We start from the raw sequence: 70,626 nt of genomic DNA on the forward strand, positions 1-70,626 counted from the left end.
CCCAACAACATAACGTCATTATTTTCTTGTTCATAAAAGGGAAAATTATGCATTGTAAAGCACAGTTGAAGAGTGTATTATATATAGATAAGACCGATATGAAAGCACATAGGGCTAGGGATATATAACAGCAAATTACAGTTAAAAGTGGTAAAAGTGGAGCAATCATCAAGGGGACACCTTACATCAACCCCCCCTTACATCAATGACCCCCCCCCCTCTCAGACTGGCCTGGCAGCGCTGTCACTGACCACCTCTCAGGTGCACTGTGCAGGGATCAGTCAGTCGGCTCCAGCTTGGTGGCTCTGGTTTTCCTATTGTCTCCTCTCCACAGTCCACACACGTCTGACTTCTCCCGTGACCCCAACCGTTGACTCCTCTCCAGACTGCAGACATGATATAAAACAAGAGATGGTCAGAGGTTGCAGACATGATACAGGAGATGTCAGAGGCTGTGGGCATGGTACAGGAGATGTCAGAGTCTGTGGGCATGGTACAGGAGATGTCAGAGGCTGTGTGCATGGTACAGGAGATGTCAGAGGCTGTGTGCATGGTACAGAAGATGTCAGAGGCTGTGGGCATGGTACAGAAGATGTCAGAGGCTGTGGGCATGGTACAGGAGATGTCAGAGGCTGTGGGCATGGTGCAGGAGATGTCAAGATGGCAGAGGCTGTGGGCATGGTGCAGGAGATGTCAGAGGCTATGGGCATGGTACAGAAGATGTCAAGATGGCAGAGGCTGTGGGCATGATACAGGAGATGTCAGAGGCTGTGGGCATGGTACAGGAGATGTCAGAGGCTGTGGGTATAGTACAGAAGATGTCAGAGGCTTTGGGCATGGTACAGAAGATGTCAGAGGCTTTGGGCATGCTACAGAAAATGTCAGAGGCTTTGGGCATGGTACACAAAATGTCAAGATGGCAGAGGCTGTGGGCATGGTACAGGAGATGTCAGAGGCTATGGGCATGGTACAGAAGATGTCAAGATGGCAGAGGCTGTGGGCATGGTAGAGGAGATGTCAGGGGCTGCAGGCATGGTACAGGAGATTTCAGGAGCTGTGGGCATGGTACAAGAGACCAATGCAGCCAACAGTGCCCATCAAATGCAGCCTCACTGTACCCATCATTGCAGCCTGACTGTGCCCATCATTGCAGCCTGACCGTGCCCATCATTGCAGCCTGACCGTGCCCATCATTGCAGCCTGACCGTGCCCATCATTGCAGCCTGACCGTGCCCATCATTGCAGTGTCACCCTGCCCATAATGCAGTCTCACTGCAGTCAGTGTCTGTGCCCAGAGGCGTAACTAGAACCTTCAGGGCCCACAAGAAACCATGAAGGGCCCCTGGTGTCCTTTTCTCCCATCACGGGGCCCTTGATTTTGGTCCTGCAGAAGGACCCCTTTTACACAATTGAACTGATTGGACTACCCATTGTTTTGTATGGGGAGGTGGATGTAAACAGACGTGTCCATTTACACCTGCCTGCATCCGCTCCAATGAAAAAAGATTGATGGAGATTCCCCATCCGTCTTGCAGATTGGATGACAGTCCGACCGGTCCATAGAGAACAGCAGTCTGTGACTGTGTCCACTCTGCACAAGTGAAGCAGACATGGACCTGTCATCTGCCTGCTCAGCAGGGATCAGTGGAGAGTTCCCCCACTGAGCAGGTGGATTTGCTTGGCAGAGTCTGCCCATGTGAAAGGGCTCCAAGGGAGAGCTCTGTGGACGGTAATGTAAAGGGAAACCGATGTAAGGGCCAGTTCACACCAGACGCAGTTCCATACAGTTTTGTGCGCATTTTTACTGCGCTAAAAATGCATGCACAGTGTTTTCCATGTATTCCAATGGATCTTGATGGCTCTAGTTCACACCATGCAGTCAGTTTCTGGTGCAGAAACTGACCGAAAACTGACTGCATGGTGTGAACTAGAGCCATCAAGAGCCATTGGAATACATGGAAAACACTGTGCATGCATTTTGTGCAGAAAAAAAGCACATGGAACTGTGTCTGGAGTGAACTGGCCCAAAGAGGTACTCTTGGAATCCTGATGTAAGGGGGTATCTGATCACCAAAGCCCCCCCGTACATCAGAGTCCCCCTTTACATCACAGTCCACAGAGCTCTCCCTTACATAAGTGTGCTCAGAGGTTGGCGAGATGGGGGGGGGGATATTTCCCTTATCATAGATGAAGGCTTGGGCCCTGGATTGGTCAGCAAACAAGGACTACTAGCCTGTGCTATACATAGGCTGGCAGAGCATGCTGGGGCTTGTAGTGCACCACACTAGGGAAACCCTAGTGGGCTGCTGTGTTGGTTGAGGGACTCTGGAGGTGACACACTCTGTTCAGCCCCATCAATGACTGACCCACCTGTGTGCTGCTTTCTTTTCACTCACTGGAAAGTTTAATTAGGAAGCAAGGATTTTAGCTGACCTGGAGCTGTGGATCCTCTGTGGAGGGCTGCAGGCAGCATCCATAATACAAGCTGTCCTTCATCTCCCTGCAGGCTGCTAGTTTCTCTTTGGGAAGCATGGAGGAGCTGCCGAGGATTGGAATGTGGGCGGGGCCACGAGGACACACACGAGGGGGGGTGAGAGAAGATCCTGCTCTCTGTATTTTCTTTTCTCTCCTGTCCAATGTGCGAGGAGGGGGGGAGGATGGGCTGTCAGCGCGGGGTCCGAGCAGAGTGACAGAGAATAGACACTCTGCTCATAACTGATTGAAGCCACATTACACTAGCTTTTGCCCCCCCCCCCCCTGCAGACACAAGGTGGTCTAGGAGGAGGAGGGGGGACTTTTAAATCAGCAGCGTGGCTAAAGTTTTCACACTCACAGCTTGCAGGCACACAGAGGGAGATACCCGCTGACTGTGAGTGTGATGTGCACAGTGTAGTGGAGGAGGACGAGGGAGCAGAGCGCTGCAGCCACAGCTTCGCCCAAAGCAGCCTCAGGGCAGGTCAGGATTTCATAAAAATCTATTTATTTACCTTGTGCTCCAAGGGTGGTCGGCGCCATTAACTTCTTCTCCTTTGCCCCCTCTGCCACGTGACCCTGCAGGAGAAATAGTGGGCGGTGCTGGCGCCGCACGGGAAGATGGAACTGATCTGACGTTCAGTTCTCCTGCTCGGCTCCTCCCCTCCCTCAGTCACATGATCGCTCCAGTCCAGTGAGTGAGTCCAGTCACACAGCGGGTTAGATGCTGGGAAGGAAAGTGCGGCGGCGAGCATGGCGGCCGCAACTCATCGGCGGCCGGCCCGCCGCTGCTTCACTGACATAATGTGACATGCATGACACTGGAGTGACTGCAGCTAGGCATAGGGCAGCCATCCAGCCCTGCACAATTGCAAAGTGCGGCCGCAATGGCGGCCGCCGCCGTAGCCCACACAGCTGATAAATTTGACTGACAGCAGGCGGCCTACCGGGAATTTTCCCGGTATCCCGGTAGGCCAGTCCGGCCCTGCCTATGTTGAGTTAATGTCTCGATTTTTGAAGCCAGATGTAAAAAATACTTACTGGGGCAAACAACAGGCTCCAAAGTATCATCTTCTTTGCCAATTACACCATTTTCATTTTTCGTTTTCTTGTCTGTAATATTTTGCTTTCAGGTCCATCACCTTTTTCAGGTGATTTGTTCACGTGCGTTCCAGCATTTATGCAGGAATTGCAGGTGTGTTCAGGTCACTGGTATCATGGGGGTAGTCAGCCAGTTGTCACATGTCAGGATCTGTCATGTCTACAGATCCATACGGGGCGAGCTTTCATTTGTAAGTGTAAATACAATATTCTCGGCCGTATATCATTTTAGAGTGGCCTTTTATTGTGGCCAGCCTAAAGGCCCATACACACAATCGGACTTTTTGACAACAACGGTCCGACGGACGTGTTTTATCGGACAATTCCAACCGCATGTATGCTCCATCAGACAATTGTTTTCGGTTTTTCAACAGACAAATGTTTTCTGTGAATGCTCTCAAACTTTCCAACAACAAATGTCGGATCATCCGATCGTGTGTACACAAGTCCACTGGACTAAAATCCAAAGTTCAAACGAGCATGCTCAGACCCAATGCTAAACATCAGACAACACAGCAGAAGTTGCCCAGAGGGTGGCGGAAAGAGCTAAAAAAAACATGTGGTTTGGTAAATGTTGGCTAAAAAGTTCTGCCGTGTATATGCATACCAAGTACACGCCCCCCCCCCCCTTCGGACAAAAATCCACGAAAAAGTCAGATGGAATTCCGATCGTGTGTATGAGGCTTAAAGAGGAAGTAAACCCTCTTAAAAAATCCCCGAAAAAAAACCCCTGCAAGGCAAAGGCATAATAAGCTAGTATGACTAGCATACTAGCTCATTATGAATTACTTACATTAGATTGAAGTCCCCAAAGCCATCCTCGTCTCTCCCGGAGGCTACTTCCAGGTATAGCGGCTCTGTAATTGGCCAGCCTTGCGCACGGTAACGGCACACGCTAGGGAAGAAACAGCACGTGTTTTATTTCTTCCTAGCGCATGCGCCGTTTGTTTTACCGGCGGACTACAAGTGAAATATCTCCTAAATGGTGCACGTTTAGGAGATATTTCCACTACCTATAAGTAAGCCTAAGGCTGGGTTCACACTACTACACTACTTTCATCCTACTTTGCTCTGCTACATCGGTCCTACATTTATCCTACATTGGTCCTACATCCATCCTACTTTCATGAACAGGATACTACTTTGGTCCGACTTCAATGATATTCAATTGGCCTGAAGTAGGATCAATGTAGGACCAAAAGTAGTACAGGGAGCATTTTCAAAGTCGGACCGACTTGTGTAGGACGCTACAAGACGCTCTCATAGGGAAACATTGAACACAGAGCAAAGTAGAATGAAAGTAGTGTAGTAGTGTGAACCCAGCCTGATTCTAGGCTGGGTCACAGTCGACTGTCGTTTTAAGTCAATGATCTGGTAAGCTGCTCATGACTCTGGCAGTTGAGTTGCATATATATTAAGTGTGGACCATCAGGGTGGAATTCATCATTCCGTACATTAGGATCGTGGAACCCCTGGAGAATTTTATTGACTTTCTTCTTTTTAAACCCTGAGGTTTACTTTATCCAATTGACTTTATAACACACGAAGTCTGGGTGCCATGGCGCAGTTCTAACCCCCCTTTTTCCTGATTCTAGGCTTACCTATAGGTAGAAGTCAAAAAAGAGGGTTTACAACCACTTTAAGGCACACCTGTGCAGTAATCATGCTGTCTAACAGCATCTTGATATGCCACACCTGTGAGGTGGATGCATTATCTTGACAAAGAAGAAGTGCTCACTAACATTGATTTAGCCAGATTTGTGAACAATATTAGAAAGAAATAGGCCTTTTGTGTACATAGAAAAAGTCGTAGATCTTTGCGTTCAGCTCACGATAAATAGGGGCGAACACAAAACAAAAGTGTTGCGTTTGTAATTTTGCTCAGTGTGTATGTATATGTATGTGTATATATATAATATATATATAGAGAGAGAGAGCGTGCGCTCTTAGTGGAAACAGGTCTGTGGTTAATATTGCTGCTGTTAAAACAGCGATGCAGTCGTTTTTGTAGTCATTAGCCAATTCCACTTTTTCATGTATTTACTTGAAAAGCAACAGTACTACTGTCCACTTACTAGTTAAAGGTTACACAAAGTCAAAGTTCAACATGTTTGCCTGCAGTGTAGATTTTCTTTTATAGGTGAAATTCACATTTTCCTGGAGATCGTACTATGTCGTTTACTGAATTCATTGCTGGGTGGATTTCAGGTAAATCATATATTGCTCAATTGTTCATGTCACTGTGTATATATGTTTTTATGGCAGAAGTACAAAAGCAAAGGTCTTTGTATTTGTTAGTAGAATGCCTTTGTATTCTTTGGAAACATTGCTCTGCACTACGGAAATTATTGCAGTGCTGTGAAACATTGTACATGTAGGAAGGCTTTAGGCAGTACTCCCTGAAAAGTGTGTGCAAATGTCTCTTATCAAACCAAGAAGGGGCATCTGGTTACATTCCATTTTACATACACATGTCCAGGGAGCATTGCCTAAAATATCCTTACCTGTTAAATGTACACCACTTCTGTGACACTTTTTTTAGGTTGGCAAGAACCAATAACCAATGAAACTCATTGGTTCAAATAGTGTTCGGGTGTTTTAGTTCCGCAGAAGCTGTGTTTTTTTTTTTAATGGAGCTGACGTGTAAACATAATATGTTCCCATAAGTCCTCTCACCTTTTTAAAATAATTATTTGAATATGACAGTGACCATTCTGATAGATGCTGCTGGTATACTTTTGGACTCTATTGACAAAGGGCTAGATTCAGGTAGCCGGGCGCATTGTTACGGCGGCGTATCTTATTTACGCTACGCCGCCGTAAATCAGAGAGGCAAGTGCTGTATTCACAAAGCACTTGCCTCCTAAGTTGCGGCGGCGTAGCGTAAATGGGGCCGGCATAAGCGCGCCTAATTCAAATGAGTATGAGGGGGGCGTGTTTTATGTAAATGTGTGGTGACCCGACGTGATTGACGTTTTTTACGAACGGCGCATGCGCCGTCCGTGTACATATGCCAGTGTGCATTGCTCCAAAGTATGCCGCAAGGACGTATTGGTTTCTACGTGAACGTAAATTACGTCCAGCCCTATTCGCGAACGACTTACGCAAACGACGTAAAAAATTCAAAATTCGACGCGGGAACGACGTCCATACTTAACATTGCGTACGCCTCATAGAAGCAGGAGCAACGTTACGCCGGAAAAGCCTTACGCAAACAAATTCCGCCGGGCGCACGTACGTTTGCAAATCGGCGTATCTAGGTCATTTGCATATTCTACGCCGAAAACGACGGAAGTGCCAACGACGGTGTAAGAGACTTACGCCAGTCGGATCTTAGGCTAATTTCGGCGTATCTTGCTTTCTGAATACAGAAAGAAGATAAGCTGGCGCAGCTTTGAATTTACGCGGCGTATCTATAGATACGCAGGCGTAAATCAATGCTGAATCTAGCCCAAAGTGTTTATTTGGTGGAAAATATCAGGGGCATAGATATTTTTTCTTCCTGGGAGTTCAGACTTGGGCATCTAGAGTAAAATAATCATTCTGCATGTGCAGTGCGCTGTGGCAGTATTTGGTTGTGGCAAAATTGGGAGAGACTTAAAATGTGAGCCTACACACTGTGTACATGGCAAGTTGGCAACATATGACACAGTTTTTGTATCCACAAATAGTCTGTAATTACTGTGCCACAAGCAGGAGTCTAACTGAGACCAGGAGTGCAGAACAGAGCGCAGGGGTCAGGAATGCAAATGCACAGAATGCAGGGGTCAGGCAGTGGGTAATGCACAGGCCAGTAGACAGAGTACAACAAAAAATCTTTCTCCCCAAGCCCAAATCCCCCCTGGCATTAATCCCCCCCCCCCCCCACTAGTAAAGATCTCCAGCTCCAGTATAGATTCACCCCTCCAGTACAGATGTACTGATTTCCCTCCATAGTACAGCCCCCTCCCCTTCCTTCTCCTAGTGTAGCTTTTCCCAGAAAGTACAGCTTTCCCCAAGTGAAGCTTTCCTCTCTCCATGAAATCGACTTGCCAGACCAGGCGTAGTGAGCTCAATCAGAGGAAGTCCTCCCTTAACTGCTTTAGGGGACTAGAGCCACGGAGGACCTAAAGAGAGCCTTCCTCTCTCTGAACTGCCACTGCCTGTCTTGGAGTTTTGACAGATGACAGGAATGGTGTCTGCAGCTGTGGGTGCTCTGAGGGGGAATGTGAACCCCCCATTCTCTCCCTCCTTATCTACACCCCTTGATAACATTCAGAATGTTGGACCTCTTACCAATGCACCCCGCCACAAATACTACTTTTACCTGAAGAGAGTGGGTCTCTCAAAAGCTGGTCCAGAGAAAAGTTCTTGCTAACAAATGAAGTCATTAAAGTGGTTGTAGATCTTTAACAACCACTTTTACCTACAGGGAAGCCTAGATTAACCACTTAAGGACCGCCGCACGACAATATACGTCGGCAGAATGGCGCGGCTGGGCACATGGGAGTATACATACGTCCCCTTTAAGAGCCCAGCCGTGGGTCGCGAGCGCGCCCCCCCCCCCCAGGCGGTGCGTTTGCGACCCGGTCCAAAGCTCCGTGACCTCGCCCGCGGACCCGGTTGGCGTGTGTGTCCCACGATCGGGTCACCAGAGCTGAAGAACAGGGAGAGGTGAGTAGGGTTGCCACCTCATCCCTTTAAAAAGGAACACATCTGAATTACACAGGTTCTGAGGCTAATTTAATGCAGATAAGGCACCAAGTGAGTTTAATTACCACCTTAATCAGCCACAGAACCTGTGTAATTCAGATGTGTTCCTTTTTAAAGGGATGAGGTGGCAACCCTAGAGGTGAGTGTAAACAAACCTTCCCCGTTCTTCTCTGTGGCAATGTCAGTGATTGTCTGTTCCCTGATATAGGGAACGACGATCACTGATGTCACACATCCAGCCCCGCCCCCCTACAGTTAGAAACACACATGAGGTCACACTTAACCCCTACAGCGCCCCCCAGTGGTTAACCCCTTCACAACCATTGTCATTTTCACAGTAATCGGTGCATTTTTTTAGCACTTTTCGCTGTGTGAAGTGACAATGGTCCCAAAAATGTGTCCGATGTGTCCGCCATAATGTCGCAGTCAGGAAAAAAATTGCTGATCGCCACATTTGGAAGTAAAAAAAAAATATTAATAAAAATGCCGTAAAACTATCCCCTATTTTGTAAACGCTCTAAATTTTGCGCAAACCAATCGATAAACGCTTATTGCAATTTTTTTTTACCAAAAATAGGTAGAAGAATACGTATCGCCTAAACTGAGGAAAAAAAAAGGATTTTTTATATCCTTTTTTTTGTGGATATTTATTATAGCAAAAAGTAAAAAATATTGATTTTTTTTTCAAAATTTTCGCTCTATTTTTGATTATAGCGCAAAAAATAGAAACAGCAGAGGTGATCAAATACCACCAAAAGAAAGCTCTATTTGTGAGAAAAAAAGGACGCCAATTTTGTTTGGGAGCCACGTCGCACAACTGCGCAATTGTCAGTTAAAGCGACGCAGTGCCGAATCGCAAAAAGGGGCAAGGTCCTTAACCTGCATATTGGTCCGGGTCTTAAAGCGGTGGTTCCCCCTTAAAAACAACTTTTTTTTATTCCACTGCCCCCCCACATTCCATCACAATTAAGGCACATATTTTTTGACGGTTGGCGAAAGGAGCCGAACGGCGAGTCGGCGCTATACTGCGCATCGCCGTTCAGCTCCTTTCGCCAATCGTGACGCGGCTTACGCGACGGGGGGAGAGCTCGTTTTTGGGCAAAACGTCAATCAACAGCATGTGAGGAACGCCCACTCCCGCGGGACTCGCAACCCGGATGCACGGGTGAATATGCTGTAGTAAGGTATGTACAGCAGGAAAAAAAAAATATGTGCCTTAATCGTGATGGAATGTGGGGGGGCAGTGGAATAAAAAAAAGTTGTTTTTAAGGGGGAACCACCGCTTTAAGTTGTTAAGGCTTACCTGTAGGTGCACGAAATATCTCCTAAACCTCCACGGTCTAGGAGATATATACAGAAATGGCAGGCGCCATAGACAACGGCGCAGGCACACTTTAGCAACAGCGATTGTGCCGTTCCTAAAGGAGCCTGTGCCGTGACTGGCGGCTCCCGCGCGGAGTGACATCATTGCAGCTCTAACCAATCACAGCACCGGAGCAGCGATACCAGGAAGTAACCCCTGGAAAAGATGTCGGCCATCCGAGCAGTGTACGAGAACGGCTGCGGGGGCTTCAATCGGAGGTAAGTATTATATAATGAGCTAGTATTCTATGCATACTAGCTCATTATGTCTTTGTCTTGCAGGGTTTTTTTTAGGCTTTACTTCCTCTTTAACAAAAGGCAACATGGGTACTAAGGCATAGGAATCTTCCAGAATCCCTCACCCCAGTAACCATAATGAATTATCAGAGTCCTTCCATTTTTGGATGTAAGACTCTATTGGAGATCTCCCATCTTTACCAGTAGATATGGATTTTCTGTAAAGAGAAGGGCCACTGTTGTGAAAAAAAAATCCCTTATGGATTATTGTCATGTGTTTAATGAAGCAGTATTTTTTACTCTTTTTATTTGCATTTGAGCAAATGAGGATGTCAACACAGTCCTTTTATCAATTTAATGAGGCAGCGCAAGGTACCCCTCATTGTAGTTACCCATTTTGAGAACTGGTGATTAGCACTGAGCTGGCTAGAAACTACAGATCAGAGCTTGACAAACAAAATACCTAAAATGGAAAAAGATGGTGAAAAAAAATCTGACAGGGGTTATAACCCTCCCACGCTCTATCCAAAATGAAAAAAAAAAGTTTTGCCTATAGTTCTAATTTAAGGTAAATTAATATGAAGTTTGGGGAAGGATTAGATCATCTGTGAATTGTTTTATTGCTATCTTTGTTTACTTGTGGCTGGGTTCACACTAGTCCGACATACGCTCCGACATTGGGAGCTCATGTCGCATGACGTGTGAAAAGCAATGTTTCCCTATGGGAGCAGTCTTAACTGGTCCGACACATGTCGGTCCGACTTTGCAAACGCTCCCTGTACTACTTTGGTCCGACTTTGATCCTATTTCACTCCATTGAACATCAATGAAGTAGGATCAAAGTCGGAACGCAGTCTTGCACACTCCGACTTTGGAATGCGACTTGTATTCTACTGATCTTGAGGGGGAACTCCACACCAAATTTTAAGCAAAAAAACGACAAGGGTTCCCCTCCAAGAGCATACCAGGCCCATAGGTCTGGTGCGGATTTAAAGGGGAACCCCCCTACGCCGAAAAAACAGCGTGGGGGTCCCCCCAAAATCCATACCAGACCTGTATCCGAGCAGCAGCCCGGCCGGTCAGGAAAGGGGGTGGGGAGGAGCGAGCGCCTCCCCTCCTTAACCGTGCCAGGCCGCATGCCCTCAACATGGGGAGGTAGGTGCTATGGGGCAGGGGGCGCACTGCGGCCCCACAGCACCCTGCCCCCAGGGGACAGGGCCTCTTCCCGACAACCCTGGCCGTTGGTTGTCGGGGTCTGCGGGCGGGGGGTTTATCGGAATCTGGGAGCCCCCTTTAACAAGGGGGCCCCCAGATACCGGCCCCCCACCCTAGGTGAATGTGTATGGGGTATTTACCGCCGTCTGGTTCTCTTCCGCCGGGTGGGGGCCAGAGCATGATGGGACTGTGACGTCATAAGAGACCTATATAAGTCGGTGCGAGCTGCGCACACGGCATTACAGCGGGAGGAAGCGACATGTCAACAGCGAAGAAGAAGGCAGAAGGAGAAGGCAGAAGGATGCAGAGGGTGACAGAAGCCCGGGCACCCCCCCCCCCGCCGAAGATGTCGGAGGAAGCCCGGGAGGGGGCCGCTGTAAAAGAGCTAAAGAAGAAAGCGGCCCCCACCCGGCGGAAGAGAACCAGACGGCGGTGAAGACTGGGACCCCCCAGAAGACGTCGGAAGAAGCAAGCCCCCCCCTCGTAAAAGAGCTAAAGAAGAGAGGGGGGCCCCGGAGCTGACTAATAAAATATTTTAAAAACCTGTGTAGCGTGTTTATTTTTTTAACACTTTACTTCCAGGTGAATGGGTAGGGGTACGATGTACCCCATACTCATTCATCTTGGGTGGGGGGCCTTGTTAAAGGGGGCTCCCAGATTCTGATAAGCCCCCCGCCCGCAGACCCCGACAACCAATGGCCAGGGTTGTCAGGAAGAGGCCCTGTCCTCATCAACATGGGGGCAGGGTGCTGTGGGGTGGGGGGGCCGCAGTGCGCCCCCCCTGCCTCATACACCTACCTCCCCATGTTGAGGGCATGCAGCCTGGCACGGTTAAGGAGTGGGGGCCGCTCGCTCGTCCCCACCCCCTTTCCTGACCGGCCGGGCTGCTGCTCGGATACGAGTCTGGTATGGATTTTGGGGTTACCCCCATCGGCGTAGGGGGTTCCCCTTTAAATCCGCACCAGACCCATGGGCCTGGTATGCTCTTGAAGGGGAACCCATGCCGTTTTTTTGCTTAAAATTTGGCGTTGAGTTCCCCCTCGAGATTCATATCAAACAGTGCCTGATATTGGCAGGGATCCAAGTCGGATCCCCACTCATTGAAAGTCGGACTTCAAGTCCAGGGCAAAGTCGGATCAAAGTAGTATCCTGTTAATTAAAGTCGGATGGATGTAGGACCAATGTAGGATAAATGTAGGACCAATGTAGGATCAGTGTAGGACCAATGTCGCAGAGCAAAGTAGGATGAAAGTCGTGTAGTATAGTGTGAACCCAGCCTGAGGGAGATTCATCCCTCTGTTTGTACTTTTTACTGAATAAGAAAGGCGGGGACATCCAAAATTTTATGCCGCGTACACACGATCATTTTTCGGCTTGTAAAAAACGTCGTTTTTCAGCCTCTAGAAAAATACAACGTTTTTTCCAACTTCATCATTAAAATGACGTTGCCCACACACGATCATTGAAAAAACAATGCTCTAGCAAAGCACGGTGACGTGACATACAACACGTACAATGGCACTATAAAGGGGAAGTTCCATGCGGATGACGCCACCCTTGGGGCTGCTTTAGCTGATTTTGTGTTAGTAAAAGACGATTCGCGCTTTTCTGTTTGTTACAGCGTGATGAATGTGCTTACTCCATTACGAACGCTAGTTTTACCAGAACGAGCGCTCCCGTCTCATAACTTGTTTCTGAGCATGCGCGGGTTTTATCATGTCGTTAAAGCCCACACACGATCATTTTTTACAACCCGGAAAACGACATAGTTTAAAACGTTGTGAAAAAATAGAGCATGTTCGAATTTTTTTTTTTACGTTTTTCAGAAACCGAAAAATGCTGTGGAGCCCACACACAATCGTTTTAAATGACATTTTAAAAAACTTAGTTTTTTACAAGCCAAAAAATGATCGTGTGTACGCGGCATAAGAGTTGTCCCCAGGACAACAGGTATGGACACCTGTCTAAGATGGGAAATTACCTCACTTCAGGAAATTTCTTCTAAATTTCTGTTGCGTCTCTGGGACAGGAAGTGAATGATTTTTCACCAGTGGCACACAGACAGCAAAAAAAGAAACTGGCAGGGTTTTTAACCCTTTCCTACTGTATACGAACAAAAAAAAGCTTGACCATACACAATCTTTACCCACTTTCCACCCAGCTAATGTATATAAACGGCGGGTGCTCTCTAGTTCCAAGAGGTCGTACCCATATGTGCTCTTGTTTATGTAACTGCACGATCTGTGACTACTGTGTCTGCTGGGCCCTTGTGAAAATGACAACTTTGTGAACAAAAATATTTATTAAAAGAAAAAAAATGGGCAACTGGCAGGATTTTGAATGCAGAAGAGACATGCTTTGTCTTTTCTGCATTAAAATTAATTACCTGCCTGTCTGCCCCTGTACCCTGCCCTCAATTAAAGCGGTCAGTGATTGAGACCCGGAAGCTGGCCGCCCAAAGATGTGAGCAGATGGCGTGAAGCTTCAGGATGCCGCATCACTGGATCCATGGTTCTGCTGTAATTTTTTAATTTTCCAAGAAATTGTAAAAAATAAAATTACAACTTCAAAAACTTACCATGCCTCTAAATATCTTGGACTGTCTTCTTTCCAAAAAGGGGTAATTTGGGAGAATTTGTACTGTCCTGGTATGTGAGGCTTCAAGAAATGAGATGAGTACATCAGGATTATTCCACTTTCAAATATACAGTACATACCATAGTTTTGTAGACTATGGGCCAGATTCTCGTACCTCCGCGTAAAATTGTGCAGGCGTAACGTATCTGATTTACGTTACGCCTCCGCAATTTACACGGGCAAGTGCTGTATTCTCAAAGCACTTGCTCCGTAAGTTGCGGCGGCGTAGCGTAAATCGGCCGGCGTAAGCCCGCCTAATTCAAATTTGGATCAGGGGGGGCGTGTTTTATGTAAATGTACTGTGACCCGACGTGATTGATTATAAACGCAACACTTTTGTGTTTGCCTCTATTTATCATCAGAATTTCCGTCAGCACAAGATTGAGAGCTGGTTCTCAAATTTTTTAGTCGGAAAAAAATCCTATCGGAAAATCCAATCGTCTGTAGCAATTCCGACACGCAAAATTCCGACGCACGCTTGGAAACAATTCGATGCATGCTCGGAAGCATTGAACTTAATTTTCTCGGCTCATCGTAGTGTTGTACGTCACCGCGTTCTTGACGAACGAAAGTTCAGAGAACTTTTGTGTGACCGTGTGTATGCAAGCCAAGCTTGAGCTGAATTCCGTCGGAAAAAACATCCAAGGTTTTCCGACGGAAAATCCGATCGTGTGTACGGGGCATAAGCCTTTTTCTGACATTTGTTGCTTACAAGTTAATCGTTTTTGTTGCTATAAAATTACTTAGAACCCCCAAAAATTATATATATATATATATATATATATATATATATATATATATATATATATATATATAGCAGAGATCCTAGAGAATAAAATGGCTGTTGTTACAATATTTTTTATGTCACACGGTATTTGTGCAAATGGTCTTTCAAACACAATATTTTGGCAAAAAATACACTTCAATGAATTAAAATGAAACTAAACACGTGGATGGTCTCTGCTGCTGCTATCTGGGCTTTATAGTTAGGGATGGGCGAACGGTTCAGCCCAAGCATAAGTTCGGGCCGAACTTTCGTTCGGTCGTTCGGGAAACACGTTCAACCGTTTCTACGCCCCCCCCAAACTGACCACAATGCATTGCAGCGCTGAACAGTACATTGAAAGCCCTGATTGGCTGAAGTATAAAAGTATTCTTGCAATTGCAGCCATTATCAGTGTGATTTCGGCATGGAGAGAGATAGAACAGGGCTCTGTTCAGTGCTATTAGTTAGTTAGTGTGCTATACTGTGCTATTATGCTTCAATTGTCAGTGTAGAATATTAGTTTAGTGTCAGTCTAGGGCAGTGATGGCGAACCTTGGCACCCCAGATGTTTTGGAACTACATTTCCCATGATGCTCTTGCACTCTACAATATAGTGGAGAATCCTGGGAAATGTAGTTTCAAAACATCTGGGGTGCCAAGGTTCGCCATCACTGGTCTAGGGATAGTGTGAGTGTAGTGAGGAGGACCATCATTCAGCTTTGCATAGTGTGTAGCTAGAGTAGGGACAGCTCAGAAAGTTTCACTGTAGTGTAGTGAGACCGTGTCATTTCTACATACATTAGTGTAGAGTAGGGAAAGTTCAAATAGTTTCAGTGTAGTGAGACCGTGTCAGTAATCTTGACATTAGTGTATAGCTAGAGTAGGGACAGTTCAGATAGCATCAGTATAGTGACAGTTGAACACCGTCTATTTGATTGCGTTACTGCCAGTTTAGCGCTATTTACTTCTGTGTGTGTTACTGACAGTTTAACGCCATATCGTTTTGCGTGTGTTGCTGCCAGTTTTACTCCATATATTTCTGCGTGGGTTACTGCCAGTTTAACGCCATATAGTTCTGTGTGCGTTACTGCCAGTTTAACGCCATATAGTTCTGTGTGCGTTAATGCCAGTTTAACGCCATATAATTCTGTGTGCATTACTGCCAGTTTCACGCCATATAGTTCTGTGTGCGTTACTGACAGTTTAACGCTGTATCGTTTTGCGTGCGCTACTGCCAGTTTAACGCCATATAGTTCTGTGCGTCACTGTACGTTTGGCTCATTATATTGCAGTATATTATATTGTATTTGTGGAGTGTGTCTGTGTAGTGTGAGTATTCAAATTAAAGGGCACCAAACACCTCTTTACATTGATTAAAGTGCATCTACGTACAGATTTCAACTTCTCCTTTACATTTGCTTATAAGCACCGCCCCCTCACTCCCAATAATGTCTGGGAGGACAACAAGGAGAGGCAGACATTCCCCTGGCACTGTAAGGGGGCCATCAACAAATGTGTCCACAGGCAAAAGTGGACGTGGTGGTCGGTCACCAGGCAGGGCTTAATTTCCTCTGTTTGGTGAGTTTACCCATGCTATCCAGCCACAGCATGCAGAGGAGGTGGTGGACTGGCTTACTAAACCTTCTCATCCTCTGTCACACAAGCAGAGACAAGTGTGCAGTCCCCTGCAGTTGCCAGAGTAGATAAACCTGCCTCCTTGTCCACGTCTATTCCTGCCATAGCCCTAACATCAGCCACTGAGGAGTCAGCTGAGTTATTTGACCACAGCATTAGCCACTTGCTCCTTAATGATGCCCAGCCATTACTGGATTCAGATGCTGTTTCTGAGGTTAAGGCTGATAGGAACATGAGCCTAGAGAGAGGGAGGAACACTGGTAGACAAATTGACATTCATGTTCCCCAAGCCACAGCGTATTGCCAAGTTGTCTCCAGTGGTAATGATGAAGATGGAGGAGATGGAGATGATGATGATGTCACTGATGTGACTTGGGTGCCAGATAGAGCAGAAGAGGAAACTGAAGGTGAGGCGGCACAACCCAAGGAGGTCGACATCAAGAAAGAGTAGAGAGCAGCCACCCTATTCCATCACATTCTGCCGCTGTTATCTCCCGGTCCACTCCCCACTAGAGATGAGCCAAACACCCCCCTGTTCGGTTCGCACCAGAACTTGCGAACACACCAAACGTTCTTGTGAACTTTAGAACCCTATTAAAGTCTATGGGACTCGAACGTTTGAAATCTAAAGTGCTAATTTTAAAGGCTAATATGCAAGTTATTCTCCTAAAAAGTGTTTGGGGACCCGGGTCCTGCCCCAGGGGACATGTATCAATGCAAAAAAAAAGTTTCAAAAACGGCTGTTTTTTCGGGAGCAGTGATTTTAATAATGCTAAAAGTGAAACAATAAATATGAAATATTCCTTTAAATTTCGTACCTAGGGTGGGTGTAAAGTTAGCATGTGAAATAGCGCATGTTTCCCGTACTTAGAACTGTCTCTGCACAAAGTGTCATTTCTGAAAGAAAAAAAGACATTTAAAACTGACTTACGGCTATAAGGAATTGTCGGCTCTGGCAATTCAGAGCTAATTCATTCATAAAAAAAAATAAAATAGCGCGGGGGTCCCCCCAAATTCAATTACCAGGCCCTTCAGGTCTGGAATGGATAATAAGGGGAACCCCGCCGTCAATTTTAAAAAAAATTACGTGGGGTTCCCCCCAAATATCCATTCCAGACCCTTCATGTCTGGTGTGGATTTTAAGGGGAACTCCACCCCAAATTAAAAAAAAATATGGCGTGAAGTTCCCCCAAACATCCACACCAGACCCCTTATCCGAGCACGTTAACCTGGCCGGCCGCAGAAAAGAGGGGGGGACAGAGTGCGGCCCCCCCTCTCCTGAACCGTACCAGGCCACATGCCCTCAACATGGGGAGGATGTCCCCATGTTGATGGGGACAAGGGCCTCATCCCCACAACCCTTGCCCGGTGGTTGTGGGGGTCTGCGGCGGGGGGCTGATCAGAATCTGGAAGACCCCTGTAACAAAGGGGACCCCCAGATCCTGGCCCCGCCTATGTGAATTGGTAATGGGGTACATTGTACCCCTACCATTTAACGAAGGAAGTGTAAATAGTTGGAAAAAACACACACACACACACACACACACCGTAGAAAAAAGTCCTTTATTAATAAAAAATAAATTAAAAAAATCCAGCGGTGGTAATCCACTCGTCCCGGCTTCCTGCTCCAACATTGTCTGTATCCAGCGACGGGTGATCTCCTCTCCGGTCCAGCGATGACAAGATCTTCCGGCATCCAGAGCTCCAGAGCACAGCATCGGAGGCCGCCTCTCTCTGCCGGACACAGCCCAGCGGAATGACGCGGCTGAAGCTTTGACATTTCTTATATAGGGGAGGCGGGGCCACCCGTCACATGACCCCGCCCCCTCTGACGCAAGGGGAAAGACCGGGCTTCCCCAGTGACGTAGCAGAGGGTGCGGGGTCATGTGACAGGTGGCCCCGCCTCCCCATATAAGAAATGTCAAAGCTTCAGCCACGTCATTCCACTGGGCTGTGTCCGGCGGAGAGAGGCGGCCTCCGATGCTGTGCTCTGGAGCTCTGGATGCCGGAAGATCTTCTCATGGACCGGAGAGGAGGTCACCCGTCGCTGGATACAGACAATGTTGGAGCAGGAAGCCGGGACGAGTGGATTACCACCGCTGGATTTTTTTTCTATTGATAAAGGACTTTTTTCTATGGTGTGTGTGTGTGTGTGTATGTGTTTTTTCCAACTATTTACACTTCCTTCGTGAAATGGTAGGGGTACAATGTACCCCATTACCAATTCACATAGGGGGGGGCCAGGATCTGGGGGTCCCCTTTGTTAAAGGGGTCTTCCAGATTCTGATAAGCCCCCCCGCCCGCAGACCCCCACAACCACCGGGCAAGGGCAAGGGTTGTGGGGATGAGGCCCTTGTCCCCATCAACATGGGGACATTCTCCCCATGTTGAGGGCATGTGGCCTAGTACGGTTCAGGAGAGGGGGAGCCGCACTCTGTCCCCCCTCTCTTCTGCGGCCGGCCAGGTTAACGTGCTCGGATAAGGGGTCTGGTGTGGATTTTTGGGGGAACTCCACGCCATTTTTTTTTTAATTTTGGGTGGAGTTCCCCTTAAAATCCACACCAGACCTGAAGGGTCTGGAATGGATATTTCGGGGGAACCCCAAGTAATTTTTTTTTAATTGACGGCGGGATTCCCCTTAATATCCATTCCAGACCTGAAGGGCCTGCTAATTGAATTTGGGGGGGGACCCCCACGCTATTTTTTCTTTTTTTTTTATGAATGAATTCGTTCTGAATTGCCAGAGCCGACAATTCATTATAGCCGCAAGTCAGTTTTAAATGTCTTTTTTTTCTTTCAGAAATGACACTTTGTGCAGAGACAGTTCTAAGTACGGGAAACATGCGCTATTTCACATGCTAACTTTACACCCCCCCCCTAGGTATGAAATTTAAAGGAATATTTCACTTTTATTGTTTCACTTTTAGCATTATTAAAATCACTGCTCCCGAAAAAAATGCAGTTTTTAAAACTTTTTTTGCATTGATAAATGTCTCCTGGGAGACATTTGGCAGCACATTACCAACTGACATGGAATTGCATACATGTGAGAGCAAAGAAAGAATTATAGTAAATAAAAGAGGATAGCAGATTGTGAACTTGCATTGTGATTTTGTTTTTCAAATTTACATGCCTAGGTCAGTGTTCAGGATAACAGCACTATATCTTGCAGAGTGGGAGTTAGGTCTTTCCAGATTTCACAGACTACACACTTTCAGGTCAGTCATTCACTAGCTAGTGAGCCCAGGATGAGGATGTCATCCTTGGAGCTTGTATTTTGTAAAGCAAGTTAACTTTTTTGGCAGGTTCACTTGCAGGGATGTAGAGCATAAATCACAAAAGGAGTTGAATGAGTATGTTTCACCCATACACAGACAGAATCTTGCCATATTGTGACTATAATGGCATCATCTGACTGGTAACTGGGGCTTACATCAATGCCTAATCTTTGTAAATGCTCATTTCTGCAGCTAGGTGGCAAAATATTGAATTACTAGAGCAGTTTTTTTTATACAGATAGTATTTTAATGGTACAAAAATCTGTATTCTATAAGTTATTTCATATGTTTAAGCTTCGTAGGGGAAAAAAAACTAAGCCCTTCTGCATTAACTACATCCAGTCTCTTTTTATTTTTTAGGTGCTCTTGGGCTGGTTGTTGGACATCCAATAGATACAGTTAAGGTGAAAAACCCAAGTCTGATGATGAGCAAAATGAAGTCACATTGCATCAATAAGCTTCCACTTTTGACTAATAAAACAAAATATCTGTACAAGTTTATATTTAAATGCTGATACTAAAGACATTGTCCCTTTTTCATGTTTTAGGTACGTATACAGACCCAGTCCAGGTACCATGGAATTATAGATTGCATAGTGAAAACTTATCAGAAAGAAACGGTGAGAATTATACTTTTGTATTCTGTAAAAGAAGAATATGATGTGATCGTATCAAGCAATATTTGATATGGGTCACAGGGTTGGGTATTTGGACTAGAATGTTTGGAATGGAATTTGAATAAAATATACATCTGCCCATTCTTGGACCACAATTGGCATTAAATAATTACAGATAATAATATTTTCATTACCATGCCAAGTTTATCCTTTCATGGAGAAAGCTGAATTTTAGAAATAGTTGTCAGCTTGCTTACCATCAGAATATCATATTTAAACATACACTGGCCTATTTCTCTCAAATATTGTTCACAAATCTGTCTGAGGCTGGGTTCACACTGGTGCGACACGACACTAGTACTACTTTGGATCCGACTTTGCCCTGCGACTTGAAGACAGAGACGCGTCCGACTTCAATGAACGGGGATCCGACTTGGATCCCCGCCAATACCAGGCACTGTGATTGGTATGAATCTTGAGGGGGAACTCCACACCAAATTTTAAATAAAAAAACAGCATGGGTTCCCCCTCTAAGATCATACAAGGCCCTTCAGTCTGGTGTGGATTTTAAGGGGAACCCCCCTACACCGAAAAAACAGCGTGATGTTACCCGGTGACCCCGCCCCTTATGACATCACCGACTGGGCGTGATGGGGCTGTGATGTCATAAGGGGCTTGGTCACCAGGTGACCAAGCCACATGCCTATATAAGTCATTGCACACCGCACACACGGCATTACATCGGGAGAGAGTGTCGTGTCAACATCGAGGGAAGAAGACGACGGAGAAGACGGGCCACCGCTAGTAAAAGAGCTGGCAAAAGAGCAGAAGATAGCGGGGGAGCCTGGCAGAAGGCACCAGAGAGCGGGAGAAGAACTGGAGAGTGGGAGGAGAGGCTGGAAAGTGGGAGAAGAGGCCGAAGAGACCTGCCTAATAAATTACTTTAAAAACTTGTGTAGTGTGTTTTTTTATTGACACTTTTATTTACCCCATATAGGGTGGGGGTCCGGGATCTGGGGGGCCCCTTATTAAAGGGGGCTCCTAGATTCCGATAAGCCCCCCCGCCCACAGACCCCGACAACCAACGGCCAGGGTTGTCGGGAAGATGCCCTTGTCCTCATCAACATGGGGACAGGGTGCTTTAGGGTGAGGTGCCGCAGGGCGCCCCCTGCCCCAAAGCAATCACTCCCCCATGTTGAGGGCATGCGGCCTGGTACGGTTCAGGAGGGGGGTGCTCACTCGTCCCCACCCCCTTTCCTGACCGGCCGGGCTGTATGCTCAGATAAGGGTCTGGTGTGGATTTTGGGGGGGACCCATGCCATTTTTTTTGGCATAGGGGGTTTCCCATAAAATATGCTCTTGGAGGGGGAACCCATGCTTTTTTTTATTTAAAATTTGGCGTAAAGTTCCTCCTCAAGATCATCAGAGCACAAGTCGCATGCCAAAGTCGGAGCATGCAAGACGGCGTTCTGACTTTGATCCAACTTCAATGATATTCAATGGACTGAAGTAGGATCAAAGTCGGACCAAAGTAGTACAGGGAAAATTTTCAAAGTCGGACCCACTTGTGTCAGACCAGTTAAGACGGCTCCCATAGGAGCCTGTGGAATGTAGGTCCATTCCTCTTCAATGGCTGTGCGAAGTTGCTGGATATTGTCAAGAAATGGAACATGCTGTCGTATACGCCGATCCAGAGCATCCCAAACATGCTCAATGGGTGACATATCCAGTGAGTATGCTGGCCATCCAAGAACTGGGATGTTTTCAGCTTCCATGAATTGTGTACAGATCCTTGCAACATGGGGCCGTGCATTATAATGCTGCAACATGAGGTGATGGTCGTGGATGAATGGCACAACAATGGGCCTCAGAATCTTGTCACAGTATCTCTGTGCATTTAAAATGCCATCAATAAAATGCACCTGTGTTCGTTGTCCATAGCATACGCCTGCCCATTCCATTACCCCACCACCACCATGGGCCACTCGATCCACAACGTTGACATCAGGAAGCCGCTCACCCACACAACGCCATACACGCTGTCTGCCATCTGCCCTGTACAGTGAAAACCGGGATTCATCCATGAAGAGAACACCTCTCCAAAGTGCCAGAGGCCATTGAATGTGAGCATTTGCCCACCCAAGTTGGTTACGACGACGAACTGCAGTCAGGTCGAGACCGCAATGAGAATGACGAGCATGCAGATGAGCCCCTGTGAGATGGTTTCTGACGGTTTGTGCAGAAATTCTTTGGTTATGCAAACTGATTGTTGCAGCAGCTGTCCAGGAGGCTGGTCTCAGACAATCTTGGAGGCGAAGATGCTGGATGTGGAGGTCATGAGCTGGTGTGGTTACATGTGGTCTGCAGTTGTGAGGCAGAGTTGGATGTACTGCCAAATTCTCTGAAACACCTTTGGAGACAGCATATGGTAGAGATATGAACATTCAATTCAAGGGCAAAAGTTCTGGTGGACATTCCTGCAGTCAACATGCCAATTCAAAACTTGCGACATCGTGCTGTGTGATAAAACTGCACATTTTACAGTGGCCTTTTATTATGGCCAGCCCAAGGCACACCTGTGCTGTATAATCAGCACCTTGATATGCCACCCCTGTGAGGTGGATGGATTATATGAGCAAAGGAGAAGTGCTCACTAAGGCTCCTTTCACACGGGCGGACCCAAATGGACGCTCCGTGCACCTCTATGGAGCAACGGATGTCAGTGGTGACATGTCCGCTGACATCTAACCCGCTCGGATCCACCAAAGTGTGACGGATGGAAACCCTATTTTCCACCTGTCTGGCGGATCGGATCGGATGAAGGCGGACTCTACGGTCCGTCTTCATCCGATTCCCATAGGGGAGAGAGCCGCTCTGACTGGTCGGTCCGTGCACAGTGTGCAGAGACAGATCTGTCATCTGCCTGCTGAGCTGGGATCGACGGAGCAATCCCAGCTGAGCAAAGTGGAGCCTGCACATGGACACATCCGTGTGAAAGGGCCCTAACATAGATTTAGACAGATTTGTGAACAATATTTGAGAGAAATAGGCCTTTTGTGTAGATAGAAAAAGTCAACTCATGATAAATAGGGGCAAACACAAAAGGGCTACGTTTTATAATTTAGCTCAGTGTATATTGGCTGTAGTTCAAAGGCCAGTTTTGGCTCAGTATTCAAAAATATTAAATTATACAATTTAGGCCTCATTTAGATATGTACAACTGTGTGAAGGTTTGTGTTCAGCGGTCTGGGGGTGCACATGTGTTATGTGCATGGGCATGCATGCAGTCTGTTGAAATCAATGAAAGGCAGCCAGCTGCATGGATCTGCACAGATTTCCACCTACATCCTTTAATGTACATACATGAGGGTCCAATGCATGGATCAGGACGGAGACAGACTATTCTGATTCATGCATCGTACCTGCACAGATGTACACTCTGGGATGCACATGGAGGTCCGTACAACTGTTATTAATTTAAACAGACTGCCTGCATGGAACACCTGTGCATCTTGGGCAGCTGAAAACGGCCCTTTGCACGGCCATACAGATTTGCACGCTCGTGTGAATGAGGCCTAAGGGTTGTCAAATACTTGTACTACTTTCAATTCCCAGTATATGATTAGGAAAAGTTAAACTGGAAATAAAGTATAACTCATTTTATTCTAGATGGAGTGGGTAAGGGTAAGAGCCTATGTCTGGTTTTTATTGCCCTCCGTATCCCCATTTGGGAGATTTGTCCTCACTATATGTCCTAAGGTCTGTTGTTAACGGGAGAAGAAGTGAGGAAATATCCACAATTTTTAAGGATTTACTTCCAAAGGGATTCTGTTTTGGTGAAGGTAAACAAGGTTTTACCCATTTTAACCAGATTTCCACTTCCTGTTGTGTCTCTGGTGACCGGAGGTGTCGCTAAATATTCCCAGTGGGAACTACCATCTGGTAGAATAAATGTAGTTTAGTTTAAATATGTTGTTCAGAAAACTTGTAAGGAGCTAGAAGGACATTTCACATCAGGTATTTAGGGTTTGTCTGCAGCTTCCTGGGATATCCACAGCATACATTCCTGAAGGCTGCAAATCTGCAGGCTGCTGATGTATTGTGAACAGAAAGAAAGTCGCCTCTAAGTGCAGAAAACTTTAATGGCCAAGGGGTTAAAAACACTTACTATCAGTAAATGTAAGCAAGCTCATCATATTATGTGAAGAATCCAGCATCAGTGGTCCCAACATAATCCAAACCATAGCGGGATGTTTGGGGTCCCAAATGTCCAGCAGAGGGAAGCTGCGGGGAAAGGACCAAGGAAGAAGCGGCCACGCTGTGTAGAACCAGCATGGAACACTGGACTTATGGATGATATCAGCGGAAATGCGCACGGGACAAGCGTGAAACGCAGAAGCTGGGAAATGATTTCTAAAGGACAGGATGTGTTTCAGAGCATCTAATAGGCTCCTTCTTTATGCCATAAAAGATGAGCCAATATTCAGTCCTTTATATAAAGACTATGGGTGTGATGGGGAAGAGAAGTGTGGGCGGAGACAATAAACGTCAGCAACCAGAATCCAAGAGCAATAACCAGTGATGCCAAGGATATGTGGAAGCTGGCAAGAAAACATAGAACATAAAACGTAAATATCATAAAACTGAATAAGGGAAAAGTATAAGTTGTGCTCATAAGTTTACATACCCTGGCAGAATTTATGATTTCTTGGCCATTTTTCAGAAAATATGAATGATAACACAAAAACTCATGGTTAGTGTTTGGCTAAAGCCATGTATTATTAATCAACTGTGTTTACTCTTTTTAAATCATAATGGCAACAGAAACTACCTAAATTACCCTGATCAAAAGTTTACATACCCCAGTTCTTAATACCGTGTATTGCCCCCTTTAACATTAATGACAGCTTGAAGTCTTTTGTGGTATTTGTGGATGAGGCTCTTTATGTTCTCAGATGGTAAAGCTGCCCATTCTTCTTGGCAAAAAGCCTCCAGTTCCTGTAAATTCTTGGGCTCTCTTGCATGAACTGCACGTTTGAGATCTCCCCAGAGTGGCTCAATGATATTGAGGTCAGGAGACTGAGATGGCCACTCCATAACCTTCACTTTATTCTGCTGTAGCCAATGACAGATTGACTTGACCTTGTGTTTTGGATCATTGTTGTGTTGGGAATGTCCAAGTACATACGCAGCTTCCTGGCTGATGAATGCAAATGTTCCTCTAGTATTTTTTGATAACATACTGCATTCATCTTTCAAGCAATGTTGATCAAATTTCCCATGCCATTGTAGCTCACACATCCCCAAAACATCAGCGACCCACCTCTGTGCCTTTCATCATAGGCCTCGTTGAGTTGACTCCTCTCCAAATGTAGCATTTATGGTTGTGGCCTAAAAACTACATGTTGGTCTCATCACAAATGACTTTGTGCCAGAAGGTTTGAGGCTTGTCTCTGTGCTGTATTGTAAGCAAGATACTTTGTGGCATTTGCGTAGTAATGGCTTTCTTCTGGTGACTCGATCATGCAGCCCATCTTTCTTCAAGTACCTCCTTATTGTGCATCTTGAAACAGCCACAACCACATGTTTTAAGAGAGTCCTGTATTTCACCTGAAGTTATTCAGCATCCCGATCAATTTTCCTGGCAGTTGTGCCTGAAATTGTATTTGGTCTACCTGACCGTGGTTTGGTTTCAACAGAACCACTCATTCTTGATTAGAGTTTGAACACTGCTGATTGGCATTCTCAATTCCTTGGATATCTTTGTATATGCCTTTCCTGTTTTTTTTTAAAGATTTTTATTGAAATTTGAGAAAGTAAACAAGAATAATCCAGTTACTTTGTCAAACATCGTCTTCACCAAGGTGCCTGGATAGACTTCAAACATACTGGATGGAAGTTATCTTATACATCAAACTAACTTTAAGAGAATAGTCGTTCAGGAGCACATTTAATAGTTCTTATGCCACGTACACACAACCTTTTTCGGGTTGTAAAAAACAAAATTTTTCAGCCTCTAGAAAAAACGATTTTTTTCCAACTTCATCATTAAAACGATGTTGCCCACACACGATCGTGAAAAAAAAATGCTCTGGCAAAGCGGGGTGACGTACAACGGCACTATAAACGGAAAGTTCCATGCGGATGACGCTACCCTTTGGGCTGCTTTAGCTGATTTTGTGTTAGTAAAAGACGATTCGCGCTTTTCTGTCTGTTACAGCGTGATGAATGTGCTTACTCCATTACGAACGATAGTTTTACCAGAACGAGCGCTCCCGTCTCATAACTTGCTTCTGAGCATGCGCAGGTTTTTTACGATCATTTTTTACAACCCGAAAAATGACATTGTTTAAGACGTCGTGAAAAAATAGAGCATGTTCGATTTTTTTTTTTTTTTCGTTTTTCAGAACCCGAAAAATGCTCTAAAGCCCACACATGATCGTTTTAAATGACATTTTTTTAAAACGTTGTTTTTTTAAATGCCGAAAAACGATCATGTGTACGCGGCATTAGACCCTGTACACCCGGCCCAGAATCTCGTCAGGAAAAAAACATAGAGCTAGATTCACGTAGCTCGGTGTATATATTGGCCGGCGTAGCGCATCTCATATGCGTTACACCGATGTAAAATAGGGCGCCCAGACCAGTATTTACAAAGATCTGGCGCCGTACGTTGCGCCGGCGTAGTGTAAATAGGCAGGCGTAAGCCCGCCTAATTTAAATGTGGATGGTAGTGGGCGTGTTGTATACAAATTAGCCATGACCCCATGTAAATGTTTTCACGAACGAACGGCGCATGCGCGCGCATGCTCAGTCACGTCGCATATACTCCCTAAGATACGTCGGCTCAATGTTTTTGACGTGAACGTAACCTACGCACAGCCCCATTCACGTACCACTTATGTAAACGATCGTAAAATTCCACGGCTGTTCCGACGTCCATACCTTAACATTGGCAGCGCCTCATATAGCAGGGATAACTTTACGCCGGACGTAAGCCTTACGTAAATGGCGTAGCGGGCGCAAGTATGTTCGTGAATCGGCGTATCTAGGTCATTTACATATTCTACACGTAAATCTACGGAAGCACCCCTAGCGGCCAGCGTAAATATGCACCCTAGATACGACAGCGTACTAACACTTACGTCGGTCGGAGGAAGCTGAAATTCAGGCGTATCTAGCTCCCAGAATGGCACGCATAGATACGATGGCGCATCTTTCTACTTACGCGGCGTATCTATAGATACGCCAAAGTAAATCAATGCTGAATCTAGCTCATAATTTTTCCTGACGAGATTCTTGGCAAGAATCTCTTGCTGGCTGAGTGTACAGACACTCCATTCAAAAGAACCGCCATTCTTTTGAATGGCACGAACGCAGTGACGTCATTGACTACGACAAGCATGCACTCGTCACATTCGATGCCGTCGCCGCCATCTTGCTACACCCTACCTATGCCTTGGAAGCTACAGCGCATGCGTCAAAGTAATTTTGAGCATGCGCGGGTTTCCACGGCAACAGGTAAGTATACAGACGCTCGGGTTTCTTGACAGGTTCTCTATTTTTCTCATCGAGATTCTGGCCAGTTTTCTTGACGAAAAATCTCAATGCCTTGTACACGCACGGTTTACTCGGCAAGAAAGCTCTGCCAGCAGTTTTCTTGCTGGTTCTTGCCAAGAAAACCGTGTGTGTGTATGAGGCTTTAGAGTTTTTCTGAAAAAAGGATGCCCTAGGATGTAAAATTCATTCATTCTAATTTTTAGGGAATTTAGCCGTGGAACCTTTTTTGTGCGCTAGCATTATTTCATAGTGAGCCTGAGTATTAAGTCTCAAGATAACATGTGATAGGTTAGGTGCTAGGGTAGATTTACATGATTTAATTATGGTGAGTCTTGCTGCTATAAGGATATTAGCGACTATGGCCCAGATTCACAAAGCACTTACGCCAACGTATAACAAGTTACGCCGACGTAAGTGCAAATGTGCGCCGTCGTATCTGTGCGCCAGAGCCACAAACTAATATGCAGGCTTCACCCCGCCAATGTAACTTGCCTACGCTGGCGTAGGTTGGGCGCACATTTAGGCTGGACGCATGGTGGCGCTCCCATTGATCAGCCATTCAAATATGCAAATGAGGGAAATACGGCGCTTCACGAACGTGCGTGTGCCCGGCGCAAGCTACACGAGATGCGCGTAAGTTGTACGTCCGGCGTAAAGTTATGGCCCATAAAGGAGGTGCAACCCGGCAACAAACATGCACAGGTCTGCACCAGGGAACACAAGCCAACGTATTCTGCGTTGGACGTGTGTCTGGCTGGGCGTACGTTATGTTCACGGCGTATGCAGTGATCTGGCGTAGCTTAGGCAGTTGTGCCGGCGTGGTTGTTAGCAGGAGCATGGGGGTGCTGTCGTCACGGAGCATGCGCAGTTCGTAATACGTACCTGTCTGGCGCTCGGCCCATCATTTGCATGGGGTCACGCCTCATTTGCATGGGGTCACGCCCACTTCTACCTACGCCGATGTACGCCTTCAAAACCCATGCCACGCTGGCGCACCGTTGGGAGCACTGGCTTGCTGAATGCAGTGCTTGCCTCTCTGCGCTGTGTTGGCGTAGCGTACATTGTCTGCCCTACGGCGGCATTATTGTTCGCCCTGCTCTCTGTGAATCTGGGCCTATAACTCTATGTTGGGGAGGGTAAATGTCTAGGTTTAAGCCTAATAAGGCCATTTCAGGTGTGAGTGTCTTTAGATTTCCAGTGAGAGACGCTACAAAGGAGGAGATAGTTTTCCAAAAGCTAAATAGAGCTTTACAACCCCATAATGTGTGTACTAAATTAGCTGTTTGGGTATCACATCTCCAGCAGATGGGGGATGAGGTGGGAAATATTTTGGAGAGTCTGTATGGGGTCAAATACCAGCGGTTCAGTATTTTTTGTGCGTTTTCCCAATGTTCAATACATGATGTTGAGGTACTATTAATATGTATGGCTTTCTGCCATTTTTCCCATGAGATGGTTTGAGAAAGATCTTTCTCCCACTTTATCATATTTATAGTTTTGGTTTGGAGAGGTAAGGATGAAAGAAGTTTATATAAATGGGATATGCCCCTTTTCTTAGTTGTAGACAGTGAAAAAATGCGCATAGCCAATAACAAAAACAAAATCAAATAAAAAGCAGCAAACTCAAAATGTTATACAACATATAAACTTCAAAATTCTCAATTTATTTTGGTTATTATTCCAAAAAATTCTTTCACTATGTTTTATACTTTTCACAAAGTTTTTGGTCTATTTATATTGACACCTCTAGTCTTTATTGACAGTGATGTCATCTAACTTATTGCAATCCATTGCACTTTTAAAAAAAAAAAAAAATTATTTTCATATATATATATATATATATATATATATATATATATATATATATATATATATATATATATATATATATATATATATATATATATATATATATATACACTTTTTTTGTGGTTGAAATATAGCACATGTGGTTTAATATGTAGAGTATAGTCTGGTGCCAAATTTGATTAATGGCAGTCAGACTATATGAATATACACAGTATTTTGCTCACTGTTTTGTGAAATCTGAGCAAGTTTTTATTCATTAGAGTCTAAATTATGTCTAATATATTGTAAAAAATTTATCAGAAAAAAACCTGTGGATAATTCTGATCCCAGCGCTCAAATGGAAAAAAGGGTTAAACTGTATAATTATTTTATGCAGTGGAAAAGCAGCTATTATAATAAAATAGTAACATAAAAAAGATGTGTTATTAAAAAAGTATTAATAAAACATTAACAGCGCTAAAAACAGCCTATCTAATGGCTTATGAGTCCAATACTCATATACTGCAATGATTAGTTGAGGAAAAGGTTATAAAGTTATGTATGCATAAAGATATTATGTAGCATGTGTCCACACTCTTTGTGAATCAATTAATGATAGTCCTTGCACTTCCTCTAATATGCTGTTCTTTGTGTGGAGTGATTTCACAGTATAGCTGTTTATTCATTCAAATGCTGATTGAAGCTGTCTGTGATTTCCCCTTAAGGTATTGTACTCACCAAAAAGTAGTACTTTAAAAGCATTGGATACATCCACTGGTGGTAATCACTCATCGGTTCTCCTCCTCTGGTGTATAGTGATGATCCATACGCTCTTCAATCAGTGTAGCTTGGCAATCATGCAGGGAAGCAAGAGAGACTTTGCATAGTGTAAAATCCTTTTTATTTGTAATCATAAAACCCCTGCTACCCGCTCATGCTTACACAAGATTAAAGATAAAAAGCGCTTGTCATAAAGGCTGCTGCCTCTGCTCACTCAGGAATATGGCTCCAAATAACTCAGGCTCAAAATTCCCCTCGTAAGTCCCGGGTAGAAGCTCGGCTGCCTCGTCGTGTAGTCACGCGTGACTACACGACGATTCAGCTTGCAAGGCAGCCGAGCTTCTACCCGGGACTTACGAGGGGAATTTTGAGCCTGAGTTATTTGGAGCCATATTCCTGAGTGAGCAGAGGCAGCAGCCTTTATGACAAGCGCTTTTTATCTTTAATCTTGTGTAAGCATGAGCGGGTAGCAGGGGTTTTATGATTACAAATAAAAAGGATTTTACACTATGCAAAGTCTCTCTTGCTTCCCTGCATGATTGCCAAGCTACACTGATTGAAGAGCGTATGGATCATCACTATACACCAGAGGAGGAGAACCGATGAGTGATTACCACCAGTGGATGTATCCAATGCTTTTAAAGTACTACTTTTTGGTGAGTACAATACCTTAAGGGGAAATCACAGACAGCTTCAATCAGCATTTGAATGAATAAACAGCTATACTGTGAAATCACTCCACACAAAGAACAGCATATTAGAGGAAGTGCAAGGACTATCATTAATTGATTCACAAAGAGTGTGGACACATGCTACATAATATCTTTATGCATACATAACTTTATAACCTTTTCCTCAACTAATCATTGCAGTATATGAGTATTGGACTCATAAGCCATTAGATAGGCTGTTTTTAGCGCTGTTAATGTTTTATTAATATTTTTTTAATAACACATCTTTTATATGTCTAATATATGTCACTCATTTGCTACTCAATATAGTCTTCTGTAACTGTCACCCATTATATTCAACCATTTGGGTGCCTTTCTATGTTCACAATGTTGACGCTGTTATCTGACGACTGCAAGCCTGCTGCAATATATGGTCTAGCTCAATTTTTTCTTATTTGTACCTATCTAAAGTCATCTATGACTTAGAGGAATCCGAGGAGAGTTTTTACCCTCTTCTTCTTTTCGTATTTTTAATGTTTTTAACTTTTGTGCCGATCGCGCCTATAGCGTGTCCTTCATTAGCCTGTACCGATCGCCTCCATGGTGTGTCCAGTATTGGCCTATACTCTGTGGCGGCGGTCTCTATAACGCTTGAACGTTGTTTGCCCTTACGGCTTCCCTGACCCTGGCTTGCATTCGTTTAGGACACAGATTCGACACGCCCCCTTGTGTTCCTCTTGTGTATTTAACGCGGTGACGCGGTACGCATCCTCATCCTCGTGATCAAGTCTTCCTGAAGACGAAACGTTGGGAGGTTGACGTGCTGACATCACCGCGTATCGAGGACGTACCTTGTTTGTTTGTTTGCCGGCCGGCTGCCAATTTTCCTCGCTGTTTTTAATCATCCTAAGTGTAAGTGTTCTACTTACTTATTTTAATAAATCTCGATGGTATTTCACTATGTGAGTTTGTACATATTTTTCATGGGACCTGGCCATTTGACCTCTGGAGTGAAAGGACCTGTTTGAAAACGCTTCTCTGCTGACAGTTTGCAACACACTACCGTGCATTATTGATCCCTTGGGGGTCGTTTAGTTCCGGTAAGGGTCAGTGTGTCTTCATGGTGGTGGTGTCTCAACTTTACTTCACAGTGTCTGTCTATTACTCATCACCGGGAGTTAAATTAGAGTGCCTGTTTTGCCATACGTTTTTGCACTATTGCTTTTGTTTTTGTTTTTTTCTCCACTGGGCTGAGTCCATTGAAGTGGGAGCTTCCTAAACCGTCCTGATTTGGTTCTTCAATTGATACATCGTGGATTGCTTATTTTGATCCTTGGGGATCTATGTTTCCGGTAAGGGTCAGCTTGAACGCTTGTTTTTCCTGATTTTGATCCAGCATTAGCAACGGAATTGGATTCATTTTACACTGTCTGGACATTTACACTACTGTTCTATTCATTGTTTATTTGTATCTATATTTGGGATTTTTTTACACGGTTGGCCTTCTTGGTCATCATTATGAGGTGTTTCTAGCACAACTCGTTTTTACTTTATTTTTTTCTATGGTCACTCATACACCAAGTTTTTTTAGCGCTACTCCCACTTTTTACCCTTTTCTTAGTGCTCTTGTAAGAAGTGAAAAATTCCCATAGTGCACTAGGGAGTTCTAAGCTTTTTTTCCGGGTTAAAATTTTTACTAAAATATTTGGCGTTGAGCTTAGTTGTTGTTCTGTGTTTTTGATGACCCGGTAAATGTTCAAAGAAGTTGATTCCCTGTTTGGACTTGGATGATGTATTAATACATGCTTTGCAATAATCAATTACTCTTAATGGTATTGGGATAAGGACTGGGGTGTTTATTGGTTGTAATTTCGTTAGAGCAAACTTCCAGGCTGTTAGGGTAGACTTAATTGTCAGGAAGTTGGGTATATTTATTTTTGGTAAAATATAACGATCTATGGATAAAGAGAATAGGTAATTTTCTTTAGTTATTTCCCATTCAATGTTCAACCATAGTTTATCATTAGAATGTCTGAACCAGAATCTCATTTGGTCTAGGAGTGTGGCGTAATAATATAAACGAATATCAGGGAGGTTTAAGCCTCCTTTGGATTTAGTCATTGACATAATTGATAAGGAAATCCTAGTTTTTTTCCCCAACCAGATCAAGTTGTTTAATTTCGAGTTGATTTGTGTGAAGAACTTGTAAAGGGATTGGGAGGGATCGGAAATAGTATAGGATCTTCGGCAATGTCTTCATTGTAAAAGCTGCTGTCCTTTCCGATCCAAGGTAGCTGAGTTTTTTTGATCGATTGTATATCTTGATTGATTTGGTCTAGTAGAGAGGGGTAATTAGCTTCATATAGGTTAGTTGGTGGGTAGGTAAGTTGAATACCCAAATAGGTAATAGAAGGGTTGTCCCAGCTGTAACTAGATTGTTGTCTTAGTTTATCAACTTGATCTGGTGGAATATTCATTGGTAAGACAAAATATTTGTTGAAAAGAAACTGATCTAAATGCATCCAGCACATTGGTTACTTTGCTTAGTAATGTGTCGGTTATGGATAAAGTTAAGAGGACGTCATCTGCAAATAGTCCTAGTTTATGGTCTAATTGTCCAATTTTGATCCCTGTGACATTGGGGTTAGTTCTAAAGGATATCGCAAGGGGTTTGATTGCTAACGAAAATATGATGGGTGATAAAAGGCACCCCTGTCTGGTTCCATTCGTTAGATTAAATCGTTTAAAGATATTTCCTGATGTGTATACCCTGGCACAAGGTGTTGTATAATAAAGTAGTGTAAAAAAGGCCTATAATACACTGCTTAGCGCCACTTGGATGAATACCTATACACAACCTAGAGTAAAAGAAAAAAGATCTAAATCTTAGGTTAACTGCTAAATGAATAGCAGACAACCTAAACAAAAGCAGCTGTTTAAAAAGAAAAGCATATATAAACAAGTACTCGAAGACAAAAAAATAGCAGCATGCACCATCCACCAAAAATCTTCTTAATTCACCTGTTGTGATCACTCGCCCCGTCGGGGTTCAAACTCACCGCAATGAAATATAAAATACTACCATGGATCTCAGCGGACAGCTTCTATCATGGAACCAGATGCTTTAAGGACCCACAGGTAAAACAAGCAAGAACAGAAAAAAACACCATAGCATAATTCAGCTTTTAATATGTAAAACCCTCAAGTCCCAGTACATCAGGCTCCCCTTATATATTTAACGTACATTCATTCAAACAGTAATAGGCATTTGAAAATATCACCAGATCCTCATGCGATCGGCGTCGGTGTCTCCTCCTCGCACCGCTGACAGGATACCAGGCAGAGTTACAGCTGCCTCGTCCTGCTTCGGTGGAGCGCAGGGATCCTTCAAATGTATGGTGTAGCAAGCGCCCTGTCTAGTTTCGCCAGTGAATGGCTTCTACGGAGGGCGTGGCTACACAACTGACTCAGTCCAATATATATCACATCCCTCAGCTCAGCCACAGCCAATCACAGGTCACCAGGCATGTCAACAGGTGCACGTCATGCCACGGTGATCAGTATCCAGAATGGCTCAAGCTAAGAGTGGGGAGAAGGACCAAATGTATATCTGTCCGCACAAGTTAGTATTTAAACAACTGGATGTTCAAATAGTTAGTATTAATAGCGCATAAAGCACATAATACCATACATTTCATTTACACTCAGCCAGCTTGTTCTAAGGACATAAGAGAAAATAACTAATTTATAAAAAGCAAAAAAGGGGGAGAAAATTAATATTAGTGAGCTGGAAATGACACCAGCAGCCTCTCCCGCACTTAATACCAGTGAGCTGGAAATTACACCAGAAGCATCTCCAGCACCTAATACCAGTGAGCTGGAAATGACATAAGCAGCATCTCCCGCACCTAATACCAGTGAGCTGGAAATTACACCAGAAGCATCTCCCGCACTATAAATTCAAATGTCAAAATTACGATAGTAAAGCTAACATTATATATTGCTAAAATAAAATCATCACAAATACGTCTAATAAAAGCATAAATAGTGACTTATATCCAGTCTATATATAAAAGTATACATATATATATAAAGGATAAACATATAAAAATAGAATATATATATAAAAATCAATAAAATTAATTAAATAGACCCAATCCTTCTAAAAATCGCTGATAAAACAATTCAGGTCTAACTCTACATTTAACCCCTTAGGGTATAAGGTATCTACAGAAAAAATCCACTGGGTTTCCCTCTTAGAGAGGTCCCTGACCAAGTTAGAGCCCCTCCAAGGAGGTTTTAGATGGTCAACGCCCCAGAATTTTAAACCACTGGGGTCTTTGTTATGGAACCGCTTAAAATGAAGGGAGACATTGTGGTCTTTAAAACCAAGGAGAATATTTGCGATATGTTCCCCAACCCTGAATAAATTCGACGTGTTTATTGACATACACAAATTCATACGCAAGGTGAACATGAAGAAATATTTCTTGAATAAGAATTCCCAACCTACAACAAGTAGTGCCTCTGTGGCATTAGATAGTGGATTACGTAACAAATCACTGTTCAATCCTTTAAATAGAGCCAATCACCAGGTTGAAACTTTTAAAAGTTTGGTGATACGTGATCTTGAGACGATTATTCCGAAAAAATATGTTAACCCTCAACATATCATAGACGGAATCACCATGCTCGAACAAAGAAAATAAATAGTGATAAGACCCGCTGATAAGGGGGGGGGGGGTGGTGATTCTTAATAAACAGTTCTATGTGAGTCAACTAACAACAATGTTAAACGATACAAAGACTTACAGGAAATTGGATAAAGATCCCTCATCTCAGTATGAGAATGAACTTGAATGTCTTATAGAAATGGGATATAGAAAAGGAGTTCTGACTAACCGAGAGAGAAGATATCTTGTTCCCAGTAGTGGTAGGATATCCTTTAGAACTAACCCCAATGTCACAGGGATCAAAATTGGACAATTAGACCATAAACTAGGACTATTTGCGGATGACGTCCTCTTAACTTTATCCATAACCGACACATTACTAAGCAAAGTAACCAATGTGCTGGATGCATTTAGATCAGTTTCTTTTCAACAAATATTTTGTCTTACCAATGAATATTCCACCAGATCAAGTTGATAAACTAAGACAACAATCTAGTTACAGCTGGGACAACCCTTCTATTACCTATTTGGGTATTCAACTTACCTACCCACCAACTAACCTATATGAAGCAAATTACCCCTCTCTACTAGACCAAATCAATCAAGATATACAATCGATCAAAAAAACTCAGCTACCTTGGATGGGAAAGGACAGCAGCTTTTACAATGAAGACAAAGTACTTTAAGTGAGATCTCACGCATAGCTTATAAAGTAGGGGGAGCTCCCAGGTATAAACCTATGTATATGTATACTGTTTTCAAATAGCTTATGTTGAAATCAATTGTGCTGTCGTCTTACATTGGGATGACAGCACAAATACTGTAATCACTTCTTTGCATATTTCACAGTAAAATATATCTCTGGTTAAGTATCCAGTTGTTGTGGCGTACTGTTTTTCTCACTCCAAGTGCAGTCAGTGGATCCCGGGGTTACAATACAGGTATTTTGTATTGTCTTACATTGTATTGTTTTGCATTGCATCACAGCTGTGCCAAGGGGATTGAGCCAAGTTAGTGGGGTTTATTGGTAGAGTTCAGGCCCAAAGTAAACCAGCAGCTCCTTCGGGGGTCAGTGCTACACATAAAAGCAACACAGCTCATCACCCTGAACACACCATCCCCACTGTCAAACATGGTGGTGGCAGCATCATGGTTTGGGCCTGCTTTTCTTCAGCAGGGACAGGGAAGATGGTTAAAATTGATGGGAAGATGGATGGAGCCAAATACAGGACCATTCTGGAAGAAAACCTGATGGAGTCTGCAAAAGACCTGAGACTGGGACGGAGATTTGTCCTCCAACAAGACAATGATCCAAAACATAAAGCAAAATCTACAATGGAATGGTTCACAAATAAACATATCCAGGTGTTAGAATGGCCACGTCAAAGTCCAGACCTCAATCCAATCGAGAATCTGTGGAAAGAACTGAAAACTGCTGTTCACAAACGCTCTCCATCCAACCTCACTGAGCTCGAGCGGTTTTGCAAGGAGGAATGGGCAAAAATTTCAGTCTCTCGATGTGCAAAACTGATAGAGACATACCCCAAGCGACTTACAGCTGTAATCGCAGAAAAAGGTGGCGCTACAAAGTATTAACTTAACCCCCCTGGCGGTATTCCCGAGCGTGACTCGGGGTGGATTTTTTGTGCTAAAATCGGTATCCCCGAGTCACGCTCGGGGTAGCTATGCAGAGCCTGCAGCGCGCGCTGGCTTACCGTGTTCCTGGATTCAGCGATGCCACCGCACTGTGTGAGCGAGCGGGACCTCGCTCGATTCACACAGTGTCCCCGTGTGCCGTCGATCTCCGTTCCCTGCAACGTTACGACGCACGGGGGCGGAGATTGCCGCCAAATTCAAAAAAGTAAACAAACACCTTACATACAGTATACTGTAATCTTATAGATTACAGTACTGTATGTAAAAAATACACACCCCCCTTGTCCCTAGTGGTCTGTCCAGTGCCCTACATGTTCTTTTATATAATAAAAACGGTTCTTTCTCCCTGCAAACTGTAGATTGTCCATAGCAACCAAAAGTGTCCCTTTATGTCAAAAATGGTTTTAGAGCAGCTAGAAAACAGCGATAATAAATTATAATCATTTGCAGAATTGTGCGATAGCGATTTGTGGGGAAATTCATCATAAAAAATATAAAATAATGACAGCAACAATTCTGCAACTGAGCAAATTTCAGTGATTTTGAGTTGATTACATTATTGAATAATTTTTATTAGAATTATATTATTATTTGTTATAATTATTTATAATTATTTATTATATTATAATTTATAATTTTGTTTTTAAAAAAATGTCATACCCGGGATGCCTATTAGACTCTTGTTTGGTCAGATTTAAGTGAGTTATTCCTAAGAATTACAGGCCTACAGTATAAAACGCCAAATTTCCTTGCAAATAATGGTACCGCTTTCAGCACCTTTTTTCTGAAATAATCATACCGCCAGGGAGGTTAAGGAGGTTGAATATTTTTGCACGCCCAATTTTTCAGTTTTTTATTTGTTAAAAAAGTTTCAAATATCCAATAAATTTCGTTCCACTTCATGATTGTGTCCCACTTGTTGATTCTTCAATTTTTTTTTACAGTTTTATATCTTTATGTTTGAAGCCTGAAATGTGGCAAAAGGTCGCAAAGTTCAAGGGGGCCGAATTATTTTCGCAAGGCACTGTAAGGCCCCGTACACACCATAGAATCCATCCGCAGATAAATCCCAGCAAATGGGTTTCTGCGGATAGATCCTATGGTGTGTACACGCCAGCGGATCTTTTTCCGCGGATAAATCTCCCCTGGGATGGATTCCAGCAGATCGGATATTTGCTGACATGCACAGCAAATCCATCTGCTGGAATCCATCCCAACGGATGGATCCGCTGGTCTGTACAGACTCACCGAATCCATCCGTCCGAAGGGATCCCCCGCATGCGTCGTAATGAATTGACGCATGCGTGGAATTCCTTATATGACAGCGTCGCGCACGTCGCCGCGTCATAATCGCGGCGACGGCGCGACACGTCATCGCCAGAGGATTTCGGCGCGGATTTCAATGCGATGGTGTGTACACGCCATCGCATAGAAATCTGCTGAAATCCTCGAGAGGATTTATCCGCGGAAACGGTCCGCTGGACCGTATTCGCGGATAAATTCTCCCGTGTGTATGGGGCCTAAGACTTTCCCTGATTTGTGGTGAATTATTTTATGAATTTTCTGTTTGTTCTGCCTATTACGTAATTGGAAAGCCAGGAGTTTAGCAGCTTTGTTCCACTGTGAGTAATGATTTTGTCTTGCGGCAGTTTTTTAAAGATATTTTTCATGGTTAGAGATCAGTATCGCTCTATGCTCGTTTCTGGTATCGTTTAGTTGTTGAAGAAGGGGGTGTTTGGGGGATGTTTTATATTCTTTCTCCAGCTTAGTTATTTTCATTAGTAGTTTAGATACTGTCTGTGATCGTCTTTTTTCCCCCTCACGGTCATTTGGATCATTATTCCTCTGATGAATGCCTTATGGGTACACCATATACTAGAGATAGAGACTGCATCATTATCATTTAGTTTGAAAAATTCTTCCAGTCTTTCCCTCATCACTGTCAGAGCTTCCCTTTGAGACAGAATATAGGTGTTATTTCTCCAAAGCACATAGTTGGAATTTTGTTGGCCTAGGTCAATAGTTAATGAAATTGGGGCATGGTCAGACTATGTTATGTATACGGGCGTCTGTGATTTTTTTTTGTAGGAGAGCTCTGTCAGTGATGAAGAAATCGATCCTAGTGTAGGACCCATGAACAATTGAATAGAAAGTAAAGTATTTTTCTGTCACGTGAAGACATCTCCATGGGTCATGGAGGTCTTCTTGTGAGAAGATGTCCTTCAAACCTTTTCTCTTGGATTGGATTCCTTCGGTGGTGTCCAGAAGTGGGTCCATCGATGCATTAAAGTCTCCACAGAAAATAATATTGCCTTTCTGTATTTTTGTTCATAATTTTGATTACTTTTTGGAGGAATTGTTGTGGGTTTTTGTTCGGAGCATAGATATTAGCGATCGTCAGTACTGAGTTTTCAAACTTTGCAACCAGGATAACATATATTCTTTGACGACCAATTTTAGAATCCAGACGTTGGAAAGAGACTGAGTCTTTGATGATCGTGAGGACTCCTTTTTTCTTCTTACAATTATGAGATGCAAAGATATGAGGGAATTTAGGGTTGAGCAAAATGAAGAGGGTTGTCTTTTGCAAAGTGTGATTCTTGAATACACAAGATGTCGCTTCCAAATTTTAAGGCATCGTTCCATAGGGCTTTTCTCTTGTAGGGACTGTTGAGGCCTTTTTACGTTCAGTGATAACAGGTTCAAATTAGTCATGGTGGATATAATTCACATATATGAACTGCTTAAGGTAGTATGCGACTATGTAACTTCCATACACAGAAGAGATTGTTTGACAGGACTTGAGAAGGAGGGAAGGAGGGAAATTAGACTCATGGTCTAGAATGTAAAGAAACATATAAGAACAAGTGAGTTGCCGAGCAACTCTTGTATGCACTACAACTTGCACTCTCGTCGTGGGGACTTTATTAGTCAAAGGTCAAGGATGTAAGGTTAATTCCTACCTGTGTACTGTAAGCCTGAGGTAGTTGGGCATTGGTAGTATGGAGGGAAAGAGATGATAAGTTCTCTCTATTGATGTTTAGCAAGCAGACACATCATCCATGACTGACGTTCCATGGAGAAGTCAATTTTTCCTTGGAGGTTCTATTGATCGAGGTGCTTTCATCATTTGGGAGTAGACCCAATTTTTTCAATGTTTTGAGGCCTTCTTCAATCGTGTAGATTGAGTGTGACATGTTGTTTCTTTCCACAATTAGTTTGGTCGGAAAACCCCATCTGTAAATTATTTTGTGATTGCGTAAAATTTTGGTGATCGGGTTCAAATTTTTCCGCGCCAGAATGGTTGCTTGGGATAGGTCGGAGTACAGGATAATTCCTGCATAGGGATCTGGCAGAGGCCCGTGTTGTCTTGCGTATTGCATCAGCATATCTTTTGTCTGGAAAAAATGGATCTTGGCGATCGCTTCTCTTGTAAGTTTTTCTGGGATATGCGATGGCTTGGGCAATCTGTGGGCTCTATCGATCACCAGATCTTGGTTTTGTTATGAGGGGAAAAGATCTATGAATTTTTTTTGTAGAATTTTTTTTTAGGTCATTATTTTTTAAATTTTCAGGTTTGCCGCAAAATTTGACATTGTTTCTTCTAGACCTATCTTTGAGGTCTGCGACTTTAAGTTTTAATTGTCTGACTTCTTCCTCAAGTGCAAAATGGTCATCTACTAACTCATTATGTTCATCAGTGAAATCAGTCATTTTATTTTCAATGTAATCCACTCTTTCACCTAAGTCATCTATTTCCAGTTTGGATTTTTGCATAAATGACTTCATGTCATACTGAATTGCCCCTCGTAATGATTTTGGCATTTCTTTCATGTCAGTGTCAATCATTGCCTTGCCAGAAGTTAGGAAGGAATCCAGCTTTTCCTCATAAGGGTTAATATCTGCATCTGAGTCACAGTCTATGTCAATATCACTTATTTTGTCCTCTGCAGCAGGTTTTTCTTCTTGGCTTTGCAGGGCTGATTACATCAGGCTGGAATGCTTCATGGTCAGTCAATAGCTGCAGTTCCTGTGTCTCTCTCCTGACAGCGCGGGCTGCCTGCTTGTCTGTGTGTGTGAGGGAGGAGGGACCAGAGCCATCTTCTTTCTTAGGAGAGCCGGCCGGGCTGTTGAAAGACCCAAATTTGCGGGGTTTCTTCCACGGATTGCGCTTCCCCATGGCGGGGGAAAGGCTTGTGTCGCCGCTGGCCACTTCAGGGAGATACGGAGAGCAGGAGCTCTAGCAGTGAATGGACATTCAGTTCTGCCGCCGGCCACGCCCCTATCCCTTTCCTGTTTTATACAGTTCAAATACCTTTTCCCGCAGATCCTTTGACATTTATTTTGCTTTCCCCATGACTCAGAATCCAGAAACGTCTGTGCAGCACTAGATGAAAGATGCAAGGGTCTGTCAGGAGTCCAGAAACTCATTGACCTTTTATACACACACACTAATTACAAGCAAACACATCACTGGTGAGGATGGTTACCATTAATAGCCATTCAAATCCCTTTGTGTGAACTTGTGTGCATGTTATCAGGCCAAAATCACCAGGGTATGTAAACATTTTGATCAGGGTCATTTGGGTATTTTCTGTTGTCATTATGATTAAACCACTTCAATACCAGGCACTTTCACCCCTTCCTGCCCAGGACAATTTTCAGCACTGTCACACTTTGAATGACAATTGTGCGGTCATGCAACACTGTACCTAAACAACATTTTCTTCCCACAAATAGAGCTTTCTTTTGGTGGTATTTGATCACCTCTGGGGTTTTTATTTTTTGCTAAACTACAAAAAAAATCTTAGTTTCTGTCATAAAATTTTGTTTTCCCCTTCACTGATGGGCACTAATGAGGCACTGATATGTAGAAGTGATGGTCACTGATAGGCGGTACTGATATGCAGCACTGATGGGCACCAATAGGTGGAACAAATATGCAGCACTGATGGACACTGATAGGCAGCACTGATGGGCAATGATAGGTGGCACCGATAGGTTGTACTGATTGGCACTGAGGGGCAGCACTGATGATGAGGAATTGTTTAGTTACTGACAGGTGTTACTGCTGGGCACTGATTGGCACTGTGGTGGGCACTGATTGGTACTGTGGTGGCATTGGAAGACTTTATTATGGGGGCACTGATTGGCAGATCTGAGGGGGCTGTGCTGATAATCAATGCGCTGATAATCTGAACCAGGGGCGTTGTTAGGGGTGGGCTGAGGAGGCTGGAGCCCCGAATGGGTGGCCGAAAAGCCCCGAGTCTCGGGCATGACAAAGTTTATTGGTAGCGCCGCCAAGCAGGGATAATGTTTTTTTCCGTGTGCCCGATGACACAGCAGGTCCCGTGTACTAAGCAGGGGGCGAGGGGGCATGCCACACACTGGGGGGGTGTCAGGCCGACGCCCCCCCTCTGTGACTGAAGAGGACTTAGCGTGCGGCATGGCGCGGCCACGGTGACAGGGAGGCAGCGGCACGGCAGTCTAGGTAACAACAACACACAGACTTTTCAGGGGGGGGGGGGTTGGTGCGAGCCGTACCCGAGTGATACCTGGGACCCGGCCGCAATGATCCCCTTCTCTATGGCAGCGCAGCGCCGCGGCTCTGATAGTATGGGCTGACGGCTGTGACTCCGAGCAGCGTGAAGCTGCGGCCGCCTCCCCCTCCTCCGTACAAGTGCTCTGTATGTAACACGTGGTGCGCTGGCTGATCATCTGAGCCTGGGGCATTACGTGTCTGAAGGCAAGGAGGGTGTCTGCACTATTGTAAGGAGGGGTGGTATCTGCATAGGGGGTGTTCTGTATTGTATGTGGGGGGGGGGGGTACTGTATTGTGGGGGGTTGGATCTGTATAGGGGGGGTTCTGTATTGTGGGGGGGTACTGTATCGTAGGGGGGGGTGTTCTGTATTGTATGGGGGTAGTATCTGTATAGGGGGGTTCTGTATTGTGGGGGGGTACTGTATTGTATGGGGGGTGTTCTGTATTGTAGGGGGGTGGTATCTGTATTGGGGGGGTACTGTATTGTAGGTGGGGGGGTGTGTTCTGTATTGTAGGGGGGTGGTATCTGTATAGGGGGTTCTGTATATGTGGAGGGGGGTACTGTATTGTATTGGGGGGGGTGTTCTGTATTGGGGGTGGTATCTGTATATGAGGGGGGGTTTCTGTATTGTGGGGTGGTACTGTATTGTAGGGGGGTGTTTTGTATTGTAGGGAGGGGTCTGCACTGTCCAGTCTAATGTAAAGGGGTGCAGTGTAATATAAAGGGGTCCAGAAGTGCAGTGTAATGTAAAGGGGTCCAGTGGTGCAGGGTGCTGTGTAATGTAAAGGGGTCCAGTGATGCAGGGTGCTGTGTAATGTAAAGGGGTCCAGAGGTGCAGGGGGCTGTGTAATGTAAAGGGGTATAGTGATGAAGGGTGCTGTGTAATGTAAAAGGGTCCAGTGATGCAGGGTGCTGTGTAATGTAAAGGGGTGCAGTGTAATGTAAAGCGGTCCAGAGGTGAAGTCTAATGTAAAGGGGTGCAGTGTAATGTAAATGGGTCCAGAGGTGCAGGGTGCTGTGTAATGTAAATAGGTCCAGAGGTGCAGGGTGCTGTGTAATGTAAAGGGGTCCAGTGATGCAGGGTGCTGTGTAATGTAAAGGGGTGCAGTGTAATGTAAAGCGGTCCAGAGGTGAAGTCTAATGTAAAGGGGTGCAGTGTAATGTAAATGGGTCCAGAGGTGCAGGGTGCTGTGTAATGTAAATGGGTCCAGAGGTGCAGGGTGCTGTGTAATGTAAAGGGGTCCAGTGATGCAGGGTGCTGTGTAATGTAAAGGGGTCCAGAGGTGCAGGGTGCTGTGTAATGTAAAGGGGTCCAGATGTGCAGTTGTGGAGAGATATAAATATAGGATCCGCCCCGGGTGCCAAATGCTCTAGGTACGCCCCTGGTCCCGCCTTCTGGAACCTGCAGCGCCTATGATGGACGTCCCACTGCTCCAATCCGGGCCTGCGGGACGTCTATCATAGGCGCGGCAAGCTCAAAAGGCGGGAATTACAATGGCGCGCTGTGATATCGGTTCAGCGGCTCTCCTCCTCAGCTCCTGAGGGCTGCATGATGCATCTGTATGACAGCAGGATCACCTCTGGCACCCCACATCCCAGCTCCCTGCACCTTTCAGCGGCTCTCCTTGCCTCCTCAGCTCCTAAGTCCTGAGCCTTCTCGAGTCCTCTGGCTACATCTCTACCACGGCTAAGGTAGGTCACTCACTCAGTGTTAGTGTATGTAGGTCAGGTCAGTGTTAGTGTATGTAGGTCAGGTCAGTGATTGTGTATGTAGGTCAGGTCAGTGATTGTGTATGTAGGTCAGGTCAGGTCAGTGTAGTGTAGTCAGGTCAAGGTGGTCAGGTGAGGGTGGTCAGGTCAGTGTAGTGTAGTCAGGTCAGTGTGGTGTGGTCAGGTCAGTGTAATGTAGTCAGGTCAGTGTGGTCAGGTCAGTGTAGTGTGGTCAGGTCAGTGTAGTGTGGTCAGGTCAGTGTAGTGTGGTCAGGTCAGTGTAGTGTGGTCAGGTCAGTGTAGTCAAGTCAGGACAGGTCAGTGTAGTCAGGTCAGTGTTAGTGTATGCACGTTATGTCAGTGTGTGTGTGCTGACACACACACACTAACGTAGGTCAGGGTATGTGTCAGGTAGGTCACCCTGTGCCACTACACTGACAGCACACCGCCCCCCCCCCCGGTGCCAGCTTGGCTTCGGGGCTGAATCCCCTGGTCTTTTTGGCACCTAGCAACGCCCCTGATCAGAACAGACCCCCCTCTGACAGGGAGAGCCGCCGATCGGCTCTCCTTGTCAGCGCGAACTGAGGAATGCCATTTACTGGCACTTCCTGGTTCACGTGATGATCAGCTGTGATTGGTCACAGCTGATCATGTAAGAAGCCTCTGACAGAGGGTCCTTACCACAATCGGAGATGCGGCATGTCAGACTGACAAGCTGCGATCGCCGCACTGTGCGACCCATGACGTCTAGTCAGGATATCAGAACCACTTCCCAGCTATCAATCTGCTATAGGCTGGGCGGGAAGTGGTTAAAAAGAGTAAACACAGTTGATTGATAATAAATGGCTTCAGCCAAAAACTAACCTTGAGTGAAAAATGTTTTTGTGTTATCATTCTTATTCTCTAAAAAATGGCCAAGAAATCATAAATTCTGCCAGGGTATGTAAACATATGAGCACAACTATGTATGTGTGTGTGTGTATGTATGTATGTGGGGAGAGAGGGAGAGAGACTGAGAGGGAGAGAGACTGACTCTCTCTTGTAGTCCCACAGATCCTTCCTCCATGTACGCGAATAATGTTTTATTTTCACACACATATAGATAGATATATCTATCTATATGGGAAAAAAAACATTATTCGTGTACATGGAGGGAGGAAAGATCTGTGGGACTACAAGACTCCGCACATGTGGTGGAAAAAATGTGTGGATAAAGGGGTAGAGGGCTATAACAACGTGTTGACCGCTAATTCTTCATTTAACCCACTTGGAGATAAAACATCAATGGAATAAATCCAGGTCTCCCCATGGCACAGTTTACAGAAACGTTTAGCCACGGGGAGAACTCTGGGCATGGCTTCAATTACCCAAACCTTCAAGCCTGCTGTTGACTTGTCATGACATTGTAGAAAATGTTTGGGCACACTTTTAATATCCATGCCTTCAGTGATGAAACGATGATGCTCGCTGAAGTGTTTGCGTAATGTCCTTATAGTAAGACCCGCATAAAAAAGGCAGCAAGGACTTGTGAGGCAGTAGACTACATAGTCTGAAGAACACTTATAAAATGATTTTATGGGGTAGGTTTTGCCTTTTACCTGGAATTCCCTTTGTCTATGTTGGACAAAAGGGCATGTCTTTCAGAGGGGCTTGCAGCAGTGAAACATCCCAGTTAAGGCCAGAAAGGTGGGAAGGAACAGGTCAGGGGGTGAGGGATTTCTTTTTAGTTTACCAAGTGCCACTTTACTTTTAATATTGGCAGCTTTTTTATACAGGTTTATCTGGCAAAACTGAACGCAGATGTTGGTCAAGTAGGAGTAAAGCCCAATGTTTTTTTATGATATGTGCCATCTGCCTATGACCAGAATGGAACTGGGTAATGAACCAAATGTTATTGATGTCAATTTTTAGTGGCACAGTGGAAGACAGTAGTCATGTCTCTATACTGTAAGTATGCAGCTTCAACAACATCAGTTGGGAAGCCTTTATCATCAAATGTGGCTTTTAGGGTCTCGCTCTGGTTTTCATAGTCTGCTGTTTGGATACAATTACTTTGGAGTCAACAGAATTGACTCTTAGGGATGTTGTTAAGCCACCGGGGGTGGTGGCAACTGCCATAATGAAGAAAAGATTTACCCGCTGTCTATTTGGTGTAATTTTATTTTTAATTACATTTCTACATCCAGGAAGGCTAGGCTATCTCTATCCGTGATGGAGGTGAGAGACCCATGGAGTTTGTCTTGCAATGCAATGTGTTTTGCAACCATTCCAGATGATAATGATATTGTCAATATAACTTTCCATAGAAAACAATGTTGGAAGCAAAGGGGTTATTTTGCCAGAGAGGATTCCCATGGGAATATGGTGAGATTGGCATACAAGGGGGCAAAATTTCTCCCCATAGATGTCCCATTAACCTGTAAAAATAAGTCTCCTTCACATTTAAAATAATTGGGGATAAGACAGAAGGAGGTGGCCTTCAAGATGAATGAGGCCTTCATGGGATTCAGCATGGAGGTATAAAGTGTGCAACTGTGTTTCAAAAAAATATAGGAATGGGGGTGAGACTTTAATTGTGCCTCTGAGGAGTGTAGAAAATAGTACGAATACATAGATTTATAGAAAAGTAAACGGATGTTTTTTTTCTGCCATAGGGCAGTACAGTCTAGAAATAACATCAATTGTAAATAAGTTACAGTTTTGGAATTGTTGAATTCAGGGTGTGCGAGTCCCCAGCAGTTGCGGTAAGTTGGCCTACACGTTTCACCAGCCTACACAGATACGCTTTGTTAGGGCCTTTAGCAATAGCACAGTGAAGTATAACAAAGATTCTAAAAGTGATTGTTGATGAACAATACAGGAATAACATAATTACATATTTTATCACATTGAACAAGGGTCAATACCAAGATATCTAAAACATAGACAATTACATCCCTATTCATGTACAGCGATGCCTTGTATGTAGAGAAGGGTTGGGTATAAATACTAGTAAAATGTTGATAATCTACACATTAGAGTTGGAAGATATGTGTAGTAATAAAGACAATAAGCCTGCATTCATGTGTATATGTTGGAACTTACCCATAAACTGTAGTTGGCGAACATCGACTCAGGGGACGCATAGGCCGGGGAGCCCGTGGGGACAGAGTCGAGGTGGGGGAGAGGTGTCCCACGGGCTCCCAGGCCTATCCGTCCCCCTGAGTCGATGTTCTCCAACTACAGTTTATGGGTAAGTTCATACATATACACATGAATGTGGGCTTATTGTCTTCATTAGTACACATATCTATACATGAAAATTTCAACTCTAATGTGTAGATTATCAACATTTTACTAGTATTTATACCCAACCCTTCTCTACATACAAGGCATCGCTGTACATCAATAGGGATTTTTTATGAAATTGTCTATGTTTTAGATATCTTTGTATTGACCCTTGTTCAATGTGACAAAATATGTACATAAAGGTATCAACTTTTTTATCTTCCAGACATTTGTATTCTATTCTATATATAATTATGTTATTCATGTATTGTTTGTCAACATTTTACTTTTAGAATCTTTGTGATACTTCACTGTACTATTGCTAAAGGCCCCGACAAAGCGGATCTGTCACCGAAAACGCGTATGCCAACTTACCACAACTGCTGTGGACTCGCACACCTTGAATTTAACATTTCCAAAACTGTAACTTATTTACAATTGATTTTATTTCTAGACTGTAATGCCCTATGACTGAAAAATAAAATTTGTTTACTTTTCTATAAATCTATGTATTCGTATTCTATTTTCAACATTCCTCAGAGGCACAATTAAAGTCCCACCCCTGTTCCTATATTTTTTTGAAACACAGTTACATACGTTTAGGGGATGGTGCCTCTGTAGGAGCATTTGCTATTCCACGTTTACCCCAAACCCTACACACGGAGGTATAACGTAATAGGATTCCTCTAATGTGTAAGGTGAGAAGAGTTCTAATAAATGTATACCATCTCTGATGTACAATTGTAATGACTGGGCAAGGGGTTGAAGGAATTGATCAACATATAAAGAGAAGCCACGTGTGATGCTCTCCATTGCTGCCACAATAGAACGACCAGGGGGATTGGTGAGATCTTTATGCACCTTGGGTAGATAAAAATAGGGGGCCGGATTCAGATACAATGGCGTATCTGTCCGACCCGCGATACGTTACGCCGCTCTAACTTTGGGCGCGAGTTCTTTATTCAGAAAGAATTTGCGCCCTTAGTTACGGCGGCGTAACGTATGTGTTGCGGCGTAAGGCAGCGTAATTCAAATGGGGACGTAGGGGGCGTGTTTTATTTAAATTTTGGTTGACCCCACGTTTTTTACGTTCTGTTTGAACGGCGCATGCGCCGTCCGTAAAATTTCCCAGTGTGCATTGCTCTAAATGACGTCGCAAGAATGTCATTGGTTTAGACGTGAACGTAAATTACGTCCAGCCGTATTCGCGAACGACTTACGCAAACGATGTAAGATTTCAAAACTCGGCGCGGGAACGACGGCCATACTTAACATTAGCTACCCCTCATATAGCAGGGGTAACTATACGCCGGAAAAAGCCGAACGCAAACGACGTAAAAAAAAAGCGCCAGGCGGTCGTTCGTTTCTGAATCGGCGTGAATCCTCATTTGCATATTACACTTAGACCTGTCGGATCTTAGGGTTATCTATGTGTAACCTGATTCTATGAATCAGGCGCATAGATACGACCTTCGGAACTCAGAGAAACGACGGCGTATCGGGAGATACGCCTTTGTATCTCTTTCTGAATCCGGCCCAGGGAGTATAGTGGAAATTTCTGACCAAGAAAAGTGCATCCTGTGGGGGCATTGTTGACAAGAGCAGTGGCTTCTAATGTAAATCTAGGTAGTGTATCGGAACTAAGTTTAATGTAAGTGTTAGTGTCCGCCAGATGCCAGCATGCTTCCATGACATATTCAGTTCTATCCTGCACCACAATACCCCCTCCTTTGTCGACCGACTTTATGACCAAGTCAAAGTTGTTACTAAGGCTCTCAAGAGAACTCTTTTTGGCTAGGGTGAGGGTATGAACTCTCTTATGTTTGGCAGACACGCACGTCAAGAAGCTCAGCATAGACTATGCGGTAAAAGGTTTCAATGCATGGAGTGGGTGGGGTAGAAGATGGATTTGGGTTTCAAATTTGTATGTTTAACGGATGGTGAACTCATGAAATGCTGGGTGTAGAGCATGTGAATGACATCAATATCATCTTGTGGGGCGGGGGGCAATTTGTGGTCTATATTCGCATGGCATAGCTCCTCCAACAGAGCTAAACAAATGAAATCATCGGATGTATTGTGATATATATGCTCTTGGATTCCCGTTGCTGTCGTTTATTGTCTTCGCCCACACTTCTCTCCCCCATCACACCCATAGTCTTTATATAAGGACTGAATATTGGCTCATCTTTTACGGCATGAAGAAGGAGCCCTGAAATGCATCCTGTCCTTTAGACGTATTTTCCCGGCTTCTGCATTCCAGGCTGACGTCATCCACAAGTCCAGCATTCCACGCTGGATCTACACAGCGGGCTGCTTTCTCCCAGGTCCTTTCCACACGGCTTCCCTCTGGTTGACGGTGGGGACCCCAGACACCCTGCTACGGTTTGGATCAAGTTGGGACTACTGATGCTGGATCCTTCACATAATATGATGAGCCTGCTTACTTTTCCTAATAGTAAGTGTTTTTACCCCTTGGCTATTAAAGTTTTCTGCACTTAGAGGCGCCTTTTTTTTCTGTTTACCTTTTTAGGGTTTTTGCTTTCCTCCTTGGAGTGCTGCCCTAGTGTTGGAAATCAACTTCTAATATTTGCATGAACTGTTTTCATTAGGAACATTGGGCCTGATCCTCAAAAGGGATACGCCGGCGTATCTACTGATACGCCGTCGTATCCCTGTTTCTATCTATGGAACTGATCCACAGAATCAGTTTCACATAGATAGGCAGAAGATCCGACATGTGTAAGGGACTTACACTGTTGGATCTTAGGATGCAGTACCGCAGCCGCCGATGGGGGCATTTGGGGGAATTTACCGCTTCGGGTATGCAAATTAGCACTTACGGAGATCCACAAAGCTTTTACGCTTCGTTTTTTCTCCGTAAGTATTAGTTTGCTGTCGCAAAATTAGGGCTGCTTTTACAAGGCCTAAACTGTTTACATCTTGTAAAAGTAGACCCTTCTACCCCGCGTCGCTGTCATTTTTTTTTTAAATTTTATTTTTTCCCGCCGCAACTCGTTTTTTTTTTTACGCCCGTCGCGATTCTCAAAACCCGGCACAGCGTAAAACCGCGCAAAGCACCTTGGGAAAATGACGTCGGGAGCATGGGCAGTACGTCCGGCGCGGGAGCGCGCCTAATTTAAATGGGACTCGCCCCATTAAATTAGGAACGCCTTGCGCCTGACGGATTTAAGTTACACCGCTCAAAATTTCTAGGTAAGTGCTTTGTGGATCGGGCACTTAGGTAGAGATTTTGCGGCGGTGAAACTTAAATAGGAAAAATTACGTTCTGCCGGGTTTTTGTGGATCAGGCCCATTCTCTCTGGTTTCTGCTGTGATCCAGAAGTGCCCTTCTTTTTTCTTCTCTTATCCTGTTGATGTATTGTGGGATTTCATGCCTGTATGGATGTCAACTTACCCATAGGCGAGCAATAAGGAAGTGGTAGGGGAATGCAGCAACAAAAGCAATAAATGCAAACAAAAATAAATAAATTGTATATGGTTGTGTAAGAGGGAGGGGAAGGAACTGAATGAGGAAAAAGTGAGTTTAATGGTGGAAAGTTCACATTAATCTGTTTCAGGTCAACTTCAATGTTCAATGCCATTCTATTTTTAGGATCTGATTATAACCTATAGTAAATTTTTGTTCACATTTAGGTTTTAGGGTTTTTTAAAGGTATGAGTTTTCCAGTGGGCAGTGTGGCAGTAAGCAATGCCATTCTATTTGGATCATATAGTAATGCCCTATACTATTTAACCAATACAACAAGTAAAGACTGGAAGAATCCACCAGCAAATCATCAAGTGTTTGTGGCTGGGTGCTTCTCGGGTCTAGTCCAGGTAAGTTTATAAATATTAAAGTAAACATTCATCTGCAAATTGTATCATCTATGGTATTGTTTATAGTGCTCAGTTTGTAGATTTTTTTTTTCTCTCATTTGGATATTTAATTATTAATTGAATATTAAATAATATTTAATATGAATCTATAAGTTGTACGTGAATGGGGCTGGGCGTAGGTTACGTTCACGTCGTTGCCATTGAGCCGTCGTATCTTAGGGCGTAAATTCGATGTGATTCTGAGCATGCGCGCACATGCGCCGTTCGTACGGCCATGCATTTACATGGGTCACGATTCATTTTAATACAACACGCCCACTACCTGCCTACTTTGAATTAGGCGGGCTTACGCCGGCCTATTTACCTTACGCTGGCGTAAATATGGGAGCAAGTGCTTTTTGAATACTCAGCTTGCCTCTCAATGTTACGTCGGCGTAGCGCATATGAGCTGTGCTATGCCTGCTTAAACATACGCCGCTCTACGTGAATCTGGCTCTATCACTCTAACATGTTTTTCCTCCTCTGAGGAAGCTGCAAGGGCTTCCTCAGAGAAGCCGAAACATTAGGCTGGACTTACACTGTTGAGCTGCAGCAATGTGCTTTGCATGCCTGTGCATTATGTCATTCATTCTTAATGGTATCCCACAGCACCTTGCCAATGGGTGTGTAATTGTAGTGCACAGTAATGCACGGTAACGCATTTGTGGTGTGCTGCTTTACAAAAAATAGTGCATGTACCTTATACAGTCTCATTGGAATGCATATAGATAAATAGAAGACATGAAATATCAGTTTGTATTGATCTATCCAAAAACAGACAGAATCTGGAGCAGCTGTGCATGACAACTATTTAGCTTCTACCTTTTTATTTTCTAAACGTATCAGAGCAAATTAAAGATATAAGCTGATTGGTTAATATGCACAGCTGCTCCAGAATCTGTCTGCTCCAATTTTCCTTTTTTTTTCAGGTAACGGAACCCTTTATCAATAATGTTATCAGATTCTAACGCACAAAGTATTTGTTTTTGGAACCTAAACAAGAACTGATGTGTGATATGTCTCCCTGCATTACTCTGTCATGGACTCACTGGGAGCAGCATACCAAAGAGAATGTGATACTGATGATCTGCAGCTTGATAGGATATAAAACGGAAAACAATAGCAATTCAACAAAATGTTTTACTTTTCCGATCAAAATGTTTACTATGAATCCTCAACTGGCACTGGGTGCCAAGACTTTATAGACATATTGTTTCTCAATTTAAAAATGGCATAATCATATAAATTGGATTATTTCCCTGATGAATTTTTAAGTTTTTCATTATAAAAAATTAAAACTAGTGGTGGTTGAGGTGCAATGCCAGGAACTCAGGGAAATGTTGCCACTGGAGTCCCTGGGAGGTGTAGGAAGGCAGTAGATTATGTCTACTATACACTCATAACTGAAGTATTTTGTTAGATAGTGTGATTGAACGCTTCGCATCCCGCTTAGGTGCTTCTGCCAAACAGTGCCTCCTACTCTCCAAACTGTTCCAGCAGACCGAGAGCTAATACCAGCCCTTTTACCCCAAGCATTGTACACAGACAAGATGTTGAAGTAAAACCAAAGGAATGACTCTTTATTTTTTCCAAAATACTTTATTTCTACCACCAAAGGCGAGTCCAGATTCTCATAACAATCATATATAAACAGTTAAAAAACAGATATATCAAAATACTAAATCAAAGATTAATAATCCTGTCCTTCATAGCATCCTCCCTGCACCCCAAGATTAATATTACACCTTTCCATCCACTCCAGAAGGGAAGCTTTATTGTCCTTATTCAGAAAATTGATCCAAGCCTTGCTTTTAGCGTTCATTACATTTTTCTCCATCATTGGAGAATGATCTGCTCTCTCCATGGGCCATACTCAGTGGCTCTCCAAAAGCCCCTGTCCTGGTTGGGTCTGTCACCGATAGACTGCGGGCCAGATTCAGAGAGAACTTACGCCGATGTATCTGTTGATACGCCGCGTCAGTTCTAGGATGCGCCGTCGTATCTATGCGCCGTATTCTTGAAACCAGATACGCCTGAATTCTGGCTCCATCCGGCCGACGTAAGTCTCCTACGCCGTCGTATCTTGGGTGCATATTTACGCTGGCCGCTAGGGGCGCTTCCATTGATTTACGCGTCGAATATGCAAATGACCTAGATACGCCGATTCACGAACATACTTGCGCCTGTCGCAGTAAGCTACGCCGTTTACGTAAGGCGTATGTCCGGCGTATAGTTATCCCTCATAAAGCAGGGGTAAGTCATGTTAGGGTATGGACGTCGGAACAGCCGTCGGATTTTACGTCGTTTGCGTAAGTCGTACGTGAATGGGGCTGGGCATAGGTTACGTTCACGTCGTACGCATTGAGCCGTCGTTTTTTTAGGCAGTATATGCGACGTGATTCTGAGCAATTTTAATACAACACCCCCACTACCTTCCAAATTTGAATTAGGCGGGCTTACGCCGGCCCATTTACGCTACGCCGCTGTAACTTAGGGAGCAAGTGCTTTGTGAATACTGCTCTTGCCTCTCAGGGTTACGTCGGCGTAGCGCATATGAGATGCGCTACGCCCGCTCAACGATATGCCGAGCTACCTGAATCTGGCCCTGCATGTTTAGTACAGAGATGTTAGACAAAAAAGTTCTCAAGATCAAAAGCTAGGAGCACTTCTCAAATTGACTGAGGCATACACTTTCAGGAGAGAAAGACATATTGTACAGTAACACAACTAAGCAATTTCTCAGATACTGTAGATTTTATTCTGAAAAAGTTATATTATTGTGGCAAATCAGGTAATGACTAAACAGGTGTTTAACTCTTTTATATGTAGGTATACTTTACAGCGCCAGTTGAGTTGATAAAAATAAGGTTGCAGAACCAGACTGATTCATTGAAGAGACATAAAACAGAAGGCAACATTCAGGCTAAATACCATGGCCCAATACACTGTGCTAGAAGCATATTAAGAGAGGAGGGCATTACTGGTCTCTACAGAGGGTCTACTGCATTGGTTCTGCGGGATGTGCCTACTGTTGGTATCTATTTCTTAACGTATGAAGTAATTTGCAAATGGATGACAAGCAATGGAGAAATGCCAAGTAAGTATGAATGTTTTAAATCACCAAGAAAAGTCATAATGTAGGTTAATTCACCAATGTGTATTGTAGGTCTGATATGATAATGCCAACAAGCTGGCCATAACTAAGTCACTGCCAAGGAAGACAAAGACTCTGCACATAATTCCTGTACAAGGAATGTCTTTGAATAATCCTCATTCATAACAACAAAGCAACAATATGTAGAGGCCTTTAAGGCTGACCTCAGTAGTGTCAATAAGGTTTACACCTTGAAGTGACACTGCTGGTTAAAAAAATAATAACAATAATAAATGAAAGCTGCCTTTAATTGTACAAAAGTACCAGTCCCACCGCCAGTCAATGGAAACATTACTCTTGTGGAATGGCACCTGCCAGTAGAATTGTTAGCATTTTACGCTTTCTGGTGTGTTGAATGCCTGTATCTTCATACTACATGCTGTGGTTTTGCCTGTCAGCTTCTGCATCACATATAGCGCTGCATCTCCAGTGTTAGGCTGGGTTCACACTACGGTTTTCCCGTCCGTCAGCCGCATACGATTTATATGAAAAACCGTATGCGGCTGAAACGGACGGGAACGTATGGAACCGCACATATGTGCGTTTTCCATTGACGTTAATGTTAAAGAAAAACGTATGCGTTTGCCATACTGTTTTAAAAACGGCCGCAAAACCGTGGTTGAACACGGTTTTGCGTACGTTTAAAAAACGTTTTGCCAGCAAATCGTACGCACCCGGATGCATCTGAGTGCATACGATTTGCAATGCATTGTCTATCTATACGTTTTCCCGTCCGGGCCCGTACGTTTTCAATACTGAAATCGTATGCGGCTGACGGACGGGAAAACCGTAGTGTGAACCCAGCCTTAGACATGTATCCAACAAACCGAGAAGTGTTGCCTGCTGAAGATTCTACCTATCAGGTGTAGCTTTGCAAGACAGCAGCATTTCCAATCACCAATGGATGGACTAAAAATTATTATTAGTGCATGTTTACAGTCTACTTTAATTTACACTTTTTTTTTATTAATGACAGAATCGCTTTAAGCATGCGTTGTATAACTTATGGCTAGATGCCTGTGCCTTCGCTTCATTAGGTTTGCCTATTTTTTTTCAAACTGCCTTGTTTGTTGAGTTTGCTACAAATGTGTATCCTTTAGGGCTATGTTTATTGTTCACAGCTTTTATAATGACTTGTGTCATTAAAAAAAATGAGGGATGCCTTTGCTGGCCCTCTTTTGAAAAATCCTGTCTGTTAGGCTTCAAAAGTTTTGAGTCACAGACCTGAAAAAAGCATGCTTTAAATGAGTGATATACAGGCGGTCCCCAGTTTACAAAACATCTGACTTACAAAGGACTCCTACTTACAAACGGAGGGAGACAACAGGAAGTGAGAGAAAATCTACCCCTAGGAAGGGATATTCACTCCTGTTATGCTGCGTACACACGATCATTTTTCGGGTTTAAAAAACAAGGTTTTTTAAAAATGTAATTTAAAACGATCGTGTGTGGGCTTCAGAGCATTTTTCGGGGTTCTGAAAAAGGACAATTTTTTTTCTCGGACATACTCTATTTTTTCACGACATTTTAAACGATGTCATTTTTTGGGTTGTAAAAAATTATCGTGTGTGGGCTTTAACGACATGAAAAACCTGCGCATGCTCAGAAGCAAGTTATAGTAAAACTACCATTCGTAATGGAGATGGCACATTCATCACGCTGTAACAGACAGAAAGCGCGAATCGTCTTTTACTAACACAAAATCCGCTAAAGCAGCCCAAAGGGTGGCGTCATTCGAATGGAACTTCCCCTTTATAGTGCCGTTGTACGTGTTGTACGTCACTGCGCTTTGCTAGACCATTTTTTTTTTACGATCGTGTGTGGGCAACGTTGTTTTAATGATGAAGTTGGAAAAAATTTGTTTTTCTAGAGGCTGAAAAACTTTGTTTTTTTACAACCCAAAAAATGATCGCGTGTACGTGGCATAAGAGTTATTTATGGGAAAAAGGTACCTTCATTGAAGCTTTATCACCAAGGCTTGTTTCCACAAAAACCCAAAATGTTCAAAATCCAATTGTCATTGGGACAGAAAGTGAGGAGAAATCTTATGAATAGGAGCACAAATAGCAAAACAAACATTACAGCGGTGTTAAAGGGGTTGTAAAGGTAAACATTTTTTTCCCTTAAATAGCTTCCTTTACCTTAGTGCAGTCCTCTGTCACTTACCTCATCCGTCGATTTTGCTTTTAAATGTCCTTATTTCTTATGAGAAATCCTCACTTCCTGTTCTGTCTGTAACTGCACACAGTAATGCAAGGCTTTCTCCCTGGTGTGGAGAAAGCTTTTTGAGGGGGCGAGCAGGAGGGTCAGGACGCTCTCTACTTTGCAGATAGAGAAAGGAGCTGTATGTTAGTGAGCGTCCTGACTATCCTGCTCGCCCCCTCCCCCCTCAAGAGGCTTTCTCCACACCAGGGAGAAAGCCTTGCATTACTGTGTGGAGTTACAGACAGAAGATTAGGAAGTGAGGATTTCTCAGAAGAAATAAGGACATTTAAAAGCAAAATCGAAGGATGAGGTAAGTGAAGGAGGACTGCACTAAGGTAAAGGAAGCTATTTAGGGGAAAAAAATTACCTTTACAACCCATTTAACCCTTCCCTATGCTATCCAAAAAGCATTTTTTTTTTTGGGCTGGAGCTACACTTAAAAAATGTACCAGTTCCGACTTAAAAACAGATTCAACTTATGAAAAATCCTACAGACCCTATCTTGTTTGTAACCCGGGAACCGAGTATACACTACTGTGCAAAAGTTTTAGGAAGGTGTGGAAAATTCTTTAAATTAAGAATGCTTTCAAAAATAGAAGTGGTAATAATACATTTTTTATCATTGGACAAAATGAAACGCAAATGAACAGAAGAGAAATCCAAATTAAATCAATATAGTATTTGGTGTGACCACCCCTTGCCTTTAAAATGGCATTAATTCTTCTAGGTACACTTAAACACATCTTTTTGAAGGAACTTAGTAGGTTGGTTGTTCCAAATATCTTGAAGAATTGACCACAAATCTTCTGTGGATGTAGGCTGCCTCAAATCTTTCAAGAAAAGACAGAAGGATTTAAGGCAGCCTATATCCACAGATCTGTGGTTAGTTCTTCAATATGTTTGGGACAACCTACCTACATTGTTCCTTCCAAAACTACTGTGTGTACCTAGAAGAATTGATGCTGGTTTGAAGCCAAACATAGTCACACCAAATATTGATTTGATATAGATTTCAGCTTCTGTTCGCTCACCTTGCATTTTGTAAATTGATAAAAATAAATAATTAAAAAATATATTTTTGAAAGCATTCATACTTTACAGCATTTCTTCGCGCCTACCTAAAACTTTTGCAAAGTGTGTGTGTGTGTGTGTGAATGTATATGTATACACACACACACACACACACTTCCTGAAGCGGATGTATTCTGTGTAGTTATGAGTATGTGCTATACAGCAGATCTTCAAGTCAAAAGGGCTTAAGCATATTCCAAAGGGTATCTCCAAAGTCACTTCCATAGCCATAGCTTATGCCTCATAAGATGCAAGACAAGTAAAAGTGTCCACTGCCTCCTGCCTTCTGTACAAAATCAATTTCCTTAATAGTTTCCTCCATACATTTAGGGTACTTTCACACTGCTCTGTAGCAAAATCACGGTAAAAACACATATGTGTTTTTACTGCGATTTTGCTGTGCTTCAGATGCGTTTGCTGTGCATTTCTGGTGTGTTTTTGGGTTGCCTGCACCTGTAAAAAATGTGAATCAAAATTGCAAAATGGTGGTACGTTTTTTTCCTGTGATTTTACAGCGACTTTGACACAATCTCCATTCATTTCAATGAGAAGCTGCGTTTTTGGTGTAGTTTTTAAAACCGCACCTATGATGCAGCATGCAGGACTTTTCAAAATGCACTGCACCTGTAACACAGGTGTGTGAATCGCCCCATTTAAAGGGAAACCTTTTTCGTGTACGAAAAAAACACAGTAAAAATGTATTAATCCCTGTACACATGGCCCAGAATGACGTCAGGAAAAAAACGTTGTATTTCCTGATGAGATTCTTGGCAAGAATCTCTTGCCGGCCCAGTGTACAGACACTCCATTCAAAAGAACCGCCGTTCTTTTGAATGGCTCGAACACGGTGACGTCATCGACTATGACGAGCATGCGCTCGTCACATTTAATGCCGTCGCCGCCATCTTGCTACACCCTACCTATGCCTAGGAAGCTACCGCCCATGCGTAAAAGTCATTTCGAGCATGCGCGGGTTTCAACGGCAACAGGTAAGTATACACACGCTCGGGTTTCTCGGCAGGAAAACACTGCTGAGAATCACAACGAGAAAATAGAGAGCAGGTTCATTATTTTTCTCATCGAGATTTTGGGCAGTTTTCTTAAAGAGAAACCTGAAAGCCTCGTACACACGCACAGTTTCCTCGGCAGGAAAGCTCTGCCAGCAGTTTTCTTGCTGGTTCTTGCCAAGAAAACCGTGCGTGTGTATGAGGCTTGAGTGTGAAAGGGTCCTTAAGTAAAGGAGGTCTTGCTTCTGCTTCCCAAACAGGGTCAGGGGAAGAGAGGAAGTGTAGTGTATTTGTCCTCTAGAAACTGAAGGTTCTTAAAGTGCAGAGAATTTGCCAAAGAACCAGCCATTGTGTGTGTTTGAGAGGTGTTGAGCAGTGTTTTGTGTTTCCTGTAGACATTCAGCAAAATGCATGCTATTAGTCCTTTTATCCCAGCTCCCTTGCTCCTGTGATTTGCCCTTGCTAGTGAGTTGATCCCCGTTTGGGTACTTCCAGTTTAGGAGTACGAAATAGATGGGGTTTTGCTTGTCCAGAGAAGGAGTCACTATAACCCAGGAGCTGACTGAGTTCCTGTGGCTGTGTGGCCATAAGAATACATCAACATACTGAATGTGTTCCTGGTGAATCAGGCTGGTAAAAACTGTCATCTGGAAAGTGTGGCACAGTTAGCTTATACTAGGGGTGGAGTAAAACCACCACGTTTAAAAGTGCTAGTGCTGATGAGCGTTGGAAACAAAATGGCAGGGGACACAACAATAAAGTGAATGCTCTGCCCACTAAACTGCGTTATGCCTTGAAGATGGTGTTATTGGGCCTATTTCAGACTTATACCTGTCAGGTTGGGAATAACCCAAAGGGATCTTCAGGGTCTGGGAACCATAGGACCACGACACACTGTAGCTAATTCCACGTATTGCACTTCATGCCAAGGTGAGTTCCTAATGCAGGATTTGGTGCCCAATGCAAACTTTACAGGCTAGCCCCACACAGTAAGCAATCTGGAAACTGCTTGGTAGTGCAAGGCAAATAAGGAGAACAGGTCCATTATATAAAGACAGCAAAAAACAGGAACCTCATTAAGTTGGCAGGGCTGTATAGGTACTCTCTTTGGGCGGCCCTAGCAAATGTTTTCCTAGTATCCAATCATATGTAGATAGCAGCATATAACTCATGGTCTTTGAATACTAGTCTTGTGTCCTGTACTGTACAATATTAAGTTTAAGAAACTATTGTCTACTGGTAAAAAAATAAGTGCCGGCAGTTGTAGCAGCATAGTTACCCAGGGTCTGTCTTTCATGAGAGGTTTATAATTCACGCTGGAAGAAAAGACACGCTTTTTTGTTTTGTCTCTTCAGGTACATGGACAATGCTTTTTGCTGGCGGTTGTGCAGGAACTGTGGGGTGGGCAGCTGCAAACCCAATGGATGTTATAAAGTCACGCTTACAGATGGATGGCATGTATAAAGTGCAGTATAAGGGACTATATGACTGCATTTATCAAAGTATTAAACAAGAAGGACTCTGTGTACTGTTGAAAGGTCTCACAGTTAACAGCTTGAGAGGCTTCCCTGTCAATGCAGTGACTTTTCTGAGTTTTGAAAAGCTTCTCCTTATCTTACGATAAATGATGACTATAACCAGAAATATAGTATACGCATTAAAGGGTCACTAAAGGAATTTTTTTTTTATAGCTAAATCGCTTCCTTTACCTTACTGCAGTCCTGGTTTCATGTCCTCATTGTTCGTTTTTGCTCTGATGTCGCTGTAATTCCTCTCTGTTCTGGACACTTCCTGGGTGTCTGTTTCCTGATCACCACAGTACTGGGAGATTTCTCACTGTGGTGATTAATCAAGGAGGTGTGATTACTGGGTGTCTAAAACTCCTCAGCACCAATCCAGTTTCGTTTTGCAAAACCTTCACTGCCCTCTATTGGCTCTCTGGCTCTGTACATCAGAGAACCAGGAAACAACAGCAAAAACGAAACTAAACTGTAGGTACATTATATGATTGGTTTTTATCTATTTTTAATCATTTTTAAAAGGAATCAGTTAACTATTATGTCTCTATACCCTGTAAACAGTCATTTCAGCAAAAAAATAATTTCCTTTAGTGACCCTTTCAGTCAGTGCACTAATGGATGGGTATTAAAAAAAAATAAAAATAAACATTCTATGTAATGGTTATCTACACATTTTTTGCATTATAATACACTTTTTATCAAAGTTTAGTCTTACGGGAATAAAGTTCATCTCACCAGTCTAGGTCATGTTAGATGCTACATCCAAATGACTGATTTTGAAGCTATTTAACTATGGCAGTGTAAAGGTCATGTCAGGCAAACAATCTGTTGACAATATGCCAGCAACAAGATTGCTAAGAAACTGTCTACCTTTTTTCTAGGAAGCCTACTGTATATGTTACTCTGTCTCTGTTCCGTTGTTAGCAGGTGTAATTCTGCAGTGCTTCAAGCCAGTGAGTGAAAAGGGTTATCTGACATGATTCTGAAGTTGGTGATGTGTTGCCAGTATCAGAACTGCCCATCCAACATGGGCCTAAGATATTTTTTCCTATAAGGTTTTTATTAGAAATTAATGATAATGTACGGTACATCTAAATCTCACTAGCAAAGTTTGTAGAATAAAACAATTGGCAAAAAAAGAAGAAAGAAATACAAGTATAGGAAATGTAGAAGGGGTAGGAAAAAGGGAAGCACACATGGGAGGCTCCAAGTTTATTTTTTTCTATACTACAAGAGTAATAAAATTACTTTGCTGCTGAAGAAAAAAAAACGATCGTGTGTGGGCTACACATCATTTTTCGGCTTCTGAAAAACGACAAAAAAAAAAAATTCGAACATGCTGCATCTTTTAAAGTCGTTTTAAAAAATGACGTTTTTCGAGTTGTAAAAAATTATCGTGTGTGGGCTCAGAAGCAAGTAATGAGACGGGAGCGCTCGTTCTGGTAAAACTACCGTTCATAATGGAGTAAGCACATTCATCACGCTGTAACAGACAGAAAAGCGCGAATCGTCTTTTACCAACACGGAATCAGCTAAAGCAGCCCAAAGGCGAATAGAACTTCCCCTTTAGAGTGCATGTTGTACGTCACTGCGCTTTGTTCATCATTTTTTTAAAACGATGGTGTGTGGGCAACGTTGTTTTTAATGATGAAGTTGGAAAAACCTAGGCCCGGATTCACAGACAGCAGGCGCACATTACGCCGCTGCAGCGCATCCCCCTGTGCGCTACGCCGAAGCAGCAAGCACTGCATTCAGCAAGCTATTGCTCCCCACGCTGCGTCGGCATGGCAAAGATTACGAAGGCGCAGGCCGGCGTAGGTGGAAGTGGGCTTGACCCATGCAAAGGAGGCGTGACCCTATGCAAATGATGGTCCGAGCGCCAGACAAGTACATTTAATGAACTGCGCATGCGTCGTCCTATGGACACATCCCCCTGCGCATGCATACAATAACGTCGGTACAACTACCTAAGATACGCCCGATCACTGCCTACGCCATGAACGTATCCTACGCCCAGCCAGACTCGCATCCAACGTAAACTACGTAAAATACGCCGGCTTGTATTCCTTGGTGCAGACCTTTGCATGTCTGCTGCTGGGTTACACCTCCTTTATGGGGCTTAACTTTACGCCGGATGTACAACTTACACGCACCACTCGTAGCCTGCGTCGGACGCACGTACGTTCTTGAATCGCCGTATTTTCCTCATTTGCACATTTGAATGGCTGGGAGCGCCACCATGCGTCCAGCCTAAATATGCGCCCACGCCATGCCGGCGTAGGCAAGTTACGTCGACGGGATGAAGCCTATTTTTAGGCGTATCTTAGTTTGTGGGTCCGGTGCACAGATACGACGGCGCATATTTGCACTTACGCGGCGTATCTTGAGATACGTTGGCGCAAGTGCTTTGTGAATCCGGGCCTTAGTTTTTTTTTCATGCCGAAAAATTATCGTGTGTACGCGGCATTACAGCACACTAAAATCACTGCACATAAATCTTTCAGCACCAGAGAAATGTAAACCATAGTAAAATGACAGCGTAGCGGGGCGGCTCTCGTTCTGGGCTGACGTCGTATCACATTGGCCCATTCAGACGGCGCATGCATGCAATTGAGAGTGCACAGCGTGGGGATGCCAATCACAGCGGATGTGATCCATTCACAGCCGATCACAAATGTACCGGTTTACCTGTCTGTGTTTACAACATGGTCCACAAAGGAAAGGGGAAATGATGAGGAGCACCAGGGCTTTGAGATACCCAGATATTTTAAATTGAACTATGGCTGTTACTGGCTCTTCTCTACTCACACACCATTTCCAGTGTGAGGAAAGATGAGCCAGGATCAGTGGGTTACTGATCTGTGTCTGTCAGTGTACTCCAGAATCACAAAAAATAAATAGAACCTGTCACATCACCCCATCAGCAGTGTTACAGTCCTCATCAGTGCCTAGCAGTGTTATTGTCCCCCCCTCCCTCAGTGCACCTGTCACCCATCAGTCACCACATCAGTGCCCATAAAGTGCACCTGTCTCCCATCAGTGAACGACAGCAGTGCACCTGTCGGCCATCAGTGACTGTCAGCAGTGCGCCTGTCGCCCATCAGTGACTGTCAGCAGTGCACCTGTCGCCCATCAGTGACTGTCAGCAGTGCATCTGTCGGCTATCATTGACCATCAGCAGTGCACCTGTCGCACATTGCGTATTAGTATCATCACCAGAATACCCGTCACGCAGCTGCCCATCACCAGCGTACCATCACACAGCCACCCATCACCAGAGTGCCCATCACCAGAGTATCTGTCACACAGCCACCATCATCAGTGAAGTCCCAGCCATGTCCAAACAATTTACAGCAGGGAGGAGGCGTTTCAGATTCTGAGCATGACTGATGAGAGCAGTGGGGAGTTCCCACAGTCAGATTCCAATTCAGAGTTTTTCAACCAATTGAAAGCAGTAGATCGGTGACCAAATCAGAGGAATAAAGGGTCCTAAAAGGATACAGCGCTCTGAAAACCAGGCAGCCACCAGCGATAGACTCCAGGATGAAATGTCCAGGCCCAGTACCAGCAATGGAGTGTCAAATCCCCCCGGGACCAGCACTGGAGTGTCACATCCCCCAAGAGTCAGGGCCACTACATACTGTACTTATCCAGATGCTCTTGCCAACCCAACATGGCTGCCTTATAACTAAGGATCAGAAAGCATTCCCCCTTTCACTTTACCATGGGGCTTCCAAAAAAAAAAAATGAAGAGCATGCCTACTGGTCCACCCACCCCATTCCCATTTATTTTTCAGTAATGCCGATGTCCCGCTATGAGTTGATCATTCACTTCCGTGACAACACCCATTGCCCTCCTCGAGATCATCCCAACTATGACAAATTATATAAAATTCGCCCACTTAGAAATGTATTTCCCAAAGATTTGCTGAACATTATGTCCCTGATCAAAATATATGTGTGGATGAGTCCCTGGCACACTTTACTGGCCGGCTAGGTATAAAACAAAATATTCCTAGCAAAAGGGCAAAATATGGAGTCAAATTTTTTTTTTTAACAGAAAAAGCTTTTTATTAGACAATTCAGCATTACATCTTAATCAGGTTACAAAACACAATAATACAAAAGTACATATCCAGAACATTCGTAAGTCCCGCCCATACACCAGTAAGGAAAATAACTCCATCTAACATCCAGTATAGCATAATAAGCCAAACACATCACCACCCCCAACAGTTCCCACAGCACATAAAATAGCATGTACAGGGAGAAGCCGGGGGCAGGGAGGGGACCAGAAAAGGGAGGGAGCTAGGGGATAAGGGGAGAGGATAAAGAGGGAGGGGGGGCACAGGGGTGTCAAAAGAAGGGAGGGGGCCACCACAACAATCGCCCTCAACTCACCCTCAGGCAGGTAGAGGGTCAAAAACCGCACAGGTATCAGTCCAAGCAGACCATACAGTATTTTATCATACTTTCCCGGACACTGCCTACTTTCGTAGGTCAGCCTGTACAAAGGCAGCACCGAGGTCACCGACTTCCGCCAGGAGTCATGGGCGGGGGGATCCTCCGACTTCAATTTTAGCATAATCTCCCGCCTAGCATAATATAAGGAGAATGTCAAACACAACTTGCAGTATCTATCCCCCTCCACGTCCTCCATATAGCTCAACAACAAGAGTTTCGGGTCAGCCTGTATCCTAATCTTGCAAATATCACTAAGAGTAGAGGCCACAGCCGCCCAGTAGGGCTGAAGTTTGGGACAAGACCAGACCATATGCCAAAAAGTTCCTACCTCCTGCTTACATCTCGGACAGTGAGGGTCTCTCCTATATTTTGCTCTGTGCAAAAATTTAAGCTGCGAAATCTGTCCCTAGCGGCAATTAAAGAAGGGATATGTGTAGAAAGGCAGTCCTCCCATTCCTCCTCCTCCAGAGACGGGATATCCGATTTCCACCTATCCCAAGTTCTAGTGAGCCTAGAATCATACCCCACCATGAGATAAAGATATAGGGAAGAGAGGGGGCGCCCCATCACATCAGAGATCAGAAGGCGCTCTATGGAGTCCGACTCCATGATCAAAGGTTCAGGGAATTGAGCTTTGAAGGCATGCTTCAGCTGTCTGTACCGAAACTGGAAAGAGGCCGGCAAAGAGCACCTGCTGCACAACTCCTGAAAGGTCTGGAGCCTACCATCCAGGACTATGTGTCTGACCGTAGTGATCCCCTTTTTCGCCCAGAGAGATGGGTCTGGAATAGTATCAAAGTGGGGCAACATAGGGTTGCCCCACAAGGGGGCGTGTGGGGAGACGCAATTCGGGTTTTCTATAAATTGCTCTAGCCTCCTGCCAGACTCTCACAGTAGTACGCATAAGCGACGTCATGGAGGGGCTAGCCCTAAGACCCCTGAATGGCAAGTTACTGAGCACTACATATGAGTCCAAAACGGCCGCCTCCAGCGTCACCGCTGGGTTCTTTCTTGGTTGGGAGAACCACCACCTCACCGTGACCAACACTGCCGCCCAATAGTAAATACGGAAGTTTGGGAGTGCCATTCCCCCCCCGACATAGGGAGGTATAGAATTTGTCTCACCACTCTGGGGGGGCCATCCTGCCCACACAAAGGACAACACCACACTCTCCAGTCTTCGGAAGAAGGATCCAGGAAGATGAGATGGTGTGCTCCGAAAAAAATAAAGAAACTTTGGCAGAAAAAACATTTTCAAGATGTTGACTCTTCCTACAGGTGTCAGAGGTAGGGAGCGCCATACTGCACATTTAGATACTAGTTGCGACATGAGGGGTTGTAAATTAGTACCCACATAGTCCTCTGTTATGCCCGTAATTTTAATACCCAGATAGGTGAATTCATCCACCCACTTGAGCGGATTGTTTAATGTGGGTCGTGGGGACCTGGGATGCAGCGGAAACAGGACCGATTTGTCCCAGTTAATGCGTATCCCTGAGTAACGACCAAAGTGGTCGAACATCTCCAGTGCCGTCTGCAAAGAGGCCGAAGCATCTTCCAAGTATAGCAGAGTGTCATCCGCCTACAGGGATAGCTACCTCCTCAATCGGGCCAATCCATATCCCACGCACCCTCTCCTCCGCCCTGAGCTGTATGGCCAGTGGTTCCAACGCAAGTGCAAATAACCCCGGGGAGAGTGGGCACCCCTGTCGCGTGCCCCGTCCCAGTGGAAAAGCCTCCGAGAGGCAGCCATTAGTGCGGGTCCTAGCTACAGGGCTAGCATACAGCATGCGCACCCAGTGCAGGAAGCCCGGACCAAACCCAAAGCCTGAGAGGACTCTCCAAAGTTAGCCCCACTCAACAGAGTCGAAAGCTTTCTCCGCGTCAAGTGAGGTCACCACGCCCGCCGAACCCTCGGCCACCCTGTCTATGTGGGTGAGGAGTCGCCGAATGTTTATGTCGGTGGCCCTGCCTGGCATGAACCCAGTTTGGTCAGAGTGAATCAGAGCCGTTATAACCGTGTTCAATCTCGTGGCTAGAACCTTGGGCAATATTTTCGCGTCCACATTCAGGAGGGAGATGGGGTGATATGAGGAGCAGAGCATCGGGTCCTTCCCGGGTTTGGGAATCACAACAATGACCGCCTCCCTCATGGTGTCAGGAAGTCTCCCCGACCCCGTCGACGAGGCAAACATGGCCTGCAATCTAGGGGCAAGCTCTGTCGCATAATGCTTGTAGAATTCAACAGGGATACCATCAGGCCCTGGCGTCCTGCCAGGCTGCATAGACTTCAGTGCCTGCAGGATCTCCTTTACCGTAATGGGGGAATCTAGCCTGTCACGGTACGTAGGTGTGAGAACCGGCAAGTTAATATCATCTAAAAAACGGGTCAGGTCATCCTCCCTATAATCAACTCTAGAGCTATACAGGGCCTGGTAAAATTTGGCAAAACAGAGGTTGATCTCAGCCGGCGAGTTCACAGCCACACCAACAGAATTCTGGATCTGTGAGATGCTCAGGCCCCCCAACTGCTCCCTATAGAGCCAGGCCAGAAGCCGCCCCAACCTCTCCCCCTGCTCAAATATTCTCTGGGATTGAGCCAACAATTTCTTCTGGGTAAGTGAGGTACGGAGGTGGAGGACCTCCTTATTCAGGGCCTGCAGTTGAGCATAATGTTGGGGACTCCTGGTTCTAACAAAAATCGCCTCCTCCACTGTCGCTTCCCTCTCTGCTCTAGTCAGTTCTGCTCTATGCTCTCTGCGAACTCTAACGATAATGGTCTGGTAATGTCCCCGGGTTGCAGCCTTAAAGGCATGCCACACCGTCGTAGCTGCGGCAGAGCCGGCGTTGGTCGCCCAATAGCCGGCCAACTCCGTTCCAAACCGCCCCTCCACATCAGCATCCAAAATCCAGAATCGTGACAGTCTCCACAAGCTAGGCATTGGGCCTACAGAGAGATACAGGCATACCCCACTTTTAAGTACACAATGGGACTGGGGCATGTATGTAAAATGTACTTAAAGTGAAGCAATACATTTTTTCACTTCTAGGCTGTAGTGTGGGTGCCAGGTGCTGTAGTGTGGGCACCAGGGGCTGTAATGTGGGCGTCAGGGGAACACTCACATGTAAATAAGCTCATTGAATGCAAGGGGGCCGCTCCAATCCATCCCCCAGACATCGCGCTGTGCACAGAGGACAGTGCTATGGAGAGGCTGGATGGCATTCTGTGGCTGACAGCGAAGCCGAAAGAACCACTGAATGGATGTGATGTCACTGGAGGTGGGGACGCGGTCAGGATACAGGAAGAACACACTGGAACAGGGCAGGCTACGTGCTCAGAGCTTCAGTTCTGTCTAGTGCGGGTGCATGGAATGGGAATATTTGTACTTGTGAGGCACTTTACATACACTCGCAGGTATGTCCGTACTCGCGAGTGTACGTAAAGTGAGTGTCCGTTAAGCGGGGTATGCCTGTTTAGAGCCAGCAGCAATGGCGCATGGTCCGAGATCCCCCTAGGCAGAATACGTACATCCGTGACCCTTGACAGGACAGGAGCTCCCGCATATACCAGATCGATGCGGGAGAACGTCCTGTGGGACACCAAGTGGCACGTATAGGCTCGGGCCCGGGGGTGTCTCCACCTCCACACATCCGTGAGCCCATAGGTGTCCGCCCAGCCAGCCAGTCCAGGGCCGGCCTGTCCCACCGACGACATCCTGTCCATGCCAGGGACCAGATTAAAATCTCCTAGAATAACAGTGTTATCAGAAGCAAATTCAGCAATTTTGGTCATCACTTGGTTCAGTAGGGTTAAGGAGGCCGGAGGCGGCAAGTACAGCCCCACTATGGTCCAAGTCAATGAGTGAATCTTAGCATGAATTATAACAAATCTACCGTCCGGGTCCAAGACTAGATCCAGCAGCCTAAATAGAAGGGACTTGAGCACCAGTACACTGACACCCCTTGCAAAGTTAGAGTATGTAGAGTGATAGTGGTGGCCCACTCAGGGTTTTTTAAGAGTGAGAGTTCTGCTCCCCACCAGGTGTGTTTCCAAGAGTATACATATGTGCGGGTTATGCGCCCTAAGAAATTGGAATACAAGAGATTGTTTGGTAGGTGAATTGAGCCCCCTAGTGTTCCATGATATAATGTTAAGTGTGGACATGGACGTTAAGATCAATAATCAGAGGAGGATAGGTGTGCATAGTAGTTCCCGGAGCTAGTCCCAGGATCTCAGATGGACAGAACTGACAATGGTGCAATGCTGAAACAGTAATTGTCTGAACAGAAAGATAAGGCATAACATTAAAATAAACAACCAAAAAAATTCCCAAAAAGAAACCAGCCCCCATAGGTCTAAACGTCCCCCCCCACCCCACCCGTCCTCCCTAAACAGAGGAGGGTCTCCAACCCAAGGAACATGTCGGCTCGCCGGCCACCAAATAAGGGCCTGTGCAGGCGGCGAAGTTGCCCCCCCCCATGAAAACCCTGGGGGTATAAACGGGCCTACAGGGACAACGCTCCATGGCACCCACAGGTCAATCAGGCAGTCAATACGGGGGGGGACCCCAGTGCAGTTCCGAACAAAAAAGTAAAGGAAAAAAGTGGGCACAATCGTAAACTGGAAGTAGTAGTTACTGAAGGCACAACGGGTGCAACAAAGGTGTCGGTGCGTCCCTCCTCCCAGTCTTCACAAATCACAGCCTCCATTCCCATAAAGCAGCAACAAAGCGGTCTCGAGGGGTAACAGACAAAATAAACCGGGCACAGGGGTAGGGGGGGGTTTGAGGAGAGAAAGGTGCTGCAAGTACAGGGCGCAGAGTGAAGCTGGCCGAGCAAACCCCCAGAAGACATCTCAGTCCATCTACCTCAACATGGACTCATTGATTACATGGAATGGGGGAAACCCCAAAGGGCCAAGCAAAACCAGGGGGGGGGGCCAGGGGGACACAGCATCAGTAAGGTACACTCACATTTTCAGGCCTCAGTGGTCCCGCGGAAGGGAGTCCAGCCATGTGGAGGCCTCACGAGGAGAGTTAAAGAAGCGTGTGGATTCGCCAGCCTGGACTCTGAGGCGAGCTGGAAACAGGACACTGTAACGAATGTTCCTGGCAAGCATAGCTGCCTTTACCTGGTCAAAGGACTTGCGCATCTTCTGCGTTTCCACAGAATAGTCGGGGAAGATGAGTAACTTGTTGTTTTGGTAGCGTAGCTCCCCAGGGCCCTGGAGGCATGGAGGATCTCATCCCTATCGTGGAAGTTCAAGACCCGGAGTATGAGAGTCCGTGGTGGGCCCCCGGGGGGAGCAGGCTTCGGAGGCACCCGTGAGCCTGCTCCACCACATACTGGGGAGGGAAACGGGCCTCCGGATGGAGCGAGCGCAACATGTCCTCCACGAAGGTATTCAGGTGGTTGCCCTCCACCCCCTCAGCCAGGCCAACGATCAAGAGGTTATTCCTCCTATTACGGTTCTTCACGTCCTCCGCCCTGTACTCCAGGGCCTTCACCTTGGATTGGAGGGTGCAGATGGCAGCAGAGTGATCCACAACATCGTCCTCCGTTGCGCTGACCCTCTGCTCCGTCACTCGAGACCGCAGCTTGTCCATGTCTTGCCGTATAAGGCCTATGTCCAGCTGGACGGCCTCGATTTTTGCCATCAGCGTGGT

At 44.7% G+C, this 70,626-nt stretch overlaps 1 protein-coding gene across 3 annotated transcripts; it reads left to right on the forward strand.

The window, feature by feature from the left end:
* Positions 1–5,541: 5,541 nt before the first annotated feature.
* Positions 5,542–60,707, forward strand: SLC25A45 (solute carrier family 25 member 45). Of its 3 annotated transcripts, XM_040328591.1 has the most exons (6): positions 5,543–5,781; positions 19,756–19,799; positions 19,944–20,015; positions 51,318–51,500; positions 54,369–54,636; positions 60,332–60,707. In XM_040328591.1, the coding sequence occupies exons 1-6, from the start codon at positions 5,745–5,747 to the stop codon at positions 60,598–60,600; spliced, it is 873 nt and encodes a 290-aa protein (XP_040184525.1). In that variant the 5' UTR covers positions 5,543–5,744; the 3' UTR covers positions 60,601–60,707. The 3 variants fall into 3 exon arrangements, with proteins under 3 accessions (XP_040184526.1, XP_040184525.1, XP_040184527.1); XM_040328592.1 differs by lacking the exon at positions 19,944–20,015 and having other exon boundaries at positions 5,542–5,781; XM_040328593.1 differs by lacking the exons at positions 5,543–5,781; positions 19,756–19,799; positions 19,944–20,015 and adding an exon at positions 49,540–50,118.
* Positions 60,708–70,626: the final 9,919 nt, after the last annotated feature.

Source organism: Rana temporaria, chromosome 11 (assembly GCF_905171775.1).
Source record: "Rana temporaria chromosome 11, aRanTem1.1, whole genome shotgun sequence".
In the NCBI taxonomy this organism is placed as follows: Eukaryota; Metazoa; Chordata; class Amphibia; order Anura; family Ranidae; genus Rana; species Rana temporaria.

Bases quoted from the DNA above. Each gene is read 5' to 3' on its own strand.
- SLC25A45 (XM_040328591.1), top strand. From the start codon at position 5,745: ATGTCGTTTACTGAATTCATTGCTGGGTGGATTTCAG. The intron at 20,016-51,317 runs GTGAGAATTATA...GTTCACATTTAG, and splicing joins AAACTTATCAGAAAGAAACG to GTTTTAGGGTTTTTTAAAGG. The intron at 54,637-60,331 runs GTAAGTATGAAT...TTGTCTCTTCAG, and splicing joins AAGCAATGGAGAAATGCCAA to GTACATGGACAATGCTTTTT.